Below are 69,338 nucleotides of genomic sequence, written 5' to 3'. Positions count from 1 at the left end.
TCATTCAGTTGCGCACAAACACGTAAGACCTCTCTCAAACATGGAGCACGCAACCTACTTCCATCCTCTCTTCTATTCTCACTTCCATCCCCCTTAAATGATGCATGGGGAGGGGTATTTATAGGCCTCCCAGCCTCCTCACTCCTTAAATAGTGGTGATCACCACCACTTCTCCCTTAAGATAATACCCAACCTTCTTCCTTAAACAGTGGTGTTCACCCACTTCTTTCTTAAATAGTGGTGTTCAACCACTTTTTCCTTAATACAAAGCAACATCCATCCCTCCTTTCCTTAAGACAAGGCTTCCAATGCACCTCTTCTCCTTATTTCCTTAAAACAAAGCACAATTGTCCTTCATACCAGGTGGCCCATAAGGCTTTCTTCAAGAGGAGGGGTACATAACAGAGATGGAGACTGGCACGCCTATCCATACACCATAGGAGAACTTCAACTCATGCACTAGAAAGATAAAATATTTTTTATGCCTCAACAATTGTCTAATTGGTGTTTTAAAACATAGTCTTGGGCAGGAGTGAGTAACTAACTCAGTGGTTTCATTAGTTATAAGTTACACATGTTATCAACTTAATCAGTGTAGGTAAAGATAACATACAAAACAAACAATTCTTAAGTTAGTTATTTAATGTATGATGCGATGTTATGCGCAATGGTTGGGCTCGAAGCACAACCCACTAATAATTTTCATGATAATATTCGCAATGGTTGGCCTGCAACACAACCCACAAATATTGTCATGATGTTATGCATGATTAACTAAGTTATTATTATTTTCGGTTCAAATAGCAGGTTAGCGAAACTAAGATATCGACGTTAATTACATCACAAGTCCTTATTCGGATCACTTAGTTCGTTGCGGCACGTAATGACTCTTCAATAGTATCTCTTGATCCAAATTTAGGTATCACCCGTTATATCTCACAAATCTACCATTCCAAAGGTACGACATGATACCCAAATATATGAGGATCAACCCAGTATGGGTCATCACCCAACCACCGAGTATGATCACTCAGTTATGAGGTGCGAGCTTATCACATAAAACCAAATCATCGTAAAGGAAATGGCTCATCACCCAATTCCATTCATGCCTAGATTGTTCGAATGATACTTTGGCACGGAACCATCAACCGAGTAATTTGACAAGGGTCTTTCGAACAATAATCTATCACTTCTGTTAGTTCTCACTGGCCACTACAGGGAGGCTCTTCACCCCAGCATAAGTCGACAGCTTGAAAACGGTATCTCATACCACCATGCTCGGTTCATGAGTCTTAGTGGGACCATATCGCACTAATAGTTATGAGTGGACTCATCCACTGAGAATGAGGTATTGTAAGTGCTATAGTTTATATCCCTGTCTGTTGTCAAATTTGTGGTGCCAAAATCATTGTTATATATAATTTATGGTGCCAAAATCATTGTTATATATACCTTGCATAAGTGAAGCTCTCTCAAGGATCAACATTCATAAACAAGCCAAAGCTCACAGAATGCAAGAACTACTCACAAAACAAGACTCGCTGCAAGACTTCAAGAAGAGTACAAGACAGTTTGTAAAGAACTCAAGACTCTTCCAAGATTGAGCTACATCAAGATTTCAAGATCGATCTACATCAAGACTTCAAGGCTCATACTTCAAGGTCACTTGTTCCTAATGTTTCAATGTCCTTACTTCATGGTTGAGGTTTGACTGACCATAGGTTGACCTTAGAAGTAGGTTATTTTGGATACATAAGTTGAATGTTATTTTACATGAGTTTGGTCTGTTCTTCGACTAGTCCTAGAGTTGCTTCGACCAGTCAAAGAAATTCCTCGATCAGTCGTGAGTTTGTTACAAATTTCAGATAAAATCTGTTAGGCTTCGACTAGTCCAGAAATCTGTTCGACCAGTCGAAGGAACAGTGTCGACTACATCTTCGACCTGTCGAAAATCTTCGACTCAAAATACAGCGATGTTTTATAGGTTCTTCGACCGGTCGAAGGAAACCTACGACCAGTCGAAGGTGACCTACGACCAGTCGAAGGAGACCTTCGACCAGTCGTAGAACGGTCAGAGCTTATCCCGCCGGATCTTTCAAATATCTGTTATTGCTTCGACTAGTCGAAGAGCTCCCTAGACCAGTCAAAGACGCGATCTGCTCACCTATAAATAGTGCACGAATCTCAGAAGAAATCATCGAATTAATTAATCCATTCAAGCCAATCTTCGTCGAACTTCTGAGAGATAATTCTGTGCTCCATCTAAGCTAAGTGTGCTTATTTAATATTCTCTTTCCTTAGCTTTATTTAATTGATTTTGTTTCTGCTATTCCAATCTAATTTGATAAGAGGAATTGTTATTCCCTTTCTTTGGAATCAAAATCAATTAAGGTAAGCCCTATTTGGTTTAATTTAAAATCTATTAGAATTAGAACCATTGTAATTGAGTACTGGACATTGAACTTGGACATTCAATCATCTACTCTGATTTGGTTCTACCGGGCTGCTACAACGAAGGAGATAATCAGGTATTTTACATTTAATTGTAAATTCCTTTCTGTTTTGGTTTCGTTCAAGATTTGCCAGAAAAATCTTGTTGTATTGGTTATCTGAGGAGAGCCAGGAAAACTCAGAAGAGGGGTTTTTTTAATTGTGTAAGCCCACAGACAAAGACACAATTGTAAAGGTTTTGGGTGAACCTGAGAAAACCTATTTTTAGTGAACGCTAATATCCCCTGTGTGAGGATATTAGGAGTGGAGTAGCATTTTGTGTGGCTGTTGTTTAACAGTTGGTGAACACACAGGCGAACCACTATAATCCCTTGTGTTGTGGTTGAATGATTTATTCTTCTGATCTTTAATTATTCTTTTATGGGATGTATGTATGGTGGTGAATGTTGTAATCATTTAATTCAAGCATTGTGAGAATGTTGTAATAGTTTAGAATTTATTTTCTGCTATTACTTTTCAGCTTGATTTTCAATTTCTTTTAAAAGTTGTTCCAGCAAGGTTGCCCTGCCATTTTTATGGTGTATGGCTGTCCTTAGAACAATACATTTGTAATTACAATTTATTCAGTTTGTATTTATTTCTGTATTCCTCTTCAATTTGAGATTTGATACAAAGATCTTTCTAGAAATAAGGTTGTCCTACCATAAACTCTGGTTTTTGGTGTAAGGTTGTCCTTAGAACAACATTTGTATCAACCTCTCAAGATCTGAATTTTGAGGTTATTTTACTTTCCTGCATTGTGATTTATTTTGGCTATCATATTCTTTTTAATTTCGCTGTTATAAGTTTTATTTGGCATTGTCCTATTCACCCCCCCTCTAGGACATATAGCTAGGCCTTTTCAAGTGGTATCAGAGCCTAATAGCTCATTTTTATTCTTGGATTTAATTCCTGAGCTAACGATTTAAGCTATTTAAGATGTCAAATTTTGATAGTCTTTCAGTCACAAGGCCTCCACCCTTTGATGGCTCCAACTATGCCTATTGGAAAGCCAGAATGAGGATCTTCCTCAAATCAATGGATGAAAATGTGTGGCAAGCCACAGTGACTGAATGGAATCCTCCTATCATGGAAGTTACTATGGTTGATGGTTCAAAATCTATGAAAGTCACACCATATTACCAATGGACCACTCTTCAGAAAAGTGAGAGTAGTGCAAATGCTAAAGCACTAAATGCAATTACTTGCGCACTATCACCGGATGAGTTCAAAAGAATCATTTCCTGTGATACTGCAAAGCAAGCTTGGGATATATTAGAAATGACACACGAGGGTACTACAATTGTCAAAAAATCTAAAGTCCAACTCCTCACAACCAGATTTGAAGAAATTCATATGGAGGAAAATGAAATGTTTATGGACTTTTACACTAGATTGAATGACATTGTAAACTCAGTGTGGGGTCTTGGCAATAAAATCCTAGAAAGTAAAGTGTGTGCAAAAATATTACGCTCACTTCCTGAAGGGTTCAATTCTAAAGTAACCGCGATCCAGGAACTTCGTGATACGGATAATATGAGGGTAGAAGAACTAGTTGGTTCACTACAAACCTACGAGTTAAACTTTAAAGCTCCTAAAGGTAAATCTATCGCACTAAAATCTTCTAAATGTAATTCAGAAGAAAATTCTGATTCAGAAGATGATATGGCTCTTTTAGCTAAGAAATTTTACAAGATTTTCAAAAGCAAGAAAAAGGTTGATTCTCAAAAATCAAATGAGAAGAAGAAGTTTAGACCCAAATCTCGAAAATTTTTGAAAGATAGTCAATGTTACAACTGTCAAGAATATGGGCACTTAGCAAAGAGATGTCCTAAAAGGGACAAACCCAAGAAGAATGGTATGTTGGCTACATGGGATGAATCATCTGATTCTAAAGGTTCTTCTGAATCAAAAGATTCTGAAACTGAGTCGGGCGATGAAGTTAAAGCTCTTATGACTCTAGTCAAATTCACATTTTCAGATAATGACTCAACAAGTGAAGAAAATCTGAGTAGTGAATGTGAAAATGAAGATGATCTTCAAGACGCTTACAATGCCCTATATAAGGAAAGTTGTAAAATTGCTGTCAAACTTAAACTTCAAAAAGAAAAGTTTTCTAAACTCAAAAATTGTTTTGAATCACTTGTCTTAGAAAAATCACAAATTTCAGATTGTTTTGAAAAATCAAAATGCGATTTGGATTTCAAAAACTCTCTAATTATTGATTTAAAATCTGAAATTGAGAAACTTAAAACTGAAGTATCTTCTCTTCTAAGTCAAAAGGACACATAGAAATATGCCCAAGGTGATCCAAAGTTAGAGAAACTATTATCCGGATCAAGAAAATGTGGCGATCGATCCGGGTTGGGCTATGATAAAATCTACCTCTTAAACAAAAGTATACTCCTATGTTTGTTAAAGGAGAGTCCTCAAACTCAAAAGGGAAAAGTACTTATCAAGATTTTTCTAGAAATTCAAAAACTTTTCAAAAACCTAGAAGCAGCCATGTCAACTCTAATCAGAAATGAAATCCACTAGCTGAAAAGATAGTTGATTTACTCAAGGAGCTCTTAAAATCTAACTCTATAGGTCATTCCAACAAATATACACAAAAGAAGACCAACTATGTTCCTAAACCTAAAATAGTTATGAAAGGGGTTCCTAAAGTTACCTGCTTGGTTGCTCACACTGCTTTCAAAGCAACAAGTCATTCAAAGTGGTACCTAGATAGTGGATGCTCCAGGCATATGTCAGGTGACAAAGCTTTATTCACGGATCTGAAAGATATGACTGATGGTTCAGTCACATTTGGTGATGGTAGCAACTGCAAGATTATAGGCCAAGGTACGGTTCAACTTTTTAATCTTCCTGTGTTTAAAAATGTTTTATATATTGAAGGCTTAAAACATAACTTGCTTAGTATATCTCAAATATGTGATAATAACCATATGTTCGGTTTTCTAATCAAAGCTGTGAGATACTAAACAATAAGGGTTCTGTAATATTAACTAGACGTAGAACGTCTGAAAATTGCTATATTATTAGTGAATCCAGCTCATCTAATCAAACATGTTACATGGTCCATACAGACGAGACTGATTTATGGCACAAACGTCTTGGACATGTACATTATCGAAATTTATATAGATTGAGCAAACGAGAACTTGTAAGAGGTTTACCCAAACTTCAAAAATTAGATAAAATATGTGGTGAGTGCCAGATAGGCAAACAAACAAAGAACTCACACAAAAAGGTGAATTCAAATACCACATCAAGACCACTCGAACTTCTCCACATGGATCTGATAGGACCTACCAGAACAGAAAGTCGTGGTGGGAAAAAGTATATCCTAGTAATAGTTGATGACTTTACCAGATTCACTTAGGTAGTCTTCTTAAGGGATAAATCTGAAACCCTTGAAGAAGTTAGAAAAGTTCTCAAAAGGATTCAAACTGAAAAATCTTCTCAAATCAGTAAAATTCGTAGGATCATGGATATGAATTTGAGAATAGCAATTTTGAGAAGTTCTGTACCAACCAAGGAATATTACATGAATTCTCTGCTCCCAAAACTCCACAACAAAATAGAATTGTAGAAAGAAAGAATAGGGTGCTTCAAGAAATGGCTAATGTCATGTTGAATAGCATGAAGCTCTCTAAAAATCTTTGGGCTGAAGCAGTCAACACAGCTTGCTATATTATTAACCGAGTCTACACTAGCAAAGATAATAATAAAACGGCTTACGAATTGTGGTTCAATAAAAAGCCTACTGTTAAATACTTTCGAGTTTTTGGCAGCAAGTGCTATATTTTACGTGATCGTGAAAATTTGGAAAAATTTGATACGAAGAGTGATGAAGGTATTTTTCTAGGATATTCCTTAAATAGTCGAGCTTATAGGGTTCTAAACAAAAGGACTGGTGTGATTCAAGAATCCATTAATGTTGTCATTGATGATCACTTAAACACGCCAATTTCTAATTCAGATAATGATGAAGTACTAATCATTGATAAACCTGATACTTCATCGAATCAGACTGATTCTGAGTTGAGGACTGTTAAGGATCATCCAACCACACAAATTCTTGGAAACCCTCTCACCGGTGTTCGCACCACCGTAGACAACTTGAGGATATATGTAATTATGTATGTTTTACATCCCAAATAGAACCATCTAACGCAAAAGAAGCTCTTGCTGATGAGAACTGGATTGTTGCGATACAAGAAGAACTCAACCAATTCGTAAGAAATGATGTTTGGTATCTCGTACCAAGACCTAAAGATAAACACATCATTAGAACAAAATGGATTTTTAAAAATAAGTCTGACGAGTGTGGAAATATAATTAGAAACAAGGCTAAACTAGTGGTACAAGGTTATACTCAAATTGAAGGGATTGATTTCGATGAAACCTTTGCACCAGTAGCACGTCTTGAATCTATCAGACTATTTATATCCATTGCATGTTTTAGAAAGATAAAGATCTATCAGATGGATGTGAAAAGTGTTTTTCTAAATGGCGATTTACATGAAGAAGTCTATGTTGAACAGCCAATGGGTTTTGAAGATTCTAAAAATATTGATTATGTATATCGGCTTAAAAAGGCACTTTATAGATTAAAACAAGCTCCTAGGGCATGGTATGAGAAACTAACGAAATTTCTTTTAAGTCATAATTTTCAAATGGGATCTGTTGATAAAACTCTGTTTGTTAAAAAACATAATAATCATATCTTAATGGTGCAGATTTATGTTGGTGATATCATTTATGGATCAACTTGTACTGACTTGACTACTAAGTTTGCAGATTTGATGAAATCACAGTTCGAAATGAGCATGGTTGGGGAATTGACTTATTTCCTTAGATTGCAAGTAAAGCAACAACCTGAAGGAATATTCATTTCTCAATCTAAGTATGCTTTGAATCTAATCAAGAGATTTGGATTTGAGAATGTCAAGAATTTCGATACTCCTATGAGTACTACCCTGAAACTCTCAAAAGACTCTAATAGTAAAAATGTTGACTCAAAACTTTATCGGAGTATGATTGGTAGTTTGTTATATTTAACTGCTAGTAGACCTGATATTTCTCTAAGTGTTGGTATTTGCGCAAGATATCAATTTGATCCAAAAGAATCTCACTTGATTGTTGTCAAGCGAATTATTAGATATGTCGCAAGTACTGTAAATCTCGGTCTCTGGTATCCTCATGAGACTAGTGTCCAATTAGCTGGGTACTCGGATGCTAACTGGGCTGGTAATCTAGATGATAGAAAATCAACCAATGGTGGTTGTTTTTACATTGGAAAGTGTCTAGTTTCTTGGTTTAGTAAGAAACAAAATTCTATATCACTTTCAACAGCTGAAGCTGAGTAATGCATGTACACAGCTTGTTTGGATGCAACGAATGCTAAGTGATTATGGAATTAAACAGGATTCTATGTTATTACATTGTGATAATTCCAGTGCGATAAATATTTCAAAAAATCCTATTCAGCATTCTCGTACTAAGCACATTGACATTAGATTTCATTATATAAGGGAATTAGTAGAAGAAAAAGTTATATCTCTAGAATATATTCCTACCGAAGATCAACGAGCTGACATTTTCACAAAACCTCTCGATAAAAGCAGGTTCAAAAAGATGAAATTTGATCTTGGCATGTGCATTTTAAATTGATTATTTATGCCTTCTTGTATTATAGTGTATATATTTGCTAGATTGAATTCCAATTTTTGTATAATTTGCAAGAAATATGAATTTTTTAGGCATTCTTCGACCAGTCGTGAGTATACACGACCAGTCGTCCTACAACCGGTCATAGATACCCACGACCAGTCGTAGAACTCGGGGTTCACTTAAATTTGAGGATTTTTACTTTCTTCCTCATTTTCATTTTCTTCTCCTTGGAGCCGTGCGTCGACTTGTCGAACCCATCTTTCTTGTTCTTCAAGGTCAGTGTTCCAAATCCCATTTTTCTTGCAGATTTGTGTCTAGATTATTTTCTTTTCAAGCTTTAAGCTTTCTATTTTGAATTTCATTGAGATTTGGGATTTGAATTTTGAAAAATCTATTTTGTGTAAACCCACTTCTCAATCCTTTGCAACTTCTTAATTCCTTGATATCCTTGTTGCAAATGGCTTCTAGAGGTAGAAAAACTACCTCCCGTGGTCCTTCTTCTTCCTCCAGATCGACCGCTATCTCTAAACGTCATCTTCTTGTTCCCAATGATGATCCATCATATGTTAGGGACATTAGATTACGTAATGTTATTGTTGAACATCCTGTTGATGTTAATCATATTGTACCTTTTGACATCCTTCCTATGCTTGAAGCTGTAGGTTGGGTTAACTTATTACATTGGGGTGGGCCTGCATACCGGTCCATTGCCCAAACCATGTTTACATGTATTAGTGCTTTCTCACAGGATAATTTAACTTTTAAAATATCTACTAGAGAAGGGCCTTTTGACGTTGATCATCATTTAATTTCAGCCCTTATGGACATTCCTGTGAATGATGAGGGTATTCCTATCCATAACTTAACTGATAAACCCTCAATGTCTGAAAAACGCATGTTCATTAGAGACTTGTACAACATGGATGTTCAATGGACTTAAAAAGGAAATGCGCTCCCCGCAAGGTATTTGTTACCCAAGTACAGAATTCTTCACAAAATCTTTGTGTCTAATCTGTATCCTCGTTCGGGTAATAAAACTGACTTGACTTCGTTTATGGTTCGTGTTATCCATGCTATTTCCAATGGTACTCGGATTTGTTTACCATCCTTAATCTGTCATTTCATTTTTTAGTTTAGACTTCATCCTGGTCATAGTTACATTCCTTTTGTCTATTTAATGACTGTATTGGCTACACATATGTTAGTTGATATGCCGGCTGATGAGGCACCTATCCATCATCTGATCTTCAACAATACTAATATCAATAAGATGAAGCTGGATCTACTTCCTGAACAAGGAGGTGGTGGTGGTGGTGGTGGTCATGAAGAAGCTGGTGATGACATTAATATGGATGACATTTTTGAGGAACTGGATTCTGACTCAGCAAATGATCCAGATTTTAAACCATCTGATGTTGATGCACGTCTAAGTGCATTAGAGGGTAAAGTTGAGAATATAAATGTAAAGTTGGAAAACATGTCTGTTGCTCATGATTTACAATTCAAGTACATGTGCAAATATCTTAGGCGATTGAACAAAGGAATGCACCAACTTAATCCCTCTATTCCTGCTCCATCATCTGGTTCTGGTTCTGACTAGTTTTTATGTGACTTCTGGTCTATAATAACTTTATAACTTAGCACTTGGTTGACTGATTTTGAGTTAGATACTATCTATGTTTTATGCTGGATATTTATTCTATGTGAAGTTATGCTGTTTTGCTATACTCTCATAACTCCTCATGTTTACTCTCATATATCCCTTTATTTAGTTCTCCTTTGTCATATTGTGACAAAAAGGGGGAGAATGGTTTGTTCTTAATGATGTGATTGTGAGAGGAGTAGTATTGGTTATGTTACTCAGGGGGAGTATGTTTGAGCTAGTTGAATGAAACTGGTTGAATGTTGAATGTTGAATTTTGAATATTGATTTGCAGGTAAGTCAGTTGATATGACCTGGTTCATAACTCTTTAACCAGTTGTTTTACTTTATGTTGATATTGTTATGTGTTTTGTCACTAATTTGACAAAGAGGGAGATTGTAAGTGCTATAGTTTATATCCCTGTCTGTTGTCAAATTTGTGGTGCCAAAATCATTGTTATATATAATTTGTGGTGCCAAAATCATTGTTATATATACCTTGCATAAGTGAAGCTCTCTCAAGGATCAACATTCATAAACAAGCCAAAGCTCACAACAAGCAAAGCTCACAAGTACAAGGATCAATCTTGAATGCAAGACTCGCTGCAAGACTTCAAGAAGAGTACAAGGCAGTTTGTAAAGAACTCAAGACTCTTCCAAGATTGAGCTACATCAAGATTTCAAGATCGATCTACATCAAGACTTCAAGGCTCATACTTCAAGGTCACTTGTTCCTAATGTTTCAATGTCCTTACTTCATGGTTGAGGTTTGACTGACATAGGTTGACCTTAGAAGTAGGTCATTTTGGATACATGAGTCGAATGTTATTTTACATGAGTTTGGTCTGTTCTTCGACTAGTCCTAGAGTTGCTTCGACCAGTCTAAGAAATTCCTCGATCAGTCGTGAGTTTGTTACAAATTTCGGATAAAATCTATTAGGCTTCGACTAGTCTAGAAATCTGTTCGACCAGTCAAAGGAACAGTGTCGACTGCATCTTCGACCTGTCGAAAATCTTCGACTCAAAATACAGCGATGTTTTATAGGTTCTTCAACCGGTCGAAGGTGACCTACGACCAGTCGAAGGAGACCTTCAACCAGTCGTAGAACGGTCAGAGCTTATCCCGCTGGATCTTTCAAATATCTGTTATTGCTTCGACTAGTCGAAGAGCTCCCTAGACCAGTCGAAGACACGATCTGCTCACCTATAAATAGTGCACGAATCTCAGAAGAAATCATCGAATTAATTAATCCATTCAAGCCAATCTTCGTCGAACTTCTGAGAGATAATTCTGTGCTCCATCTAAGCCAAGTGTGCTTATTTAATATTCTCTTTCCTTAGCTTTATTTAATTGATTTTGTTTCTGCTATTCCAATCTAATTTGATAAGAGGAATTGTTATTCCCTTTCTTTGGAATCAAAATCAATTAAGGCAAGCCCTATTTGGTTTAATTTAAAATCTATTAGAATTAGAACCATTGTAATTGAGTACTGGACATTGAACTTGGACATTCAATCATCTACTCTGATTTGGTTCTACCGGGCTGCTACAACGAAGGAGATAATCAGGTATTTTACATTTAATTGCAAATTTCTTTCTGTTTTGGTTTCGTTCAAGATTTGCCAGAAAAATCTTGTTGTATTGGTTATCTGAGGAGAGCCAGGAAAACTCAGAAGAGGGGTTTTTTTAATTGTGTAAGCCCACAGACAAAGACACAATTGTAAAGGTTTTGGGTGAACCTGGAAAAACCTATTTTTAGTGAACGCTAATATCCCCTGTGTGAGGATATTAGGAGTGGAGTAGCATTTTGTGTGGCTGTTGTTTAACAGTTGGTGAACACACAGGCGAACCACTATAATCCCTTGTGTTGTGGTTGAATGATTTATTCTTCTGATCTTTAATTATTCTTTTATGGGATGTATGTATGGTGGTAAATGTTGTAATCATTTAATTCAAGCATTGTGAGAATGTTGTAATAGTTTAGAACTTATTTTCTGCTATTACTTTTTCAGCTTGATTTTCAATTTCTTTTAAAAGTTGTTCCAGCAAGGTTGCCCTGCCATTTTTATGGTGTATGGCTGTCCCTAGAACAATACATTTGTAATTACAATTTATTCAGTTTGTATTTATTTCTGTATTCCTCTTCGATTTGAGATTTGATACAAAGATCTTTCTAGAAATAAGGTTGTCCTACCATAAACTCTGGTTTTTTGTGTAAGGTTGTCCTTAGAACAATATTTGTATCAACCTCTCAAGATCTGAATTTTGAGGTTATTTTACTTTCCTGCATTGTGATTTATTTTGGCTATCATATTCTTTTTAATTCCGCTGTTATAAGTTTTATTTGGCATTGTCCTATTCACCCCCCCTCTAGGACATATAGTTAGGCCTTTTCAGGTATCTTATATTCAATTAGGCCATGTCATACATTGTAAACATACATGATCAATTGGCTAGTGAACTAATTTAATTAACCTAGGAGAACCCCGGTGCAACCGACATTGGGCGCAAGCATACAATGTAGTCCAGATATTGTCGGTCATTCATGTTCAACATGGGTTGAACGAACAAGCCTAGGGTGGCCAACCTAACTCAGGCCACCCCTTGGTTTGGACGATTTACCGACTGACCCAACATCATAAGCAATTTCAACATCAATAAAAGCTAACAATTCATTAGACAATCATGATAAGATTTTATATGAACCTTAAATTTAATAACTAATCACTCAAACATTTCATCAAACATGTGAGCATCAATAATACAATACAATCACATAAGCATTTCATTGAACATGTAAGTGTCAATAATTCAAGTAATAGCATATGTTTCAATCAAAATTGAAATATGGACATATTAACATATACCAAGCCATCTATAAGAATAAATTATTAACTGAGACCCTCAAGGGTTAATAAAAGATAACTTATGAATAATGATCTATACCTTAAGAGAGGACTATGCTATCCAATCACACTACGATTAAAGGTTTAGAAAAAATCATCGATTCCTATATAAACATTAAGATTTAGTGTGAAATTCATGAAAATGAATGTAGAAAGACTTAGATTGGGAAGTGAAATCTAAATCTTACCTCCGATTATCAATGTAAGGAATTCGACGAAGAATTCAAGAGTGCTCGGGCTTTCGTTGAAGGGGAGAACGGCAAATGGGTGCACAACCCTCACATACACTATCTTTCTCTCCTCTCTCTTCTATTTTTCTCTTCTTTCTCTTCTCTTTCTTTATTTCTCTATTTCTTTCCCAATCTTAGGGTACAAATTCGTATGGGGAGAGGGGGTGCCCAAATGAGGGCCTTATATAATGCCAAAAGTGGTCCAAATGGCCATAAGGGCTAAGTTTTCATTATACAAGCCATATAGGAGGGTGTTTCTAATCTTTAGGGGCCACTAAGGGGTGTGGGGGGTCGATATACATCGTAAGATAGTCGGCCCTAGTGATGATCTGCGTATGGATATGATCAATGTGTTATTTGGATGTGCTGATCGACGGGTATAATCAAAAGTCACTTCGATGGCCACCGATGGTCGATCCGAGTAGCAGCTATACGGATATGTATGGCATATTAACTTGGATTAGCGCTATAAATTTGGTCACAATCTAACAGTCCGAAAGCCACAACTTTGGCAAAGATCGGATACACACAACTAACTTAAGTAATTGATTAATTTTGAAAATATTCACACATCTTATGACTAGCCTTACGAGACTAAGTTAAGCGATTCAAAATACGATCTCGAATCGATGTCTCGAGATGGACATGAAACCCGCTAAGATGAACATCATTTTATAGTCTCGGGTTTAGTGGCTCACTAATGAGCAGTTTAACACTTACCCTTTCTCTACCCGACCGAACCCATGCCACCTGAGCTCTCTCTCTCTCTCTCTCTCTCTCTCTCTCTCTCTCTCAGCCACCAGCACTGCTTATCAGAGCTCTCCCTCTCCATTTCCCTCTGTCTCCCTCTCACAGCCACCGCGCCGCTCGCCCTAGCTCTCCCTCTCCTTTTCTCTATCTCCCTCTCACAGCCACCGCGCCGCTCGCCCTAGCTCTCCCTCTCCTTTTCTCTATCTCCCTCTCTCAGCTACCGCACTGCTCGCTCGAGCTCTCCCTCTCCCTGTCACCTGCTTGCCCCTGCTCGCCTATCCAGCAGTCTTGCCCTGCCCCGGTCACCCCCACTCGACTGTCCGGCGATCCTTGCCCTACCTGGTTGACCTTGCTCGACTGTCCAGCGTTCCTACTTGACCGTCTAGTGTCTCTGCCCTACCTGTTCGCCCCTGTTCGACTGTCTGATAGTCCTAGCCCTGCCCGGTCGACCCTACTCGACTGTCCAACGATCCTACCCTGCCCGATCGCCCCTACTCGACTGTCTGGTGGTCTTTGCCCTGCTTGTTCACCCCTGCTTGACTTTTCAGTGGTCCCTACTCTGCCCAGTCATCCCTGCTCGATTGTCCAACGGTCCTGTCCTGCCCCAGTCGCCCCTGCTCGAGTGTCCGGCCATCCCTGCCCTGCCCGGTTACCCCTGCTTGACTGTTGGGCAGTCTCTACCCTGCTCAAGTGTCTGGCCGCCCCTGCCCTGCCGGTCGCCCTGCCCTTACCGTAACTCGCCAATCCGACCGCCGGTAAACAGTCGAACTCAATATTTATTTATTTATTACATTATATAAATTATAAATATTATTTGGTAGGTATGAACTTGATATAAATAAGCTTGAGATGGACATTCCTCTAGAAATTTCACACCTGAATAATCTTAACTCCTCGATGTTGTGTACTATAAATGGATGATTAATTGATTATGAAAGGAAATACAACAAGAGTAATGGAATTCAATCTTAATTGATTATAAATAAAAATATAATCTTAACTTCTCGATATTAAGGATCTTGCAAACTTAAAATTAAAAAATCAAGTATGCTATGTATATCCACAAATTGAGGATAATAGAATTCTTCGACCTATTAAATTACAATAATATGATCTTCCACCCATAATGTGGACAACAATACTTGGGCTCTTATATCATACAATCGGTGCCACATATTAGTGATGACCATAAATGATTTTAGTATGGTATCCATAAATTTGTTTTAAATTGGGGTGATTGGATGTGCCCTAAATATTTTGATTACCAATATCATAATGTATTGTCATTGTAATTATTGATAATTGCATTTTCTTTTATTTGACTAATGGCTTTCGCAGTAGGGTATTATGATTTTCATAAACCATAAAGATTGTGGTTGGTTGGCGTATATGTTCGAATCACTTTTAGTGTAATATTTATTAATTTATTTTTAAATATTTTATTGTTATAATTATAGTATAGGATAATCAGTTGCCCATTTGAGGATTTCTATGTTGTTAGAAATAAACTCAGTATGTTTTTGGATGCATAGAAATTCTTAAATTGTCCATTTTTGGATAGTTCAATGTTGGATAAATAAGAATGCTTTCATTTATTCTAATTTAAATGCACATGCTTGTTTCGGTTCGTCTCTCCTATTCTCTCTGGATATATTGCTTACATTTATTTCCTTATCAAATATCCACACTTAGTGTTGATAGTTGATGTGGGAATCAAATACAATATTAATATATTCTGGAGATATAAGGGGAGATGCTGCCGAAATTTTGGCATGACATTTAAATTGAATAATGAAAGCATTACAATCTATTCAACATTGAATATGTGACTAATTTAGACACTTAAAAAATTGTTAAAAATTTATATGACATTTATATACATACCACTTGTATTAATAAGTGCTATAAAATTACTTTCCTATCTTTATATTTATAGATGGCTAGTGAGGAGGAAATTTCAACTACCCATGGTGCCGGTGCGTCAGCCATATTTCCTCTTATTGTTGAAGGAGAGGGGTTTTCAATAGCAACTACAATTAAAGGAAAGAAAAGATCAGCTGTGTGGGATAATTTTGAAGAAATTTTAGTTTATAATGTGCTTAAGATCAGATGATGCACTGTAAAGCACTGTACAGTAAAAATCCTGGGGGGTCAATTACTCATTTAAATAAACATAGGCAAAGTTGTTCAAAGAGACCAAAAATTCTACTTCCAATTTAACAATTATTATCCTTTAGCAAGTTTGAAGAAGATGTGTCTCAAAGTAAACTTTCCACCCATAAGTTTGAAAAAAAAAGAAGCTGAAGGAGTGGTATGTAAGACTTGTGATAGTTGATGAACAACCATTTAAAATGATAGAGAGTAAAGTTTTCATAAGATACAGTAAATTCCTTAATCCTCAAGTTGAGAATGTCTCCCGTGTTACTGTGAAAAGGGAATGTATGAAGATGTACATAAGTGAAAAAATAAAACTGAAAGCAGTTTTGAAATCAATCTCAAGGGTAAGTTTGACTTCTGATTTGTGGATGGCGTCTAATCAAAGAAATAGATACATTTCATTAACCACACACTATGTTAATGAATATTGAAAACTTTGCAAGAAAATATTGAACTTCCGCCACCTTTCACCTCCCCATACCGGTTTGATTATTTCAGATTGCATTTATAACTATCTACGAGATTGAGGCATTGAAATAAAGTCTCTTCAATAACTTTAGATAATAATTCAATAAATGATAGTGTAATAACATTCTTACGTAACCAGTTCAAGGCAACTAGCATTTTATTTTTTTACGAAAAAATATTTCAAGTTCGGTGTTGTGTCCACATACTAAACCTAATTGTATAAGAATAGCTGAAAACAATTAACCAAACTATGGAAAATGTGAGGGAGAGTGTAAAGTACATAAGGGGCTCACATTCAAGATTGAGTATATTGAATGACATATTCCAACGTTTGAATGCGAAGTCTCAAAAAAATGTTGATGTTAGATGTATGCACACGTTAGAATTTGACTTTTGAAATGTTTAATTCGACCATGGAATTGGAACTTGCATTTTCAGAATATGCAACGCATGATAGAACGTATGCTTGGTTGCCTACTGAAGAAGATTGTAGCAAAGCAAGAGAAGTTCACAAGTTTTTCAAAATTTTTTTACTACTGCACGAAGATATTTTTTAAAAATAAGTATCCCACGGTAAATATATTTTTTCCATCTGTTTCGAAGATTAAGGAAGCCCTAAGGAAAAGTGATAGTGAAGGTCCACATTTTCTACAACTTATGACACTTGGTATGTAAATGAAATTCGATAAGTACTGAGATGAATGTCATTTGTTAATGGCTTTAATGGTTATCCTTGATCCTCGGTTCAAGATGAGTTATTTTAAGTTCATCTTTATGAAGATTTATTCTGATCAAATGGAAGTAACTGAAACATCGAAGGTTCGTTATGCAATTGAAGAATTGTACAATACATAAACAACCACAAGAAACACACCAAGTGATAAAGAAGTTAAAGCTCATGCTACTACAAGCTCTAACATCATGCTCGACGATGAATACATGTCTTTCTTAACAAAAGAAAATACAAACAATGAAACAAAAGAATCAGAGTTAGACTTGTATCTCAAAGAGTCAATCGTAACGCGGCAGAATTCAGACTTTAATGTTTTAGAGTGGTGGAAAATGAGAGTTAGTAAATGAAAATATCTTACACTATCGGCGATGGCACGGGACATATTGTCAATTCTTATTTCAACGGTAGTATCAAAAGCTGTTTTCAACATAGCGAGTAGGGTCGTGAGCGAGAATCGAAGCTTCCTTGCACCAGATACAATTGAAGCATTAATTTATACACAAGATTAGCTACGTCCGAGTTGGGGAGGTAACGGTTTTGATATTAATGAGGAAGATGAGGAGGAGATGAAATCTCAAGATGCAGCACGTGCAACAATAGCAACATGAATGATTTTGTAATGCATACTTTTTATTTTATGTTATGTTGATGGATGTTATAATTGCAATGCATTAATGACTTTTATTTCAATTGCATATAATGCTTTTGTTTATATTATAATTCATATTTCATTATTACTTTTATATCTCATGTTTTTCCAACACAAACTGTAGATATGTATTCAAGTGAACCATCGACCAACGTTTGAGACTATGGTTCCTTAGTTCACTCTCTGAAGTCTGGAAAGTTGAAGATTTTATGTCATTTGTGTGTGGCCAAGTTTGTTAACAAAACTAATCTGCTCAAGTTACACTTATCATGTCAGGGTGGAGATGCAAAACCGTATCCTAAAGCCTGAAAGGAAATTCAACTTCTTTTTCAGACACTTATTGATTCAAATAAAAAACCTTTCACTCCCCCATCCAAACTTTTTAAGGTAGAGGAAGCTAGATTATTAACATTAGAAGAAGAACAATTCTAACTCACCTTCAAACGTAGTATGGAAGAGACTTTTACACATCAACAATGTCCTCCAAGACAATATGATGTTGAAGCAGGTTCAAGCTGCATGAATAAAAAGAAAAAGAATTTAAGTTTTTTGGTGCATTTTACTAGACGTTGCGAACTACATATAAATCTGCTCATAAATAAAGTTTGAAAATTCTAATTCAAACTATACAGGAGGACGATAAAAAGCTATAATACCCCGAACTTCTCAATACTCGAGTATTGAAAGTTCTCGAATATTACCATGAAATTTAACGTGATATATACATCTGTACGATACCAATCTAACTATTCTAACCTTATATCTATCCCCTGACACGAATCCAACCATTGGGAATGACCTCCATTCAATAGACTAAGCCATTCGACCGTTTATTTTAAGACAAGATCATCCATCATGTGATTTGACATAGGCACTTTCCCTTAAATAAATTGGCGAATAACTCTTTATCCATAAAGACTTAGATTTAGGTTCATTTGTAAGAATTGTTTAGAAATGTGCCTACAACTATGGAGAACCATTAGATTTCACAAAACTCTTAGATTAATAATAATTATAAAAATGTTATTAACCTCGACCCCTGAATTCTAAATCACATGTTCTCCTGATCCGTTTCATACGAAATTTTATACTAGACCTAATTATCATAAATCGACCGTATATTTCAAATCTCGGCCCTTGGATCAATAAGTTCAATGACTAAAACAAAGATCCATCACAAGTGTACCCCACTGGGAGATCGAATCTAACCCAAAATTGGGGCCATGAGCCACCACAACCTGCTTAAACGAACGGATGGAAGGGATTCATCAAGGATATCATTGAAGGACCCAAAATCGAAGGTGCATGTGCACCTACTAGTGACATCTGCAAAACACATAAACCAAAGCCCGGTCAAACCATGTTTGACCAAACTACTCCCAAAGAGAAAATTCCCATCCCTCATTTCTCACTCCCACCTTCAGGAATTCAAAACCAAGCAACCCCCACTGATGAAGATGGGACCCACCTCCAAGATTATGATAAGAAATCTGAACCGTCCATCAGGTGCAGCTTTTACCTCCGACCAAGATCCAGCAAGTCGCGCCAGGAACAAATTAGAAATCGTCCCCACCCTTTCAAACATTCGGATCATTATAGCAAGATTAACTTGATGGGCCATACCGAACTTAGATCAAAGGCATCTCGTCCTATCCAAGATTTCACAACGAAGCTAATGGATGGAGTAGATTTTCCAGACGTTCGTGATCGTGGACCCCATCATTAACACAAGAAAAGCCTTCCACATCAAACGCGAATGGTGAGGAATCCGAATAAAATTGAGCACATTGGACGGCCAACCCTTGAATCACAATCCCAATCTCTACTGTCTAAGTCCCTGAAAGGATAAATCCAACTGCTTCCACGAAGTTGGATCGAGAAGATCGAATCGATGGCCACCCCGACTTCAGTCAATATGCAAGCCTCTTTCCAACTTTTGCTGCGCAGAAAACTGGACCACGTAAATACATATGTTAAGGGTCCTGCGAAAGATTTCGCAGGAAGAGTCTGGAATGACTCACCCCGCCGCTATAAAATAACAGCACTCCTCCAGCAGTTGGAGGAAACATAGCAAGAAGAAAGGAAAGAGAGAGAGAGAGAGAGAGAGAGAGAGAGAGAGACGAAGCTCGAGCCCTGTTACGAGCTACCTCATTTGGGATTTGACGGATGGAGATCTAGTCCATCCATACTCTCTCTCTGGCCATCAAGAAAGAGAAGGAGAAAGTCGTGATTAGCAACCCACTGGATTGGATCACCGGGCTAAGACTCAGAGCTAAACGAGGTAAGTTGTTCACTTATCTAACAACCTGGTTTAAGTTTTAGATTTAAGTATTTAATTATTTCACCCTAGATCTACATTGCGGGCCTAACCCTAACCATCTATCTTAACTACACAAACTATGTATTATTAGGATCTAACCACACAGAGTATGTTAATCATGATTAGATCTTGGTTGTAACGTACGAACACCAAACCGTAGCAATTAGAAGGCGGCTTATCTTGAAAGGTGAGGGTTTTATCTTTTAAACTTACGGTACTTTAAGTTGATATGCTTTACCTTACCTATTACATACTATGTTTTCATGTTGCTATAGTTTCTTTCCTGCAATTATTTAATTTATCATCAACAATTATCTATCCTTTTGGGAATTATGATTGATCTTTATGAATTTATGTAAAGCGATGGATACAGGCCCTGCCCTTTCCTTTATCAATTTGTTGAGTTAATCCTTGCTACTCTTCTTTTTATTGAGTTGGTCATTGTCACTCTCCTTATTATTGAGTTGGTCATTGCCACTCTCCTATTTGTTGAGTTAACCATTGCTACTCTCATTTTATTGAGTTGACCATTGTCACTCTCCTCTTTGTGAGTTAGTTATTGCTACTTTCTTCCTTACTTTACTAGCCTTGTGCTATTTACCTTTGAAGCTTGGGTGTGTGTCATGATATTCCAGAACCCCCATGATTCGGCTTTGTCTTTTATAAGTACAAGTGATGTTTTAAGAGGTATCACAACTAGTAATTCAAATATTTTATCATGGACGTAACGCGCTCTGGGTAGAAACCCTCATTCCATGGGTTTTATGTAGTGGTGTACAAATCGACATAAGTAATTCGCAATACGTGTTACATCACTTCTGAGATTTGACGTCGCAAATAGTCGCTTTATGAACAAATCGTGTCACATAATTCATTCAACTCATGTGTTGTGCTGCCTTGAAGTGTTTATGTAAATCCACGGTAGTATTGGCCATGACGGCGAATATCCGAAGTTATTTGATGCGGGTTGAGTTGAGTTTTCTATGAATCGTATCACAACTAGTGATTCAAATATTTTATCATGGACGTAACGTGCTCTGAGTAGAGACTCTTTTAGTCAACGCATAATTCCATGGGTTTTAGGTAGTGGTGCACAAATCGATATAAGTAATACGCAATACATATTACATCACTTCCAGGATTAGACGTCGTAAATAGTCGTTTTATGAACAAATCGTATCATGTAATTCATTTGACTCATGTATTGTGCCGCCTTGAGGTGTTCATATAAATCTACGGTAACGTTGGCCATGACGGCGAATATTCGAAGTTATTGGATGCGGGTCGAGTCAGGTTTTCTACGAATCGTATTCCACCTTGTGATGATCATTATATATAATAAGTCACACATACTTTGCTGGCATGCATCTCATGTAAGTTGTTTGCGCATACTGATACTTCTTGTAGTAGTAGAATACGAGACGTATCAAAACCTTTATATAACTTTTATAAATCTCTTGAATTATTGTTAATATTAAAGGATAACCATCACTATGAGTAAGTCATTAACCCTTTCCAACCGCACAAATGATGCAGGTGACGTACAGATTGAAGACTTAGAGGACAATCTCTCTATGAAAGATTATACTGAAAGAATAAGAAGATAGTTTTATGATTTAGTTTTATACTTCTACTGCGAACTCGATAAATGTAATAAGCTCCATTGAGAGGGCATTTGATTATTTACTGAATTCTTTTACTTTGATAAAATAATCAAACAGTCTATTTTATTCTCGTGAATGTTACCTTTATGAATGTATCTAGATGTGATATAAATAAAAAAAATAAAAATTAAAAAAAAGGTGCGATTTTCAAAATATCCAATTTATACATTATTAACACCTGATTTCCTTGAGCACAAGTATAAACTCTGGCCGTGAAATATCAAGATGTTATAAAAGCTCTCTCCACCTTCTGATTTGGGAGAGGTGAATGAGTGTGGATATGAAGAATTGAATAGTAGCTCGAGCTCGGCAAACGAATCTCTTCTCTAGTAGTAATTAGTATATAATGACAGTAAAATAAAATTTAAAATTTAAAAAAAAAAAAAAAAAACAAACAAACAAACTTTTCTAATGTTGTTGACGTATTGAAAATTGTAACAAAAACATTTTTAGTTTTCAGTTTGTATTTTTTTTTAAATTTCTGCTTTATTGTGTTATTATTAATGTTATGTCCAATTACAATTTGATCTCATCTCAAAAACTCAACCCGAACTTGATCTCATCTCGAAAACTCAACTTGAACTGATCTTATATCGAAAACTCAACTCAAATTCAAATTCGATATCTCAAAAACTTGAACTCTGCTCAAAAGCACAAACTCAAACTCGGCTCAAACTATGCTGATCTGCTGACTGAGCTGAGTCGAGCTGGACATAGTGGGTCGATCACCGAGCCGAGCCGAATACGAGCCGGGGGTAGCCGATGATCGAGAGCCAATGTACACCACTAGTTATCACTAGGACTTGATTTAGGGTATAATTCCAAAAATGAGATCAATCTAAGGCTGAAGTGGACCACACGACAAGAAGCAATGGTCATATCGACGCCCACAGTTGAAACCTTCCTACAGCCAACTATGATATTTATTTTCCATCCAACTTGTGATGAAGGTGAAACAAAAATATCATCCTATCATCCTGATTTAAAACTTTTGTGGTTCCTAGGAATTTTTTTAATGGCAAGTGTTTAATCCTATCCGTGTGTTTCACTTGAGCCTTGGATTTGCCTCATTTTTTGGGCTTTTAACCTAAAATGATATGGAGAGGTGGATGGCTGGTGTAGATAAACCCGTACATCATGGTGGCCCCTCAGAGCCTCGACCTGCTCCCAGCTCGGGACAAGGGTAGTACCCCATTCATGTTGGTTTAAAAGTTGTCAAGTACACACATGACCGACGCCATCTCTCGAAGCAACACTCGTATCCAATTAAATCCTGTAACGTCAAGTGAGCATGAATACTAACAAAAAAATCTATATCCAGCTATAACTATCGTGGCCCATGAGCTTCTAAATAATCTGCAGCATCTCTTCCAAAGAGGGTGTAAAACATCATAGTTGTATTGGGCCCACCAAGTTGTATATTTAAAATTGGCCCCTTCCATCATGTGTGAATACTAATGTTATCCGTTCATACTATCAGCTCAACGCAAAATCTAGATGGAAGTTGGGACAGTGTGGCCGCCTGAGTTTTGGATCGCATCTTTCCTTCATCCTTGTCAACCACACCTGACGAACGCCTTAAAATGCAAGATACACATGATGGTGACCCTACACACAAGCCTATAATCAGTCTGGCTATTGAACTGACGTCACCACGTTCTTTGGGCCCCACCATGATGTATGTGATGTATCCACACCATCCATCCACTTTTAAAGATCATTTTGGCTCATGATCCAAAGAATGAGGCAGATCCAAATCTTAACTGGACCCCACCACAGAAAACAGTGGGGAGAGTGATGCCCACCGTTGAAACCTTCCTAGAGCCACCTTGATGTTTATGTTTATTTGAGATCAAACCTGTTTATAAGTTATTTGAGATCCAACCTGTTTATAAGTTAAGACAGACATGGAATAAGGGAAAAAATAAATATCAGTTTGATCGAAAACTTCTGTGGCCCAATGAAGCTTTTAATGGTAGGCGTTCAATCCCCTACTGTTTTCTATGGTGGGATCCACTCGAGCTTTAGATATGCCCCATTCTTTGGATCATGCCCTAAAATTATCTCTCCAAATGAATGGACGGAGTGGATACAACATATACACTATGGTGGGGCCCACGGAACGTGGTGATGTCACTTCAGTAGTGAGACTCGCTACTGTCGAGTTCAGTAGCTAATCCGCTTCCCATGGCCTATACAGGTGTATATACTTAATTCCAGTTTTCTGTTGGTAAAAGTCTTCGGCCATATAGTGGAGGATCTTGCCCCAATTTTTTTTGACATGAACGGACCCTAGTGCCCACTTTTAGTTAGATGATTGTAACCATTTCGTTGATGACCGTTGGACGATTCTAAGTATTTAATATGTGGCTTAAAAATAGACGGTCTAGATTAATAATACTGAAAAAGCTTCAATCATTGTACCACCTATCATGTAGGCCCCACATTTGACACTTTTATCAAGCATTTATAAACATTTGATTTAGAACTAGAAAAATGGATGTCAAAATTAATTTAGAAACGATGTGGACGTTCAAAAATCACTTAAGTTGGAAGATTGTAACCACTTCACCAATGACCATTGGAGGCTTCAAAGTATTTAATTGGTGGGTTTTTAGATTAATAATACTTAAAAAGCCATGATTATTGATTTAAACCATCCATCATGTGGGCCCCACCTTTGAATGATCATAACTCTCAATGCCTTTTTTTTCTCAAAAATTTATAAACATTTGACGGACAACTAGGAAATGGATGTCAAAATTGATTTAGAAATGATGTGAACGTTCAAAAATCACTTGAATTATTGAAACCACTTCACTAATGACCATTGGACAACTCAAAATATTTAATCTATGGCTTGAAAATAGACGTTTTAGATTACTAATACCAAAAAAGCTCCGATCATCAATTCAAACCACTTGTCATGTGGGCACCACCTTTAAATGATCATAACTCTCAAGACACTTTTGTTGAAAATTTATAAACATTTGACCGACAACCAGGAAATGGATGTCAAATTTTGATTTAGAAATGATGTGGACGTTCAAAAATCACTTTAATTAGACTATTGTAGCCACTTTACTAATGACCATTGGATGATTTGAATGGTTTGAAAATGGGCGCTTTAGATTAATAGTACTGACAAAGCTCCATTCAACTATTTAAACTACCCATCCATCATGTAAGCCCAAGCATTTATAAACATTTGACCAACAACCAAGAAATGGATGTCAAAATTGATTTAGAAATGATGTCGATGTATAAAAATCCATTGAATGATTGCAATCACTTCACTAATAACCATTGGAAAATTCAAAGTATTTAATAAGTGGCTTAAAAATATATGCTTTAGATTAATACTGAAAAAGCTTCGATCATCCATATAAACCACCCATAATATTAGGCCCAACCTTTGAATGATCATAACTCTCAAGGCACTTTTCTCAAGCATTATAAACATTTGACTGACAACCAGGAAAATAGATGTCAACATTGATTTAGAAATGATGTGGATGGTCAAAAATCACTTTAGTTGTATGATTGTAACCAATTCACGAATGACCATTGGACTATTCAAAGTATTTAATTGGTGGCTTAAAAATGAACGATTTAGATTAATACTTAAAAAAACTTCAAGCATCCATTAAAACCATTCATCATGCAGGTCCCACCTTTGAATGATCATAACTCTCAGGACACTTTTGTTGAGTATTTAAAAACATTTGATTAACAGCTAGGGAAATGGATGTCAAAATTGATTTAGAATCCATGTAGACATTAGACTCGAAGTATTTAACTGGTGGCTTAAAAATGGACGCTTAAGGTAAATAAATAATAATACTGAAAATGCTTCGATCATCAATTTGAAACACACGTCATGTAGGCCCCACCTTTGAATGGCCATAACACACAAGACACTTTTGTCGAGCATTTATAAACATTTGATGGACAAATAGGTAAATGGATGTAAAAATTAATTTAAAATACCTGTGGATGTTAAAAAATCACTTTAGTTTGATGATTGTAATCACTTTGTTAATGACCATTGGATGATTCCCAGTATTTAATCAGTGGCTAAAAAATGGACAGTTTTGAGTTAATAATACTGAAAAAGCTTTGATCATCGATTTAAACCACCTGTCACATAGGCCCCACCTTTGAATGACCATAACTAGAGCTGTACGCAAGCCAAACCGAGTCAAGCTTGGCACAGCTCGGCTCCGCCAGCAGGCTACCCCATCTCAAACTCAGCTCAGTCTTCAACCCTGACTGGCCAGATCAACTCGGCTTGGTTAGCAGCTTGAGCTGAGCCTGAGCTCGATCTTTTGAGCAAAGTTCGAGTTTAGGTTTTAGGGTTTTTAATTGTTGAGGGTCAAATATTGCATATCAGACCCAGTTGTTACCTGGATTTACAAACATAGTATTGTTTAACGACCTGACTTAATCATGTTTGTGATGCAGGGTGTATTCACGAGCTTGGACTGGAAAAGGGTACTAAAAGCATGGATTTAACGGTCTGAAGTCACCAAGGAAAGCGACGGACCCTAGGAGACCAAGATCGACAGATTTGCACACCAAGGATCCAAGAAAATCGAGAAATTGAAGCTCAAGTGGCCTGAAAAGTGTCCAGAATGCAAGATCATAGGGTTCCCACCATCTGATCAGTTCGAAACTCTATACGTGGCCTGAGGACCATAAATGAACCGTACACGTAAAATTTCATCCATTGGATCGCTGTGAAAGTGGCCCAACGGACAGATCAGCCCACAAATTACTGATCTGGGGCCCACCTGATCTCTGGATACACCTCATCTTCGGTCTCAATGTCTTAAATCATGTGAAGAACCAGATGGTCGGAGCAGATATTTCATATACCTCAAGGTGGGACCCACCTTAAGTGGTGTGTGTGCACAGCATACGTGCATTCGCGGTACACTGGACCAGGGTCTCCCGGTCAACAAAGGAGACCCGTCTCCTTCTCCTTCTCCAGCGCGGACAACCAACTTTCGCACCTATGCCCGGCGATTTTAGCTTGTGGGCCACCATGCCACCTCAATGATCTAATCAGCACCGTCCATCAGAGTCCCAAGGGCCCTCTTATCACAACCTAAGTGGCAAAATTCCAAGAACATCGAAAATAGGTTCTCAAACCATGTAAACGCAGGTTAGACGGTCGAAAGATTCAACAGGTGGGCTACCACGGTTTTTGATCCAAAACTGATCAGGACTGACCGGTTTTTCATGAGGAAGCTAATGGACGGAGCTGATTTTCTAGAAGATTTCCATAGTGGCCCCACTGATTATCGCACTTCCGTGGAATCCGAAGCAGAGACGGAAAATCATAAACAGGGGCTCGGGTTGGATTCTTGTGGCCCACAAAGATCATCTAGATGGATGATCCAAGCTGTCCAGTGGGTCCAAGGAATGATTTCAACAAGAACCATAGTGTTCTTTTGCAACCATGCACAACAGCGAGATTGGAAGATGGGAGGAAAGGACGCCACGTTGATTGATATTGCGGCCCACCTAAGATTTGGATTCATTCCATATTTTGCCTCATGGCCTAAATCGGTCCTACAAATCCATTAAACGTCTCTGATCTTCAAAAGAACCACTATAAATGGGCCCCATCAACACCAGTGCCGAACGCGGAACTGGCTCTGTTTCGCAGCCGACAGGTGAGATGATCGTGCAGCCCATCAGTTGTGATCGGATGAAAGATCTGATCCATCTAGATGAAAGCTGAGGCAGATTTGACTAGCCCCAAGAAGATGGTTGGCCAAAATGGACGGCCAACCAGAGACAAACACGGGACACGCCCACAATTCTTGTGGAGTAAAAACAGGGAATGGTGTTGTTTTCGGATTGGGATTGCGTAAGCTAGGTTGGTGGCCGACCTAGATGCCTTCTTTTACTTATATAAAGGAGGCAGCGGAGGAGTTTTGGGGGAGAAAGGATTGTGGAGACTCTTTTGAAGGCTCGGTTTTGGGGTTTTAGGCAGAGGGACGTGGGCTGGGCTTTCTGCTGAGACGTGGCTGGAAGGAGGAGGCCGTGGGAGTACAGGGGAGATTTGGGGAAGTGAGCAAAAGGAGGAAGCTGGTTTCTCTCTTTCCTTGTTCTTTTCTTTCCTTTGTTATTTTATTTATTTATTTTGTTGCTTTGTTTTAGCCCATTCATGTGTGGCTAAACCTCTTAGCTAGGGCTAAGAGGTGAAGCCTGTAGTGAGATGAGAGAGTCTACTTTGTGCCTTTAAAATTCATAAACTGAATTTGATTTAGTTAATTATTAAAGAAATATTTTTCTTAGTCTTTAATGGTCTGTTGTGACTGAAATTACAATGGGTTTGCAATGGCTTTGAATATTTCTTTCCCCTTTTTATGTTTATAAAGTCAGGAAGCCCTGTTATCCATCATTATTCCATGGATATGGTAGGATGACAGTACCCTTCCTGATCTTCATACATTGTTGATTGGTTGGTAATTAGTATAATCCTGTTGTTTGCTTTGTCTCCTGGGCATGGTTGGATGATGGAATCCATTCTAATTCATACACCTTTCATCTTGTGAAGACTAGATCAAGTAGGTTCAGTTTGATTTCCATGATTTCTGAAGCAGGCATAATTTCTCCCTGATCTCTACAAGTAGATCCTCTGAAACCCTAGTTTCCTTCCTCAGAATTCCTTAAAGTTTTAGATAATTATTCCACAATTGTTTCTTAAATTTTATTTGGTTTAGATCATATCTTAGTCTAGTTCTATTTCTACCTAGTTTCAGGAAACGTACAAGTTCAGTCCCTGTGGATTCGACCTCGGTCTTACCGAGTTTATTACTACATCACAACCCTATATTTGGGGAGTGAACATTAATGTGTGTGTGTGTGTATAATTTATTTAAATATATAAATGTTTACAAAATATTTATATTAAGTGAATATTTTAAGTGAAACCGATCCAAGTCAAATAGATTTGCACCAAGTCAAGTTCTGAGCCAAGTCGAGTCGAGCTCTATCTAGCTTGGACTCGGCTTGAAATTTTTTCGAGCTCAACTTGGCTCGAACTCAGTTTCAAGCCGAGTCCAGCTTTTCCGAGTCAAGTTAACTCGGTTAGTGTACAGCTCTAACCATAACTCTCACCAACACTATTATTGAGCATTTATAAACATTCAACTGATGACTAGGAAAATGGAACTCGAAATTAATTTTAAAATGATGTGATCATTGATCTGGACCATCGTCTATCACTCGTGATTAATGATAGCTCTCAAGAATCACTTCCATTGGATTATTCCTTCCACCCAATCAATGGCAAGTGGTTTCGGCTGCTTATCCTTGAAAAAACAAAAAAAAAAAAACTTGGTAGCTGGAAGAGACATGATTCAACCAAGGGCCCCTCATGTGAGACTGTGGAACAAGTCTTAGAGATTTGAGCAGACAACAAGTGATAGAGGCCATTCATCAAGTAGGGTACACTTTCTACAGCCAGGATTGATGCTCCAATAACTGACATCTACCATGGAAGACTAAACTTGAACAGCACCATTATCTTCTCCAAACAAGGGAGAAAAAAAGATTTCTAAGACAAGGCATTTACTCTTCCCAGAGACAATTTAAGACTTCCCATAACCCATACAGAGAGCATGCTCCATCATCACCAGCAGCTATGACACATATAGCCAGTACCCATTTTTCGTTTTCTTTTTTCTCCTTTCTCTATTGAAGAGTTCAGAGAAGTCTAGCATCTTACCTCTGGTTTGTTGGGGAGCAGACTGGGAAAATCCAATTCCAGCCTGGCACAATGAATGGTCCTGAGAATACAAGAATAATAATGAAGAGATGCTTCACATGGATTTTCTTCCCACTTGGACGCCACCCATTGATTTGTAACAGGGAGTTTGAAATGCCCGTCCATTGCTGCAAGGCATGGCAACTGGTAAGAATCTTATGTCAGATGCCCGCCAGAAAGACATGACACATTCATACATAGGCAGATGCCATCCATATGAATGGAAAACATACAAACATGCATTTACTGAAACATAGATAAGCATAAGGCACACTTTTATCAATCAAAACATGTTAAGAAGATGTCATCCAGATGTCATGGATTTTATGTTAGATGTGAGACATGACGGATGCCAGATGTTAAGGATTTTATGTTAGATGTACGGCGGAAAGCGTCAAGACATTACATATACTTTTTAAGCTAAGCCATGGTTTCATGTGTTGGTTCCAATATCAGATGTAGATTGTACACATGAGGTATAGCACAATTCATGGATCATATGCCATCAAACACATTTGCATGCATGAACATTCGGCATTACGGTACATGTATGTACACAATCACACATACATGATGTATGCACACTTAGATATGAAAGAGTTAAGGATCATATTCACACAGAATAGCTCCACAGTGATAATATATGCATCAAATCCTGTACATGGACATAAAGAGATCTATAGTGATTAAACAAACATCCACATATATACATGAATGCTCTGGTGAGATGGGCGGTCAAACCATAGATCTAAAACCCGGTGACCCAACTCGAAACTCAGCCAAGTCAGCGGGATTTCAAAGCCAGGCCACATAGGAAACTTGATGGAGAACGTGACTGAGTCTTGAATCAGTGGACTCGCAAAAACTCGAACCAAGTCACTCGCCTGAAACAGCTCTTTTTTGGTAAAAAGAAGTCTGATGCATTTCAAACCTGCAACCTCCATGAGATAGGAGAACACCTGTAAAAAAATGCACCACATGCCATACTTGTGAAAGTTAATGATAAGTTATATATATTTTACATGTTCAGAACCATTTTAAAAATTTATTATTGCTTTATTAACAATTTACTGACTAAATACTATGTCAAGTCAAGTAGACCCGACCCAGGACATCAACTTGAGTTTTCAGATCCTTAAATATTCAAACATAAAAGCTACATGCGAACTTGTGAAGATAATTCAAATACATACCAAAAAATTATATAAAAACCATGAGTGTGAGTGGCATACATCAACATGCATGCACATAGTTTCATGGGTTGCAGGCATTCATGATACAAACACACCACAATTCCACTCCAGAGTAGGAGACCCAATCAAGTTTGGCTTGGTGATCTAATCAGGGGTTAGTCTTGCAACAACTTTGCTGGCTCAGGCAAATTACTTATTTAATAAATGAGGTATCATACACTGCTCGAACCAAAAAGTGTGCGGTACTTTACACTTATCTGTTTGTTCGAGTGGGATCAAGTGGAGACCATGGATCAGCCGTAGGGGTATACACGAACCGAGCTAGCTCGGTTAGCTCGCTCGACTCGACTCGAAAAAGCTCGATTCGACTTGGTTCGAAGCTGAGTTCGAGCAGGCCCCAGCTCGACTCGACTGGGATCGAATCCAGCTCGAATCGAACTCGGATCGAACTAGTTCGGTGACTCGGTTACTTTGCCATTGATGTTGCTCACCAACTGTTTGATAAAATGCCTCAACGAAATGTGGCTGGTGGCAAGGAAGGTACGTACATGAAACAAATACCTTTTTTCTTTTTGTTTTTTTTTTTTTGTTTTTATGTTACTTAAAAGGTGTTTAAGAAAATACCTGTAAAACCATTGCCCTGTTTGTAAAACAGTGGGATTTTGAAGTTGCAGTTCAGGTGTTTGTGGAAATGCCTCAATGGCAAACTCAGCTCGATCTTGGCTCGAACTCAGCCCGAGCTGGCCCGAGCTGCTGACCGAACCGGGCCGAGTTCGAGCTGAGGTCAGCCACTGTTCGAGCCGAGTCGAGCTGAGGCCAGCTCGACTCGGTTTGACTCCATGTACACCCCTAATCAGCCATCCAAAACATAGATTTGACAGGCATCCCTGTGCATGGGGCTTGAACCAAAAACACAGCAGACTGGAAATCCTAACCATGGAATATTGGGCTTTTTGGGGGTTGAATGTGAATAGTTTTTTTTTTTCCAAGCGATGACGACTTTATTGATAAAGGGCCGAAGCCAAAGAATACAGAGAAAAGAAAAAAGCATTTACAATTCTGGCCACAAGACAGGAAACTGATCGATGCCTAAAACATTAGATACACTTGCCCATTCCATGACATTCGATTTCCCCCTATTAAAAACTTCCGAAAGATGCCCCTTTCCATTCCTGAAACAACAGTTATTTCTTTCCAACCAAATGTTCCAAATCCCAGCTAGTAGACATATATGCAAAAGGTTGAATGTGAATAGTTGCTGTATTTTCTTTATTAACTGCCTCTTTGTTGGCCACATATCAAAGGATCAGGGTTGTTCCAATCTAAGGGATGTGCAGTGCATGGGCCATCAATAGGTGGGCCCATAATATGATTAGTTTGGATCACTGAAACATGGGTCCCAATCATACAAACTGAAAAACCAAACAGTGGTGTCCAAACTTTCACCCGGCCATTGTATTTCTAAGCTCTTAATGATAATACCTGTTAAAACACTCTTTATCTAGTTGATTCTTTGGAATATTCAGTACTCCCCATTGGACCAACAATCTGAACCACTGAACCATATGCATGGACTGGTGGCATACAAGATCCACGCCCTATGCATCAGGACATAATAACTACTCTTAATATCATAATAATCAACTCTGGTAAAATTTAAGCTCAATAACAAGGTCATTTATTGAACATAAGGATATTTTGGTGAATTAATACCATAATTAATGAGAGAGAGAGAGAGAGCTCTTATGTCATCTCCACGAGGGTCAGCTCATACTTTAATTTCACCAAATAATTATCGCATTTATTAAATCACCCAAAAATTAGACACATGCTTTTCCATCATTTGGTGAAAATCATTGCATGATTTGTTGATTAGAATTAAAATGGCTGGTTTAGACGTGGGAAAAATAAAAAATAAAAATTTGAGGGTAATAACAGTGTTTTCTGGGAAACCCAATTTCTAGAAAAGAAAATGAGAATGAAAAGCCATTTCCCCTTATTGTTTTTCAACATGATTTTCTTGAAATTTTTTTCCTCAAATCCAAATATGTTGTTTTTAAAAATTTTAATTAAAAAAAAAAAAAAGAAAAGAAAAAAAAAAAAGGAATTTTTCATAACATTTTTACTCAAAAGACGAAAGGTGACACGTGTGCACTAAAGATGGGTTGTGGCACATTTGTCAAAGTGTCTCATGTGATACATCAGTACATGTAGGACATTGGCACGTATGAGAAGCTTGAAGATGGATGGTGGCACATGTTGCACATATGGCATGTTGACACGTGTGGCACATGTGGAGTGCTTAAAGGGCAGTGCATGTGACACAATTGCACATGTGCTACATTTGCACGTAGAGTACTTGAAGATGAGGGTAGCACATTGGGCATGTGGCATGTTGGCACACTTGATAATGTTTTAGGTGTCGCATGTGGCACATTGGCATATGTATGGTGCTTTAAGATGGATTGTGACACATGGCGTAGGGCACATTGGCACATGTGGGGAACTTGAATGGATGTCTACACATGTGGAACACATGAAGGTGGTCGTTGGCACATGTTGCATATGTTGCACATTGGCACATGTTGCATAGATGAAGTGCTAAATGATGGACAATGGCCATGTGGCACATGTGGCAAAATAGGATGTGGCATGTAGGGTGTTTGAAGATGAGGCAGGCACATTGGGGTGTGGCACTTTTTTTTTGAGGGATTATGTGATGCATGTGGCACATTGAAACCCAAATCATTATAAGATGGGCAATGGCACATGTTGTATATGTGGCACAATGGCATGTGTGGCACTTTAAGATGGATGGTTGTACATGCAACACGTGGCACATTGGCACGTGGCGCACTTGAAGATGGGTGAATGCACATGCGGAGCACTTAAAAAATGGGCAATGGCCCATGGAGAAACCGTGTGGAGTACTTTATGAAAGGGTGGTTGTTTCCTCTCATTTCCCATAATTTCTTGGAATGATGTTTCCCAAGTCTAGGCAAGAGAATGAAAAAAGGACATTTTTGAAAGGAAAAAAAAAAATGAGAAGAAAATGAAAATGGCATTTTTAAAAAATTTACAAAAACAAACAACGGAAATTTCATTTTCATGGAAATGATGTTTCCTCAATTTATATTTCAACGAATCCAAACAGGCACAAAAAGAATGCATTTCCATGTGAAACAAGTGTTATTAAATGCTCAGGCTGAAAAGGTTTTACAGTAGCATTCTAGTCTTTATTTTGAGCAAGTGGAAGCAAGTAGGTCACACAGTTCAGTGGTCAAAGAATTGATGTTAGACCGTATTGTGGATGGCCAATGCACCAAAAAATCACAGATTGGAGGAAATCCTTTAACAGAATAGTCAAAGAGATACTTAAGAGCCAAAATACATGAATGGGTTCACATTCAGGCAAGAAAATGGCCAAATATTATACAGCTAAGATCTTCCAATCTGGGGATTATTGGTGCATAGGCCATCCACAGTGAGGCCCATCATATCAATATTTTGGATTCTTGAACCAGCATCCCACTTTTTATAGGCCACCATGGACCCCACTTGTACAAACTGAGAACCCGAATGGTAGTGGACAACATTTCAACCAGAGAATTGTGTGATAACACCTCATGAAAGAAAGGGATGTTGATGCGAAAGAGAGGAGAACTCAAGGCAAAATTGGAGTTCAGGAATTACACCGTACTGCTCATCAGCAATGTACAGTTTGCTGACACAGGATTCCATACAATTGCAGCCTGTGGTTTGGAGATCCACAGGTAAATCTGCTGGGATCCACCCTGGATTTGGGATCCCCCATAAATCTTCTAGACTGGAAAGATTACAATCATTTGATATGGTGGCGCATAAATAGACGGTTATGAGAAAGAAAATATGGCAGTGGACCACATTCAATGAAGACAGGTAAAATATTGAATGGTTAGGATCTTTGAAAACAGGAGTCACAGGTCATCCCCTCTGAAAAAATGAGGATCCACATGAACATTTCAGAGGACAGAACCATGAGCCCCGCATGTACATGATCATGTGCATCAGCAAACTATAAATTGGCTGATGAGCAGGACCTCATAAGAGTTATCTACCCATGTGGAGTAATAAAGGAAGCATGTACACTGAGAACTAAATTACCTATTTGGAGAGAACGCTCATCAGATCCCCCGAAGAAAAATGCTGCATTGCCAGGATGCCAACTTTTGCATTCCCCATAACATCCATACTGTGCTCCTGCTTCACTCTATCTCCATTGCTGTCTGCACACATCTTGTCATGGCTCAGGTCACTCGTGGCTGATTCAATGTCATCCACAGCAAACCTGCTGGGGATGCAAGTCCCTTTGCCAACAAAGCCAAGATTCCTTCCCTGCCCTTGCTCCTGCAGTACAGCTGTCCTTGTGGTATAAGAACCAGGAATCTCACGGATGTTGGGCACAGGCCCTGGCAATCTGCTGGAAGAATTGATATTCATGCCCGCATTCTGCGCCCGCCAACCTGTGCTGCTCTCAGCACGGATCAGGCCAGATGATACTGATGGTGAGACCTGTACGTCTGGGATTGAGTACCCACTTAGCATGTCCACATTCTTGAAATCCCTATCTGGGACCTGTCCAGAACCCAACAATGCATTATTTGATTGAGAAGGAAGTAGGCTGTAGTCGACAATGGAACTACTGTTAAAGCCAGAGCTTTGGTTGATCAGAACGGGATTGTTTCTGGGCTGGAAACCATTTGAAGATTGAGACGGGGCTATGAGGCAAGATGGTTGTACATTGATGATGTGGCTAGACTCTGGAAGCGCAGATGACTGCTGCTGCTGTAGCATCTGCACAAGCCGGTTACTATTCTGAGGATTCAGCCCTCCCATGCTGCTAATGGAACCTGCTGTGCCAAGGTGAGTAGTTGGCCACGTTGCAAATGCTGAATGAATATCCTCAATAGATATCCTTGGTTGAGAAAATTGTTTGGTATCGCTGGATTGGCATTTTAATATAGGCTGACCAAACGCCACACCACGTTCAACAGGACTGCACTTGGGTCCTTGTAGTGATGCTTGTAGAAGGGCATGCTGGTCCATTCCAGCCAAGATTAAACTTCCCGTAGGCCGGCCGAAGAGTTCTGCATGCAGGGCAGCCAGTGTTTGTGATGGAATTTGGCCCGAGGCAGCCAATGCTTGGAGATCATGCCTACCTAGAGAACCCAATTTTGCACTGGGTTCTACAGGCCCACCAAAGGAACCAGCGATTGCATCCTGGTGTTGGGCTACTCCACTTAATCTCTTCAAATAAAGTCTGAATTTCTGTGATTGAAACCAGAGTCACACTATTCAGATAAGAAGAACCACCTAAAGTAGTATGTTAAACTACTGAAGAATAATAACCATATTTTACTCAAAGTTTTGCAGGGGGAAAAAACAAAAAAGGCCAAGCCAGTACACCAATCCTACTTTGGAAGGTTAGGAAACATGTGAGTATGTGCATGTCGGTGGGTGGAAATATTCAAACTTGTGACTGTCACAGCCTGCAAATTTTCATGATGTGCTCAACGAAACAAACATATAGCAGAGTTCACTAGTCCCACATACAACCCTCAACACGAAAATCTGCATGCAGCCACATGTTCAAATATTGCGTGTAAAAAATTCAATCCTTGTGTAAGTCAGGACCCACAATGTGCACCACGTGACCAAAAGCTCAGGCTGTTTAACTGTCAGTTAGGCCACACACGTACCTAAACAACATATTGTCTGAAAAATTTGCATCATTTCATACATGCACACCTGATTGTTTCATGTGCACTTTTCATTAGAACACAAGCATGGGTGGATAGTTAGCAAAGTTCACTTTTTATTTAATCTCAAAGTACCCTTTTTAGAACAAAACTTGTTTACAAAGAAATAGTTGGAGACCTTTATTCAAATTAGGAAACTGTGGTGTACAAAGTCTTTAAATATACTGGTGTATATGCATTGTTTGAAGTATCCCATATATTATCGATAATATCCCCAATATTATCTGAATCTCCACCTCGGCAATACCGATAACACTGGTAATATTAGAATTCTAGGAATCGTCGATATATCGCCAGGTATCGCAAATGTATCAATATTGCCAGTGTATCGCCAATATTTTTGACTCTGTAAATTCCAGCTCGATGATACCGATAACACTGTAGTGTCAGAAATTCCAGACATCGGCGATACGTCGCCAAGTATAACCAATGTATCAATATCACCAAGGTATCACCAATATTTTTTCCTGTGTAAATACCAGGTGTTGCTTGTATCGCCAATATTTTCGACTATATAAATTCCAGGTGTTGCTTGCATCAGCAATGTATCAGCAATATTTCAAAAACATCGCCAATGTATCGATATCGCCAAAAAATTGTTTATTAAAAAATTTTCCGTTTCAAATTTTTTTCTATAGGTGCATGGTTGTATGATGAAATGCATGTTTATATGTGTTTATATACATACATGCATGCATGGATGGATGGATCATAGATGGATGGATGTATGTATGCATGGATGGTTGGTTGGATGGATGGATGGATGTGTGTGTGTGTGTACACGCATACATGCATGGATGGTTGGTTGGATGGATGGATGGATGTGTGTGTGTGTGTGCACGCATACATGCATGGATGGGTGGATCATGCATGTGTTTGTATGTATGTATGTATGTGCATGCATGGATGGATCATGCATGTGTTTGTGTGTATGTATGTGCATGCATGGATGGATGGTTGGATCCACCATTTTCCCCATGTTCCCCTAATATTCAACAATACATGCATTTAGGCCCCATTAAAGGGAAACTTGTTATATTATTCCTAAATATGCAAATATGCGTCTTTTTTGCTATTATTTGATTCTTAAGTATGGAAATATGTATATTTTAGCATCTCTTGAAGTATCATTGAAATGTTCCACCATTTCCCCCATTTTTCTCTAATGTTTCCCTGAGTCATGCTTTTCCCCCATTAAAGATAAACTTAATATGTGTCTTTTTTTGCAATTATTTGATTCCTAAATATGTAAATATGTGTATTTTATCATCTCCTGAAGTTTCATTGAGAAATTCCACCATTTCCTCGTGTTTCCTCAACATTTCCCTCAATCAGCGATACATTTCCAGGAATCAGCGATAATATCAGCAATATCAATACATGTTTCCATATCCCCAGCCAGCAATACATGTAATGATACTGATACTATGAACACTGAACATATGTATGGTGTAGAGACAGTTATTTTTAATGATAAATGACTCAGCTTTTAAAACTTGTGATTGGTTATGTTGTGAATTTGACGGTGCATGAGTAGGGATAATATCGGTGATAGTGATACATGTTTCCATATCCCCACCCAGCGATACATGTAATGATACCGATAATACGAACACTGAGCATATGTATGGTATAGAGACTTGGTTTTTTTTAATGATAAATGACTCGACTTTTAAAGCTTGTGAGTGGTTATGTTGTGAATTTGATGTTGTATGAGCTAGTCATGGAATGCCTAGTTCTATCCTTTTAATATAGTGGTATGATACCCTAGGTCTATATTTATCTATTTCTTCTCATATTTCCTCTTCTCCATTCCTAGTGGTAATAAATGACCAACTGAAATAATGAATGAGTAGCATGTGCCACCAAGAAGAAAGCCGTTGATGGATGCAATCGAACCTGCAAATGACTTGCAACGTTTTCCCTGGTTAGACCTGGAACATTCATCAGTTCAAGAATTCTCTTCGGGACAGCCTCTGCAAGCAAAAATAATAAAATACAAATCAACATGCAGCAACAAAATTGTTTTCAAATGCACTATAACCTGTAATTAGAATGACATCATGCAGCAAATCAACAGGCAACAAAATTCATGAGAAAGAAATTTAAAAAAAAAAAAAAAAAATGGGATATTCAGGGTGCATACTGTCAATTCCAAGTTGATTTACAGCACTGACAAATTGCTGATGGAGTTCTACCGACCAAACTACACGTGGTTTCTTTGAGGTAGAAGGATCGTCACTATCCAGCTCACCATCATCTTCATCTTCTTTAACATCCCTTCTCTTTTTCTGAACTTTCCAGTTACCATCCGTTCCTTCATTGACGGAGGAAGCATACTCAGCATCATCACCTACCCGTCTATTTCGATCAGTGTCTTCGACACTACCCGAATGTTCTAGTTCTTTACTTCCATTCCACTTTTTTCTAATAACATGCTGCCATATATTCTTCAGTTCTTCTATGCGGACAGGCTTAATTAAATAATCACAAGCACCATGTTTGATTCCTCTCATCACTGCACTGGTTCTCCCATCTGCGGACATCACTGATGAAAAAATAAAATAAAATCTCTTGTTAGTTTATAGAACACCAGATCTAACAAAATTAGAGTAGAATGAATATTACTTACTGATAACAGGCAAATCCATTTCCAGCCCAACATGTTCAAGGAGTCTAAATCCATCCATGTCAGGCATATGAACATCACTTATTACAATGTCAAAACCACCCTTCTCCCCCCGAAGCAGAGATAAAGCAATCGTAGCTCGGCAGCAAGTTGTCACTGCAGGGATCAGAAAACTTTGTTGTCAGTACATCTGGTAGGTATATTTCCATAAAAGCAATTTGATAGGGAACTTAGCTACACGAATATTCTAGTCACCCATGAAACCAGAAACCATAATAGGCTAGTCCTGAATAATTCATTAAAATCAAAAAAGCTGCAATTGAAAAGATCCCAATAACAAATTGTCAATTTCCATATTCAAATATTTCCTAACACTAACAGAAGAAACATGGATTATGGATGAAGGCACAAAAACTGCCTTCTTACGTATCTCAGGAAGTGGAATATTCCCCATTAAATGCAGCAACCAATTGATGAGGATACAAGAAGGAAATAATGAATTGAAACTTAACATTTCGGACTGTAATAAGGAGACAAGTAATGCCTGAAGCTAGTCACAATTTCAGCACCACATAACAACATAGTGATACCATGAGGGTAAAACAGTAGTAACCTTATTCACAAGTACACTCGCATATCCCTATAAAATTGTTCCATCTAAAATGGTTCCACCTATTTTATCCTCTCAGCAATAATCTGGTCCCTCTGTGTGTGTGTGTGTGTGTGCGTGTGTGTGTGTGTGTGTGTTAGCAGAGAGCAAACAAATGCATCTTCAGATATAGTGTCAGTTGATGTCAACAGTACTTGTTGATCACAAAAGGCGTGAAGGGCTACAGACTCACCAGAAAAGTTATCCTAGTTACGGAAAAAAGATTTTGATCGACCAAAAATATTGATGTGGAAATCAATCACCACCTTCATCCCCTCCCGTAACTCTCAAATTGATTTGTTTCCTCTTCCTCACAGGCTCATGAATAACCAAAAAGGCATTAATCAGCTACTCTCATCACAGGTAGGAGCAACATTTTTTACCATACAGCAAAGAGAGCATCAACAACAATATGAATGATGTCATCCAGTGAGGTTGGTGACCAAAAGTCTTTGGAGCTTCAACATTAGTGGTGACTTTTGCTAATTAAACATGTTTGAGGTGGGTTTTTACATCTGAAATTTCAAAATAAAAAGTCAGTGTTTTTCGTTTCTCTTGGAGCATTTTGATCTTTCTGAGATCTAAAATTGGTATTGTCCAATGTCAATAGATATTCCACATTAAATGGCAGTGGTTCCGAGTTGATCCAACAGGCATTGGTAAACCTGTGGCTTTTCTTTTGTAAACCACTGTTACCCCCACCCTATTTTTGTTGGTTTTCAACGGGAATAGAATAAATCTATTTGATCTCTTACCGTTCAGTGTAGTGATTTAGAATTGTCTTAGTAATGCAGCCGAGGAGTGGATCCCACAAAAGCCTAAGAGTGGGATCTGAGCCCCACAATCTGTCCAAACAGTTTGTGAACCCCTAAATAGTTTGATCAATGTGTGCCCCACTTGAGTGGTCAATCAGTGAGGGTTGTAAACTAGAATTTTGAGGGTAGTGATTTAGGGATAAATCTATTTGATATCTTTCTTATCTTTGAGGGTACGGCCTTAGAATTGTCTTGATGATGCAGCATAGGAGTCAGCAGTTCCCTATCTCTTTTTTTTCTGTACTTCTTTTTGTGGTTAGTAACGATTCATTAAAGGAAAGAGATAGACCATACCCATAAAGGCAATGATCATATCGCCAACATATTGTGTTCTATGGTTCTACCTATTTATCATGTGGGTGATGGTATTGAACAAAGAAAAAGAAATGCATTAGCAGGTAGTGGAAAATCATCCTCATATGTAGTAATTGTTGACATCAACAGTATCAACTACAGACTCACCAGAGAAGTGATGGGGACATCACGCGCACGCGCACGCGCCCCACCCTACGCACATATGCAAGGAGGAAGGCCCCACTATCGATCTAGATCGATGACGACCTCTATGGAGGACCTTTTAGTTAGGGGGTTGTGCTATGGAGCATTGGAGTGGACCCGATCATCATAGGGATTCCACCATTAGATCTCATGATCGTGGCCCACTACCCTAGATGATCTAGGATTTTGAGTTTTGGTTATTATCGCTATTAGGAACATCATGAACGGTTTTGATTGTGTTGATTAATTGTTATTTTTCTTACTTCGTCTCTAAGTAATAGTGTGCGCACAAGGCGCGGCTTTTGGGGTTTAGGGTTTTTCTTATAAATAGGCAACCCCATGTAGGTTTTTTCATTGAAGATTATGAATAAAATTCTGCGTTTTCCTGCTTCTCTAATTCTCTGAGTTGTGAAAATCTAATTAGGTGAGAAACTCTCCCTTCTTCAAAGGGCTAACTACCGTGGTGCGAAGCCACACCCATCCCAAATCGCCCCCACCTCCTACCCTCAATATTCATCATCTCCCACAGCCATCCCATCATCAAATCCACCCCCTTTTGCAGTCGATCCTTCCTCTACAGCAGATTTGCAGAATCAGGCCCTCCAAGAGGGCTGAAACTTCGATGAAGCACTATGCACAGACCGAATGACCGATCGGCCCGAAACTTGGTGTGTGGGTGGTCCACCCCTGGCCGACTAACCCCATGCTGTCCCTTTTTGGGTTCGTGGGCCCCACACACGTGCGGGCAGAATCCCACGCACATGCGTCTAGGCTAGATTGTTGTCCACGTGTGTGGACTATTTTCAAGTTCTCTCTCTCCTCTAATCCTCTCCTCTCTCGCCTTAAATCCCTAACCCCAACCCTAGATAATCCCAAATTCCAAGTTCTATTCCACTTTTGCAAACCCTAGGCTTTCCCGAATTGAAACATATGAATCCCTTGGATTGGGGAATAATTCTTTGAAAGAGTGGATGAATCTACTCTCCTTTGAGCATTGTTTGGTCTATGATTTTTAATTGATCCAGCCCTAACATGTGTAGGCTTGGACCCTCATAGATTCCCCTTGTCGAATGCTTAATCTTATGTGGGATGTGGAATTTTTGTGATTGTTTCTAAATGAGTATGATCTAAAGCCTGAAATCTAGCGTATCACGTTTAACTTTCATGTCCTGCATCAAGAAGTGTTCTACATTGTTAGGGAAAAATAATTCTACTCAAATATAAATATAGATGCCAAAATCAATTGTAATATGTATAGCTTCATCTGCTACCATAACCATAAACTGAAGAACTTGCTCTTCCTCACAGGCTCTTGAATAACCAATCAGGTGTTCACTACTCTAGTCAGTTGGGCGAAACATCTTGACCATACAGCCATCCAATCCAATGAAACAGGGGCATGTGCCAACCCAAAGGTCTTTGAAGCTTCAAGATTTGTGGTCATCTTTTGCTAATTCTCTATGCATGTTTGAGTTTGGTTTTGTCAATTTCTGAAATTTTGAAACAGAAGTAAGTCACTAATCTTTCTCTTAGAGTGTGGTAAGTTGCAACCGTTTTGAGATCTAACATTGTTATTGTTCAGTGTTGTTAAAGCTGATTAATATGGGTTGTATGAAAATACAGCCCACCTAATCCTCCTTTTTATCGTTCCTCTCGTTATGCATATTTTATATTCTTAGGGGCTTATATTGTAAATTGTATCAAGTGGGGGGTATTTTTGGTATTTTGGTTTTATAACTTGAGTGGATAAAAGCAAGTGGGTGGGGATGTCCAGTCCTAACCCTCTCCGGTAATCGATCAAGCTGAGATCTTCTTCTAGTCTCCTACCTCTTAAATCTCTTTTTTCTTTTCCATTTTTTTCCTTTTCATTCTCTCTTGGGTTGAGCATCCCTTAAGGAACCTAGGGTTTCTTTTCTTTGGTGTTTTGGCCTCTTATATAGTCTACATGTGAAGAGTGTGGTGATAAGTATTGGAAACTGCAGAAACACCCAGATATGAATCAAGCAAAGTACACGCAATCGCACAGACCAAATAAGAACAATTCGAATTTTATGCAAAAAAACCCTTAAGGGAAAAAACCACAGCACAAGCGACGAGTAATGCACTATGAAAGTAGAAATTACAAGAGATAGTAGGTTACCGATTCGAACAAACCTTGAATCTCTTTTCACAAGCCCTAGCTATGCACTTGAACCCTTAGGAACGAATTAAAAAGCCCTAATACACCTCTCTCACTCCCAAATCCCGATTACACTTGATATATATAGTGTCACAGCCAGACTAGGAAACAACTTACGCACTTACTCAATTCTGCACATATTCAACCTTCTATTATCCATATTGCCCACATAATCTAAATCCACATAGCCTACTAGCTTAAGCCCTGATTTTTCAAATGTTAGGACATAATCTTGTGTACCTCGAATATATCGAAGTAGTCATTTCACTGCCTCCTAGTGTTGCTTGTCGGGGTTAGACATGTATCGGCTAACAACATCCACTGCATGTGAAATATCCAGTCTACTACAGATCATGGCATACATTAAGCTGTCAACTACACTCAAATAAGGCACACGAGACATATCATGTTTTTCTTCATCGATTTTAGGACATTGTTTAGGCGATAGCTTAAAATGAGTCATGTGAAGAATGCTAACCGGCTTTGCCTCATCCATCACATACTTCATCAATACCTTGTCAATTTATTCTGCCTGAGATAATCATAGCCTGTTCCTCTTCCTATCTCTGTGTATGTCAATGCCAATAACCGTTTTTGTAGCCCCTAGACCTTTAATCTCTAATTTCCCTGATAACTAAGTCTTCATTATGTCGATCTCAGACATGTTATGACTGACAATAAGCATGTCTTCGACATACAAAACCAGGATGGCATCGACAGACCCTGTTACTGACAGATTTAAGACATCAACAACAGTGACTGTTATGCATTCTAGTGTGTGAACATGGAAGTGTTAGGCTGATTTCTGCTTCATGCATTAAGCTTTTATCATGTTGGAATGTGCGACTGGACTAATCATCGCTTCGGGAGTAGTGCAAGCAGTTTCTCAAGTTTTCTTGTCTTTTTATGGTATTAAATTTGGCTCTAATTGAGATGTAGCATAAATAAAGAGCATAGACTTAGTTAAGTGAATCCATCCGACTTTTAGGAAGCTCAAATTACCTCTACTAAGTCAAATGAAGCTAACTATCTCCAGTGATCCAAATCTATACAAATTTTCTCAATGGCCAAGGGAAAGCTAAAATGTTTGACCATGGAGAAACCTGATGAAAGTAACAGTAAGTATGATGAATGGATTCAAGAGTATGGTCATATTATGATTTATGACATGGTTGTGGAACAATATGGAAACATCCATGACTGAGAAAGTGATATTTTTGGATATGGGAAAAGAAGTTTGGGATACTTTGTGTGAGATGTATTTATCAGAGAACAACATTTCTCGTATCTGTTAGTTGTTTGAAGAAATCTTCACATTCCAACAAGGGAATAAATCCCTAGGTGAATATTTCTCAAAAATCAAAAGGAATGTGGGAAGAGCTAAATGTGCATCAGCTAATTAGCAATCTAAGGGTCTGTTTGGGCGGTGGGATTAGAAGGGATTAGGTGGGATGGGATTCATGTGGTCCTGTGCCAATTCCACTACACGTTTGGGAAGAATGGAAAAGCTTGGAATTGCATTAAATAGAATTGCATTGGGTCCCATGCCAATTTCAGTCAATGTTAGCAAGTTGTTGTAGGTCCCACCATGATGTGTGGGCTATATCCATACCGTCCACCCATTCATTGAGATTATTCTAGAGCATGGGCCAAAAAATCGGGTAAATCTAATACTCAAGTGGACCCCACCATAGAAAGCAACGGGGATTGAATAATTACCGTTGAAAACTTCTTTGAGGCAACATTAGTTTTGGATCTACCTCATTTTTAGGCCCATGCCATAAAATGAGGTTACAAAACAAATGAACAGTTTAGATATAACAAATGTGTGTTATTCTCAATAATTCAAATGATGGTGGGTATATCCATTCAATGTACCACCGTAGGATCAACAAAGCAGGGCATTAATCTTATCCCATGACAAGAGGGGACAATCCCTGCCATGGGTAATAATGATGTTTTTTGAATCCCATCCCACCTAATCCCTTCTAATCCCACTGCCCAAACAGACCCTAAGGAAGTAACTACAGCAACATGAAGAGTTTCGTGTAACCAAGTTCTTGCCTAATAGAGACCAAAATATGAGCCAATGTGACCGCAAATCATTGGTGATGAAGAAGTTTACGCCAATCTTCAGTATGTATCCTTTGATTTTAATGTCAAGTCTAGTGGAACCATGACAGATTCGCATTAGTGTCATATGTTGGACGAGGAGGAGGTCGTGGACAACAAGATAATCAAGGTGGTAGAGGTGATCATAATGATTTTGGTGGAGGTCATGGGCCTCGAAAGTGTACTCATAGTGGGCTAACTAATCACACAATGGAGAGGTGTTGGGATATCCATGGCAAACCAACATGAGCTAATCAAACCTCTTATTCTAAAGAGAATAGTGGATCTCGTCTGACTAGTCCTATGACTAGTAGCATCTCAACCGTCCACTCCCTCCAAAGATGTGGCCACACAGACTAAGGATGAGTACACCAAATTATTGAAAACTCAACCTTACCTCCGATGCCTCTTTTTCTTTTACAACTATGTTTGTAAACTCAACTATAACTTGTTTAGCCTCTTAATCTCCTGCTTCATGGGATACTACCTCTAGAGCATGATCACGTGAAAGGTGAATCCAGTGCCTTATCCTTCGTTACTTCGACAGTGACGAGTTCACTTGTTACTTTGGCAGATGATACCCTATCCAAAGTATGTGTGGTAGGTATAGTTAATGCTAGTCCCTCACTATGATTGTCGTTTGTGCTTTTTGTCCTTAAATTCACCTTTAGTTTTATATCAGCTAGTAAACTCACTAAATCTCTTAATTGCTTTGTAGCATTTTATTGGTCACACTAATTTTTTCCAAGATCCAAAGACAAAGACGAGATTAGGAGAGGGCATGAACATGGTGTACTTTACTATCTTGATCGTGATCTAGTTAGACCAAAAACACAAACAAGTATCTCTCCTTACTAGTGGCACTATCATCTTGATCACCCATCTTTGAAGATTCTCAATAGTATTGTGTTGTCATTATCCAGTGTGTTAGAGTTAGAATGTGAGGTGTGTGAGCTGAGTAAACATCATAAGATCTCTTTTTCTCCATAAGTGAAAAAGCATAGTAAAGTTCCATTTACTTTAGTACATTTAGATATTTGGGGTTTTCTTTTGATCTCTAGTATGTTAGGAAAGTATTTTGTTACTTTTGTTGATAATTTTTCCCAAATCACTTCACTTTATTTAATGAAAGATCGATCTAAGTTACTTTCTATTTTTTAAAACGTTTCATATGGAGGTGTAGAACCAATTCATTTCCAACTTGTGTGTTTGCTTCGATCTGACCATGCAATAGTGTATGTATCAAATTACTTTTAATTCATATTTATTTGGACATGGCCTTGGATCAAACATCGGGTATTTACACTCTACAACAAAACGACGTTGTTAAAAGGAAAAATCATCACTTGTTAGAAGTTATTTGAACATTGTTAATGCATATGAATGTTCCAAATGTCTTTTGAAGTGATGTTGTTCTACTTGCACGCAACTTAATTAATCGCATGTCTTCCTCCATTCTAGCGGGTCAATCACATCATCCTGTTTTATTCGAAGTATTTTGTATCTATTACAATATGGCCATAAAGGCCAATACGTATAAGTAATGGCTGTGACCGTTATGTGATACAAGGGTGAAACGGGGTAGTTGGTTTTTTGAAACCGTAACGGCCGTTATGGGGCATAACGACCATTATCTCTATAAAGGTTTTAAAAAAACGGTTATTTTTTCTCTTTAAATCTATTTTTCTCCTTTTTTTTTCCTTTTCACATTTCGAAACTTTCCTAGATTGTTTTACAGCAGATTTCAACCACTCTTACTACAGTCTACAGTTTTTAAGATTAAAATCATAGATTGAAGCGATTGTACGAATACAAGCCCAAGGGCCATTTTTTCAACAAAAAAAAAATGTAGTATTTATTCCTTTTTCCCGATTTCTAGTTCTAATGCTTGATTGTGAAGTGTATATATTAGAGACACATAACCAAACTATGTTCATAAATTCACCAGACAACCAGATACAACACTCTCACCAAAGAGTGGACTTTTACGCTACCATTTTTTTTGAAAGTTGACTGTTATGCTGCCATAAACATGTTTTTAAAAATTTTATAAAAAAAAAAAAAAAAAAAATGAATACATATTTGGAATATTTACATTATTTCGAATTTTCTAAATATTTTTTCAAAATTTTTCAAGCATAAAAATATTTCAAACATTATGGGGGTCATAACAATCGTTACGCCCCCATGTCGGTAACATTGATCATTACGGCACCATTACCAATACAGAATTTTGGGTGCATGTGCTTTGTTCATAGATTTTATTTCCTAAGATTCCACGATTTTTTCTTTCCCCTAGAGTTTTTGGGTGCATGTGCTTTGTCCATAGATTAGAGTAAGTTTTGATGTATTAGATCCCCAAGTAATAGAATCTGTGATTCTTGGGCATTCCAGAATACAGAGAAGTTATAGGTGTTACAGTCCTAGTTTTCGTAAACGAATCGTGTGTGGCAATATTACCTTCTTTGAATCTATGCTATTCTTTTTAGATGAGTCAAAGCTCATGCAATGAAAGATCTTTAGTCCTCTTCTACGATGTCAATGCCTCTTCCCTTAGAGGTTCATCCCATATCAAATCACTTTCTTCCATAGGTTAGTCTCTTCCTACAATTGAACCTACTCTCAAGGTTTGCTAAAGACGGAAGAAGGGAGATAGTGAAGTTGTCCATGACTTGCCATCCACCACATCTTCCAAGCCTTTTGATCTTAAACCTAATGAATTCTTATAATCTTCCTACTGCACAGAGGAAAGGTGTCTTGTACTGAACATCATATTTCTAGATTTGACTCTTTTCTTCCAGATTTCTCGAATTTGCATTATCTCTTTCCTCGCATTCTAATCCTAAGTCATATCAGGAAGCCTTGTATCATGAGGGGTGCAAGCAAGCTATGGAAGAAGTGATAATTTCTCTTCATTGTACTGGTACTTGGGAATTGACCTATCTTCCCACTAGCAAGCGTGATGTTGGACACAAGTGGGTGTATGCCGCTTAGTTTTGACCTCATGGAACATTCGAAAGATTTAAAGCTCGATTAGTTGCTAAGGTATACACTCGTAAAACTCTCAAAATTGATTACACTGAGACATTCTCTCTAATTGCTAAGATCAATTCCATTCGTGTTATTCTCTCAATTGTAGTTAACCAGGGCTGGTCTTTATTTCAATTTGACATTAAAAACGCCTTTCTTCATGGAAATCCAGAAGAAGTCTATATGAAGCAACCACTGGGTTTGTTGCTCAGGGGAAGTCAAATAAAGAGTGTAAGCTTCATAAGGCGGTCTATGGGTTGGAGCAATCACCACAGGCGTGTTTGGATAAGTTCATTAAGGTTGTGTTGGCCTATGGGTTACAGAGGAGTTAGGTTGATCACTTGGTCTTCATACAGTGGGCTGCGTCTGGGCTAAATGTGTTGGTTGTGTACGTAGACGATATTGTAGTCATAGGTAGTGACAATAGAGGAATTGAAGAACTCAAGCAAGACCTTCAACATGATTTTTTTAACAAAAGGTTTTGGTCATCTTTGGTATTTCCTAGGGATAGAGTTTCTCGAATTAAAAGAAGGGGTTAATATATCACAACGAATATATACCTTAGATTCACTTAGAGAAAGAATGTCTCCTTAGTGATACGCTTGTCGATACACCAATGGATCCTAATCACAAAAAAGGGAGTGATCAAGGAGAAATAGTTGACGACTCGGAAAGGTATATTAGATTGGTTGGAAAAGTTATTTACTTGATTATTACCTGACCAAACATATCGTATGTTGTTAATGTGGTAACTCAGTTCTTCATTTTCCTATATCTCCATATTTCGATGCAGTTGTCGGGATTTTGCGGTGTCTCAAGGGAACTCCAGGTCAAGGAATCTTATATAAGCGACATGATCATCTCCAAGTTACTAAGTATTCTACTTGTGCAGGTTCGTGATCTCATCAGCAGTCAACAACCGGATATTGTACATTTATAGGAGGAAATTTAGTCACACGGAAGTGTAAGAAGCAAAGTGTAATAGCAAGATCTAGTGCAAAAGCAAAATATAAGACCATGGCACATACCATGTGTGAGCTTGTATAGGTAAAAAAGTTATTACAAGAGATGGGTTTTACTGTATATTTGCAAATATAGCTGTTTAGTGATTTAGAATTTTCTTAATGATGCAACCAAAGTGCATTCCCATGAAAGCTTAGGATTGAGACATGGGCCCCATGATCCATCCAGACAATTCTGTGAGCCCATATAATGGTCTCATCAATATGTGGACCCCACATGAGCGGTTTATCAGTTAGGATAGTGACTAGAAATGTTAGGCTAGTTATTTAGAATTGGCATGATGAGGCAGCTTAGGAGTCAGGACAGAGTCCAACAAAAGTCTAGGCACAATCTGTCTGGAATTTCCTGTGCGCCCTGATAATGGTCTAAATAACATGTGGACCATAGACATGACGCAGTCAAACCACAGGTCGATGAGTCCATCAAGTTTTTTTATTATTTCATTACTAAAGTTCGAGTTTGTCATGAGTTGTGGAACAAATTTGCCTTATATTATTTTTGTCATTTACAAATTCCTTTGCAGGATACTACCTAAAGATGTGTGGCCTGCGATCATCCTGTGGACCATTCTCAAATTCTTCTTGGAAGACTGTAGATTATGGTTGTGCAAAGTGTGAACCACAGCAGCAACAGACTCGGGTGACGGAATGGAGAAGCATCGATTTCAAAATGTTTCTTAGTATAAACAGGTAGGAAATTGTTGGCAGTCATATAGGCTCTTTGGGGGGAAGAGGAACAGTAGGTTTTTTTGGAATTAAAGTGGTACGGTATCGGAGGTGTTCAAAAGGGCAAAGCTAGATGTAGTGGGATGGGCCTCTTGTCTAAAGGTTATTGATGTTTGTCTTCCTTGTTCGTGTTGCAGCTGCAGTTTTTGCCTTAGATTTTTCTTTAGCTTTTCTCTTCAATAAAAGTTCAATATCTAAAGAAAGAAAAACAGGTAGCCAATGGGAGCAGAAGCACAGGTTTGGAATACGATTCAAAGTAGGAGCAGCACCTGTGTAGAAGGATCGTGAAAGCAAGCTGTGGATACAGAATTGAGATGTGATCCATGATGCAAGAAATAATACCCATTCTTTCCGGAGTGATGGGAAGAGGTACATGTATAAGGAGCTCACAAGTTCCATGAAGCCTCAAAAAGAAGAAATGCAAGAAAATTTGATAAATGAACCGAAAGAAGTGCCAACAAATTAATTTGCAAATGATCTACAGATGGATCAACGATCGAATTGACCAAAGAATTATCGAAAGGATCTGCTGATAGATCAATGGCTAGACTTGCATCAGATGAAGGACCAAGACTTGAATCAACTTGTTGGTCTCATGGTATATCCCAACACAGAGAATGATATCAGGAAATGATATTTGTTTATAAACTCTTCTGTCAAGTGGGTAACACTGGGAATAGCTAGAAATGATATTGTGAAATTTGTGGCACCAAATGGGCATACAATATGCATGGGATTTGCTGCTTCAAACCAGAGGGTTTGTAGACAAATCACAGAACAAAGCAACAGATAGATTGACAATTGGATTGATGAAAGAATTGACAGCAAGATTAAGGGTCAGATCGACAAATCTCAATAAGAGATGTTAATGATGATATCGGCATGTTGAGCACCCTGCAACTACAATCAAAACAGCCAATTCGAAGATCAATGATGAGATGGTAGAAGCAAGGATGATTATGATCCATGAGAAGCCAAAAGTGGCAAGATAACACACCGGTTTAAGATCTAGTGATAATCATGTCAATTCAACAGTAGGGCCTTTATTCACTCCCACCAAAGCCAACGGAGACAAGACATCAGGCGAACCATGTCAATGGAGGCATGCAGAGATCCAAACTTACGAGCAAGTTCTTCCCATTGGAAGAGACTAAGGCAGCCTAGGTGTGAATCCCATTAAAGCCTCTGCCTAGGCCCAATGATATGTTAGATCAGATTCTTGGTCCCCATGATATATCCTGATAGATTTTTTTGGCCCCTAAATAATGGCCTAGTCAATCTAGGGGCCTCACAAGTGGTCAATCAGTTAGTGGACCATGCATGATCCAAATTTGAGGGCAAGTTCTTCCCACTGGGAGAGACTGAAGCAGCCTAGGTGTGAATCCCATTAAAGCCTATGTACTGTAGGCCCAATGATTTGTGAGATCAGAATCTTGGCCCCCATGATATATCCTGATAGATTTTTTGGCCCCTAAATAATGGCCTGGTCAATCTAGAGGCCTCATGAGTAGGGGTGTACATCGAGTCGAACCGAGTCGAGCTGGCCTCAGCTCGACTCGGCTCGAACACTGGCTGACCTCGGCTCGGCTCGGTCCTCGAGCCTGACTGGCCAGCTCGGCTCGGCTCGGTTCGGTCAGCAGCTCGGGCCGAGTTCGAGCCAAGATCACCATTGAGGCATTTCCACAAACACCTGAACTGCAACTTCAAAAACCCACTGTTTTATAAACACTTCTAAGTAACATAAAAACCCTACAATCTCTAGAAGTTACTAACTATACTGCACATTCATGGCTTTACACAATTGAAAAAACTTTCATCTCATCAAGCTGCTACGACCAAGGGTTAGAAGCAGCAAACCACAAAGAAAGGACAGAACAGAGAGCAAACTTACCAACATTCGCCTGTTTTTCTGCCAATGTTGCAACTGTTCCTGCTGTGTGCGTTTGAGTGTACTGGGTGCATTTGACCGCCTATCACTCTCTAATGAAGGTTTCAAATCTCTTCCCACTCCAAGCTGGATTCAATCCGAGTCGATTCGAGCTGGGGCCTGCTCGAACTCGGCTCGAACTCATTTTCAAGCTCAAAAAATCAGCTCGACTCAGCTTGAACTCGGCTTCGAACTGAGTCGAATCGAGCTTTTTCGAGTCGAGTCGAGTCGAGTCGAGCTAGCTCGGTTCATGTACACCCCTACTCATGAGTGGTCAATCAGTTAGTGGACCACGCACATAATGTAGTCAAACTGTGAGTCCAGATGTCCAGAGGACTTATTGTTTAATTAGTTGTTAAGAGTTGGAGCTTGTCATGACTTGTTGAGTTAGTTTCCCTTTGCATGCACCAAGAACTTTGTAGACAAAACACATCCGTCCCAAGGTTTTAAGACTCGATCAAGTCCCATGCTACTCGTCCAAGCCGACTCAGACTCAGTTGAACCCAATCATGTTCGATACCACAAGTCACCCAGCTAGTTCAACCACGATTTGGGCGAGTCTTGTCTCGACTCAAGAACAACTTACTAGAAAACCTACCCATAACCAGTTTCCTAAAGGCCTCGAATTCTACACATGCATAATGCACAAGAAACCCAAACCAACTTCTTGGTTTCTCTCCACATGAATAAAGAGATCTGGTACATGTAGGCTCTCTCGTACATGTATAAGACCACATCATGTGGTGCTCAGTGGATGCTCAATCTAGTTGATCCAAACCATATATAAAAATCCTTGCCTGGATATGAATGACATGTGTGGCCCACTTTGGAATAATGTGGGCATTCTCCCACATAGGATCACGTGTCACCATAACATACAATGAATAGGATATATGGTATGTACTCTATGAGTTTGAACATTTTACTAGATACTTAAAATGGATTATGAACAATAACCTCAATAATCTGGTCTACTAAGAGTATTGATATAGGACAGTGGCAATCGTTACTACATTAATCGAAATGGGGTCAAAGATGATCAAAGAAATGAGCACTCCCAATGGCATGGATACTTTTAGTTTAGAAGTGTGGTATGGCAATTACATGCCAGGTATGGTCACGCATGCTAATTCCAAGTGGTTTAAAAATCTCTACCAAGAGATGCCTTACCATTCTGTCCATTCACCCTACGCATAAACATTGATTTCTTTTTTGCTTTTTAACACTACCAGGGATAGAACCCTGGATCACTCACACTACAATGTCTCTACCAGCTCATCTAACAAGCAGTAGACAACAAAAAATACAATGTCATAAAACCAGAATCATCAACTGACTTGAATAAACAGGAATGTATACACAACTATAATGTTTGTTTATATAAACTCCCACTAACCAAACATCACTCAAGGAAGTAATCTCTTGGCTTGCAGGTGCAAAGTAATCTACAAACACCTGATGACTCTAATGCCGATTTGGAAGGCAATAACCTTCGCTTATGGATGAAGCTATAAGCTCTTTCTAACTTGTAAACACTTACAGGAAGACAGACAACATGGAAAAAAGTTACACCTAAAACTCACTTTCAGGTGTAAGTCGTTTACAAGTTATAACCTTACAGGCATCCAAACGGCCCCTACGCATGCCATGAAGATGGAGCTGCATTCAACTTCAATAACGCAAGCCGAATAACAGCATTCTAATATAGTATCATATCTAACGCCCTAACCCTAGAATTTCCATCCCTCCACTAAAACCACCATTTCCTCCAAGCACCAAGGGAAGTATATCAAATTGCCCGAGAATTGCGAAAATCAGACAAAATGCAGAGCCAAACGGACCTTGATACAGGCATTTCCTAAGCATCTGCTCCAAGATCTTCAGGCACGCCATGTCATCGTCCACGACAAGAACTCTCAGCCCGACCGGGAACTGGTCGGGCACAGCGCCCTCCGTCTTACAAGATCCGAAGCTGCTCGCCGCTGTCGTCCTATGGCTCGACGCCGGCAGCTTCTGCAGAGTATCCATTGCAGATTTCAATGGAATCAAGCTCCTTTTTAAAAACAAACCCTCAGAGGCCCCTCCTCTTCACCCTGGCGTAATTATAGTCATTGGATCTTCTGATGCGGTGGATCGGACCGTCGATTGGCATCGATTCCGTTCCGTGGACGGATTTCCGCCGGATCTTCGCAGAAAAATGCTGGAATCAGCGCTGTCTGATTAGAATCTAGCGCAGAAATGCTGAAATTTCGCTTTCGGGGTTCGTTTTCTCCGATTTTTGCTAGATCTGCTCGAAGAAAAAGAAGAAGAAGCTTATTACAGCGGGGAATGGTCCGTGCGTACGAATGTACGGCTTTTTACCATACATTCTATCCATGTGGGGCCCAGTTTTGATGTTTGATTTCCATCCAACCATCCGTTAGATGCGTCCAACAATTTTCGGTCTAGAAATTCAAGTCTAGTAAATAACTCAAGTGGGCCACACCAAGAGAATAATGAGGGGCATTGAAGAAGGGGGACGACCACCGTACAACCTTCCAAATAGAATGTAGGGTCCATATTACATGTCATCCATCCCATTCATCAGTTGCTACGCACTATCAAGAAGGGATGTAGCTAAAATAAATCTATTAAAATTTTTAGATACGCCACAACAGGTGATTATATAGATTTTAGGCGTGATTATACATTGCTCTCTGCAGTGCTCCCAAATGGGCCTTTGATAAGAATTATTATTGATTTTACGGATTTAATGAATATGGTCACTAGATGCACGGTTTAGATTACTTGTATAAATCATTTGTGGGCCCCACACAGCTTGTAAGTATGCCAATCGCTATACGTTAAAACGCATGGGATCATTCCCACGCTACACGACACGGGCGCCTCGGACTGTCTACCATATGCGTTACCCAGTGTTTTTAGTAAGGAAGCGGATTAGGGGAGACCCCGAATACACCCGAGACAGTGTGGACCTCATTGCGTGGACCACCTTGATGTATGTATTTTGTATCCACTCCTTTCATCAGTTTTTTCAGATCATTTTAAGTTATTTTATAAAAAATATATGTATATAATATATCTAATCATTAGGTGGACCATATCGTAGGAAATAGTGGTGATTAACCATTAATGGACCACAAAAGTTCTGCATCAAAATGATATTTTTTAAACTTTTCATCTAGTTTATGTAACTTTATCAAAAGATTGGATGTTGAATAAACATTACTGAAATATTAAGGTACCCTCTAAGAAGTTTTTAATGGTAGGCCGTTCAATCACTCATTTTTGCTAATGGTATGGTCTACCTGAGATTTAGATATACTTCATTTTTGGAATAATGCCCTAAAATAATCTGATAAAACGGATTCACGGCTTAGATACATAATATATACATCAAGGTGGGACCTACGGTGAGAGCCATACCATCTTCGGTGAGGCCGGAGTCTCACCTAATCCGCTCCCGTTTAGTAACTGATGGCCACTCAAATTCTCCGTACGGACGCGGATTGGCTGGGACAGGTTGAGTAGCGAGACCGGCTACCGAAGTGACCTCCCAAGTTTTGTAAGCCCTATCATGATGTATGTTTGGTATCCACACCTCCCATACATTTGAAGATATGATACTAAGTTATGCTCCAAATAATGAGTCAGATTCAAAGCTTAAGTGGATCCCACTGCAGAAAACTGTGGGGAGAGTGACGCCCAGCATTAAAATTTTCTACGGGCTACAAAAGTTTCCGATCAACCTAATATTTATGTTTTCCCTTCTTTCATGTATGCGATAACGTATAAACAATGTAGATCTCAAGTAAACATAACGGTGAACCTTAAGAAGTTTTCAACGGTTGTCGTCACTCTCCTCTCTTTTTTCTGTGGTGGGATCCACTCAAGCCTTGGATATGCCTCATTCTTTGGATCATGCCCTACAATGATCTCTCCAATTATATGGACGGTGTGGATACGACACATACATCATGGTGGCCTCCAAAAAACTTAGTGACGTCACCTCAGTATCAAGCCTCGCCACTCAACCTGTCAGTAGCTAATCCGCGCCCATAGGCGTGGTATATACGTACGTCAATCGAGGCTGTCCAACTTGTGAGCTAAATTATTAATGGGGCCCGCACTGGAAATAACACTGATCGGATGATGCTGACAGTCCAATCGATGGTCACTGAATGGATGGTTAGGATCGGCCAAGCAGCGTAGTTTTTTGGGTTGTGCTACGTTGGCATTGTACCAGGGGGAAAGCGGATTGCGTCCTGCCCCCCTGGACGTTAATCCGTTCAGGCGGGTCTATGTGGGGCCCACCGTGATGTGAGGGTTTTATCCACGCCGTCCATCCATTTTTTTCAGGTCATTTAGGGTGTGAAACTTAAAGTTGAGAAGAAAAAGAGCTCAAGTTGACCACGAAGTGGAGATTGAATCCACACCGTTAAAAACTTCTTAGAGCTGCAAAAGTTTTGGATTAAGCTGCTATTTGTGTTTTCCCTTCGTACACGTACACGTGACCTTATGAATAGATTGTACGGCAAATAAACATCACGATTGACTCTACTAAAGTTTCAAAGTTTCAACGGTGAATATCATTATCACCACTGCTTCCTGTGGTGTGGTCCTGTTAAGCTCTGGACCTGCCTCATTTTTAATCATGTCGTAAAATGATGTGAAAAAGTGTATGAACGGCGTGGATAAAACCCAAACATTATTGTGGGCCCCACAGAGCCGCTTGCGGACGGATAAACGTCCAGGCGGGGGCAGGACGCAATCCGCGTGTGGTACCAGGATAGTAGGAAACATTTCAGCTGGGACGCAGCAAATGGCATGAGTGTCGATACATGATCGGTGCCACTAACCAGGTGATGCTGTTTGGCTGGTGACGCTGGGATAGTGGTCGTGGTCTATGGGCCCATCATGACATATGTGTTTTATCCATGCCGTCTATTCATTTTTCAAAACCATTTTAGGGCTTGAACTTTAAAATGAGGTAGATCTAAATCTCAAGTGCACTACACTATAGAAAAACAGTAGGGATTGAATGTCAACCATTAAAAACCTCTTAAGGCCCACCGTGATGTTTATTTGACATCCAACCAGTTGATTTGGTCATGCAGACCTAAGTCAAAGTAAAAAAACAAATATCAACTTGATCAACAACTTTCGTGTCACTTACAAGTTTCTAATGGTGGGCGTTCGTTCAATCTATATTACTTTACATGTATTGTCCACTTGAGATTTGGATCCACCTCATTATTGGGCTCATGCTATAAAATGATCTGAAAAAATAATCACTCGTGAATGAAGCAGTTCCGTTGCGTGGTCCCATAGGGCAGCGACCACTGGCCATTAACTAGTACCAGTGGCGGATTAGCTAAAGGTTGAGTAGGGAATGACATCACCAAGTTCTGTGGGGCCCACCATAATGTAAGTGTTGTATTTACGCTGTCCATCCATTTGGAGAGATTATTTTAGGGCATTATCCAAAGAATGAGGCAGATCCAAAGCTGGAGTGGACCCCAGCATAGAAAACAATGGGGAGAGTGGCATCCACTATTGAAACCTTCCTAAGGTCGACCATAATTAGAGGTGGGCATATTGGACCCGATCCGATGGATCCGACCCAATCCAACCCGACTCGACCCGTTCCGAACAGAACCGACTGCCAAAATCAGGTCTGATCGAGTCTATCCGTCCAGATCCGATCGTTTTTCGGGTCGGGGTCGGATAATGGTGTATCCGGACAGATCCGATCCGATAACTCGAACCGAAATGACCCAGACCGACCCAACCCAACCCGACCCGGAGCGGGTAGTCGGGTAGTATAAATACATTTTTTTATACCCCTAAATCTCTTACCCTATTTCTAACATATTTCTTTTCTTTCTTCCATCATGGTGGGGCCCATAGAGCACTGTCCAGCAGCCGGTCCTCTCCGATAGTGTCAGTATCCAATCCCTCTCCAAATCAAAGCTATTCGTCGCTCGGATGGGCCACATGCCATGCACGGTTTCAATCCTCCACAAATAAGAAGGTGTCTCAGACGTGTGGGGTCACATGGGTCTTAGCACCTTTTCTACATATATGATACTCGGCAATGTATGGCACTTGATACGCGTGGACTCAGAATTATTCACTCGATTTATATTAACTAAAAAATTTGAGTTGACCATGCACCGTATTTCCTCCATGAGAAAACCCGAGATCAGATTGGTTGGACAGTCTTATCATCTGATCCGTAAAAACTTGTTTGTGGAAATAAGACCATTGGATTTTATAACCGTCCCACAAATGTCTCCACCATTCCTCGTAAGATAATCAAATAAGCTTAATCTCTTGTTCATAATAAATCTTCCCCATATACAATAATTTGGTAGGTTTAATTGGACTACTCATATGACACATCTGCAATTTCTGAGTGCCTGTGTATGATCCATCACACTCCATCGGAGTATTAAATTTTCTCGTAACTGCAATTCAGGCGAAATCAAATTGCGTACTGAGTAACCTTACCGTACTCAGTAAACTTAGTTGGGCCCACCGTGAATGTATATGTTTAATCCACGTCGTCCATACAATTTTTTAGCTCATTTAAGGGGATGAACCCAAAATTTAAGAATATCCAAACCTCAAATGTATCATACCACAGGAAACAGTGGTAGTAATGATTTTTCACTGTTGAAACCTTTATGTGCCCCACAGTGATGTTTACTTTCCATCCAACCTGTTCATAAGATCTTACAGACATGGATGAACGGTAAACACAAATATAAGCTTGATAAAAAACTTCTGTGGCCCATAAGAATATTTTCAACGGTGGACACTCAGTTCACACTATTTCCTGTAGTGTGGTCAATTCAAGCTTCGGATATAATTCATATTTTGTCTCTAGCACTAAAATTATCAGGCAAAATGGATGGACGGAGTGGATTAAATATATAAATCATGGTGAACCTCGAAGAGTTTACTGAGTACGCTAAGCCTACTGAGTTACTCAGTTCCGTTTCCAATTTAAGCTCTATAGCGGTTTCGAGCAAAGCAATGGGCTGGAAAGCAGTTTTAAGTAAAAACATGGGCGCTCGAGCTCCGAGTTGTATGAACAGTTCAAAGGATATCAAAGTTACATGGGCCCCACAGTGATGTATTTATTATATCTACATCGTTCATATATTTTTAGAGATCATCGTAGAGTATTATGTAAAAAATTATTAATATCTAAAGATCATCTGGACCACACCACAAGTGGCAGCAACGAATGATTTTCACCATTAAATATTTCGTGTGGTCCACTTGATAGTTAGATCCGTCTTATTTTTCATCGTAAGCCTTATGACGAGCTCGCCAAATGGATGGACGGTTTAGATATAACACATACCTCACGATAAGACCCACGAAACTTGCTAAGGTCGTTACAGCAAGTCCCCACTCACTGTATTAAAAAAAAAAAAGTTAGAGTGCTTTCGTGCAGTGCACGTTAATATATATGTTCGGTAAAAACATCAATACAGTAACGGAAAGTTTTTAAAAGCCATGTGGGGCCCACCTTGATGTATATGTTTTATCTAAGCCATTCATCCATTTTGACATATCAATTTAGGCTTTGAGCAAAAAATTAGTATATATTAAAGGTTGAAGTGGACCACATTATATGAAAAGTTAAATTAAATTCACACATATCCGAATCATACCCAACTCGATCCGATTCGGTTTCTCTGACCGGTCGAACTCGGTTCGGGTCAGGTGAATCATGTATCGGATCTGTTTGGGTTAGGTGACCCGGATTTGATTCCGGATCTAATCGAGTTCGGGTCAAACCATTGTCATTTCGGATCTGATCGAGTTGAACACAATCCGCTCCAATCCAGACCGATGCCCACCTCTAACCATAATGTTTATTTCAGATCCAACTTACATGAAAGAAGGGAAAACACAAATATCAAGTTGATTGAAAACTTTTGTTGCCCTTAGAAGTTTTTAATGGAGGGCATCACTCTCCCCACTGTTTTCTGTGGTGTGGTTCACTCAAACTTTGGATCTGATTCATTCTTTGGACCATGTCCTAATATGATCTCTACAAATGGATGAACGGTGTGGATACAAAACATACATAATGGTGGGGCCTACAGAACATAGGGGTGAAAGTTGGGCGGGTTCAACCCGACCGACCCGACATTGGGTTAGGCTTGGGCAGGATGCATTGGGTTTGATCTCGGGCTTGGGTCATACAAACACTAACTCGATAAAACTTAGGTTGGGCTTGGGTTGAGGTCTCGAGTTACCCAACCCAGATCAATATATAAGTTCCTTATAAATTAATTATAATTGAGTGCGGATCGTCCGTGTTGAAGGCACAGGAAATTCCAATGCCTTTGGGTTTAATTGGTCCACGTCATTTCCGATGACTCAAGCTAACATGATAATCGGATTTCACTCTCCCCTATAGATTGCTTGATGCACAATATGACTTTTAAAGGAGCAGTAGTGCTGTATTATAGTTTGTTTGTTTAGAAAAAATAAACTTCTTTACCATAAATAACTACATAGGATGTGCATTGAAAATATAATAGACTAATGTAATAATAAAAATATTAGCATATATCTACCCGACCAACCCGACCGAGCCCGTACGAGTTGGGCTTGGGTTGAGAATTCCCAACCCGATGTTGGGTTGGGTTGGGTTAGGGTTGAGGTACAGGAACATTCGGTTGGGCTAGGGTTAAGCACCAACCTGACCAACCCGACTTTCTGCCCTAACAAAACTTGGTGATGTCATTTCAGTAACGAGTTTGACTACTCAACCTGTAAATAGTTAATTCGTGTCCTATCTATGTCTCTAGCCAATCTGCAACCCAATACATGTCCTCAAAATTTGTGAGGGCATTTTAAATGCCCTGGTGGACCGAAAAGCACGCTATTACATTCATCCTAGTCTTGTAATGTTACATGGGCACGGATTGGGTATTATCTCCACTAGGAAGGGTACTGTCCACCTCTACCTAAGTTAGAGACCGACAATCATATCAAGGGCTCTGTTGGGTCACATTGATGTATATATATGTTTTAGCCACATCATCAATCTATTTTGACATATCATTTTAAAGCATGAGCTTAAAAAGAGGCAAATTGACATTTGAAGTGGACCACACCTCAGTAGGAAGCAGCAAGGATTGAATTCCTACATTGAAAACTTCTTATGCCCACCATGTTTATTGTCATCTAACCTATTCATAAGGTCACATAGACATATATGAAGGAGAAATATAAATATCAGCTTATCCAAAAATTATGCCAGTTTTCAAACTTTCAATCCCTGCTTCTTCATATGGTGTGGTCCATCTAATTTTTCAATATGCCTCCTTTTCAGGCTCCTCCCTAAAATGATATGTCAAAATGAATGAACGGCGTAGATAAAACGTATACATCATGGTGGGCTCCCACAGTGCCCCTAATAGGACCATCCTTCTCTAGCTAGGTCCTAGTGGGGAGTGGATTAGGTGAGACCCATGTCCACCAAGGTGGGTGGGATCCCTACCTGTGGGGCTCACAGTGATGTATGTGCCCTAAATCCACATTGTTCAACAATTTTCAAATCTCATTTTAGGGCATGATCCCAAAAATGAAGCATGCCCAAATCTTAAATGGACCTCACCACTTGAAACAATCATGATTGAATCCCCACCATTAAAAACTTCATGGAGTCCACTAGAATGTTTATTTGTCATCCAACATGTTAATAAGGTCACAAATACCTATATGAAGAGACCACTCAAATATCATCTTGATCCAAAAGCTTTTGTGACCTGTAAGAAATTTTTAATGGTCATGGTCTATTTAAGATTTGGATATGCTTCAATTTTTGGATCATGCCCTAAAATGAGTTTTCAATATAAACAGACAGGCTATATATAATCACATACATCAAAGTGGGCTCCACAGTTAAGGATCCCACGCACCTCGATGGATTGTCGCACCCACCCCGAACCAATGGATTGGTATGAACTAATTTTATTTATTGGGAGCAGAAGTAACCATTTTACTGCTTCCCAATGTTACTTATCAGGATTTAACATTTATCTACTACAACATCAACTACATGTGAAATATATGGTCTCGTACAAACCATGGCATACATAAGACTGTATGTATGCCATCATAGTACCTGGACGAAAAAATCAAGAGGTTTTCCAAAGATATCTACGTAAGAGCGGGTCAGCACAAGAGAAAAACCAACAAAAATAAAAATAAAAATACAAATAGCACAAATGAAATCCTACCTACACCACTTTCGCAGGTACTCTCGATTGCATTTAGCATATGCAACAAGCCTTTAAACCCCTAGGTTGCCCCTAGTGGACGAGTTTGAGTCTCGTGAGGGTTTGCAGTAATATTACCCACAAACATTGAACTAACTAACGAAATGAAATAAAGAGCTGGGTTGCCTCCCAGGAGCGCTAAGTTTACCGTCTTTAGCCAGACAAATAAAGCAACTTCCTTAGTCCTATAAAAGCGATAAACCTATCTATACCTCCATCAGACTAGGAGATCAATCCTGGTAAACAGGATCGGTCAGAGGTATGGACATGTCCTCTGAATCAAATTTCTCGACAAATGGTTTCAATCGATGTCCATTGACTTTAAACTCCTTGCCATTGTCGGGATCTCTAATTTCAACGGCCCCATGAGGAAAAACAGTAACAACAATGTAAGGGCCGGTCCAACGAGATCGAAGCTTACCCGGAAAGAGATATAATCGAGAATTGTACAAAAGGACCTTCTGACCAGGCGTGAATGATTTTCGCAAAATGTGTTGGTCATGAAATGCTTTCATCTTGTCCTTGTAAATTCTCGAATTATCGTACGCATCATTCCGGATTTCCTCCAGTTCATTTAATTGAAGTTTGCGTAGCGAGCCAGCGTTGTCCAGATTGAAATTAAGATTTTTGATCGCCCAGTACGCTTTATGTTCCAGCTCCACAGGCAAGTGACAAGCTTTCCCATAGATAAGTCTAAAGGGAGACATTCCAATAGGGGTTTTAAAGGCAGTACGGTATGCCCATAAAGCATCGGTCAATCGAATTGACCAATCCTTACGATCAGGGTTAACCGTTTTCTCTAGGATATGTTTGATCTCCCTATTGGAAATCTCGGCTTGTCCACTTATCTGTGGATGGTATGGGATGCTCACCTTATTAGAGATACCGTATTTCTTCATTAAGCTCTCGAATGGTCTATTACAAAAGTGTGAGCCCCCATCACTAATGATGGCTCGAGGCGTTCCGAATCGAGAAAAGATGTTTTCTTTTAGAAATTTAATGACCGTGCGATGGTCATTAGTTCGACACGGAATCGCTTCAACCCATTTAGTGACATAGTCCACGGTGAGCAAAATATACAGATTTCCAAAAGATTGGGGGAATGGTCCCATGAAATCGATGCCCCAGCAATCAAATGCTTCAATGATAAGGATGGGATTCAAAGGCATCATATTTCAACGGGACAATGCTCCCAATTTCTGACAACGCTCACAAGCTTTGCAAAACTCATGAGTGTCCCTAAACATAGTGGGCCAGTAAAAGCCACACTGCAGAATCTTGGCCGTGGTCTTTTTAGCAGAAAAGTGACCACCACAGGCCTCTGAGTGACAGAAGGAGATGACGCTCTGATGCTCATCGTCTAGTACACATCTCCTTAGAATTTGGTCTGGGCAATATTTAAATAAATAAGGATCATCCCAGAAAAACTTGCGCACCTCGGTGAAAATTTTCTTCTTATCTTGCGCAGTCCACTGTGTCGGTATGGCACCTGTAGCAAGATAATTAGCAATATCAGCAAACCAAGGTGAATGGGAGACTCTGAACAGTTGTTCATCAGGGAACATGTCGTTGATATGGGTCGTCTCAAGGGGATCAGCGGTATTAAGGCGAGAAAGGTGATCGGCCACAACGTTTTCTACTCCCTTTTTATCTTTAATTTCCAAATCAAATTCTTGGAGTAGAAGAATCCATCGTATCAAGCGGGGCTTAGAATCATTCTTAGAAAGAAGATACTTCAGTGCCGCATGATCTGTATAGATAATGATCTTGGATCCGATCAGGTATGACCTAAATTTGTCCAAAGCGAACACTACGGCTAAGAGTTCCTTTTCCGTAGTCGAGTAGTTCACCTGGGCAGAATTTAAAGTTCTACTTGCGTAATGGATGACGTAGGGCCTCTTATCTTTTCTCTGGCCTAAGACCGCCCCAAGCGCATAATCAGAAGCGTCGCACATAAGCTCAAAAGGAAGGCTCCAGTCGGGTGGCTGCATGATGGGTGCAGTGGTTAATGTGCCCTTAAGCTTGGTGAAAGCTTCTTGGCATTGCTCAGTCCACTCGTACAGAGCATCCTTTTGAAGAAGATTACATAAAGGACGAGAGAGGAGACTAAAGTCCTTTATGAATCACCTGTAAAATCCTGCGTGTCCTAAGAAGGATCGCACGTCTCTGATGTTCTTGGGTGGAGGTAGGTTAGAGATAAGATCGATTTTTGCCTTATCTACCTCGATTCCCTTGGACGAGATGATATGCCCAAGGACAATTCCCTTCTGAACCATGAAATGATACTTCTCCCAATTAAGTACCAAGTTCTTTTCTTCACATCTTTTCAGCACACATTTAAGACTTTCCAAGCACTTCTGAAAGATGGACCGTATACAGAGAAACCATCCATGAAGACCTCTAGATATTGCCCCACCATATCAGAAAAGATATTAAGCATACATCGCTGAAAGGTGGCAGGGGCATTACATTGTCCGAATGGCATCCTTCGATAAGCAAAGGTGCCATAGGGACATGTAAATGTGGTCTTTTCCTGGTCTTCAGGGGCTATCTCTATCTGGTTGTAGCCCGAATACCCATCAAGAAAACTGTAATAAGAATGACCAGCTAACCTTTCCAGGATCTGATCAATGAATGGTAGAGGAAAGTGGTCTTTCCTCGTGACGGTATTCAACTTCCTGTAGTCAATGCACATTCTCCAACCAGTAGTGACTCTAGTTGGCACGAGTTCATTATTAGCATTGGCTACGATGGTGATTTCGGACTTCTTAGGGACCACTTGAGTTGGACTCACCCATTGACTATCAGATATAGGGTATATAATACCCACGTCCAATAGTTTAAGAACCTCGGCTTTAACCACTTCCTTCATGTTTGGATTTAGTCTACGTTGTGGTTGCCGAGCGGTTTTTGCATTATCCTCAAGATATATGCAGTGAGTACATATTGAGGGATCGATTCCCTTGAGGTCCGCTATCGTCCATCCCAGGGCTCCTTTATGCTCAATGAGAGTAGATATGAGCATACTCTCCTGTTCTTTCTCCAGGTGGGCAGAGATCACCACCGGGTATGTCTCATCTTGACCCAAATAGGCATATTTTAAATCAGAGGGCAAAGGTTTTAGGTCAAGCTTCGACGGTTTGAGGTTAGACGGTAGAGGCACTACATCGGTTTGTGGCAATTCTTCAAATTGTGGCCTCCACCGGTTAACTTCAAGTACCGGTGCAGTATCAAACAAGGCGCACGTCTCCCTAATTATGTCATCATCAAAATCATGGAAGTGGGCCAGGCACGTCTCCAGATGGTCGGAGGATAAGGTCAGCGGTGTCGTATCTTCCACGAAAGAGTCAATCATGTTAATGTCGTGGAAATCGTCATCATCCTCTGAGTTGCTGCCGTTATTGAAAAAAATGTTTGACTCCAATGTCAAATTTCCAAAAGACATAGTCATGACACCATTCCTGCAATTGATAATTGCATTTGACGTGGCAAGGAATGGGCGACCAAGAATGACGGGAATCTGAGTGCTCATGTGATTGATGGGTTCGGTGTCCAGGATGATAAAGTCTACAGGGTAGTAAAATCTATCGACCTGGACTAACACATCCTCAATTATCCATCTTGGTACACGAACAGAGCAATCAGCAAGTTGTAGTGTGGTTAGGGTGGGTTTTAATTCACCCAAACCTAACTGTTTGTATACCGAGTAGGGAATCAGATTGACGCTCGCTCCTAAGTCAAGAAGTGCGTGATCAATTCGATGGTTCCCGATTACACATGATATGGTTGGGCTACAGGGATCCTTGAATTTCTGTGGCACATCTTGCTTCAGGATGGCACTCACTTTCTCAGTCAAGAAGATTTTCTTTTGAATAATTTTCCGTCTTTTGGTCGTGCATAAGTCTTTCAGGAATTTGGCATATGAAGGTATCTGTTTAACGACATCAAGTAGAGGAATGTTGACTTTCACTTGTTTCAACACCTCTAGGATATCCTGAGAGTTAGAGAGAGGTTTTGGTGTAACCAACCGTTGGGGGAATGGAGCAACTGGCTTCTCTAGAAGTTCCGGTTCTACTTTTTGTGGGGCATCACTGGATCCATCATTGTTGTCCTCTTCTGGTTCTTGAGGCTTTTCGGGCCTAACCGGAAGAGTTTTATCAATGATCTTCCCACTCCTAAGAGTGGTGATGGATTTAGCATGCCCCATCTGATTTGAAGAGTTGGGATCATTAATCTCGTACTGCGGTTTATGATTGGGGAGAGGTTGTGCAGGAAGCATCCCCTTTTCTATAACCGTCATACGAGAATCTATGTTTTACATAAAATCTGTAATTCCCCGCATTGCCTGAGCCAGCTCTTGTATGGGATTTTGAACCGGTTCTTCTTGAGGTTTCACTTGATTTGGATTTTGATTGAAGAAACCTGGAGGAGTAGTCGTCTGTCCATTCCTCCAACTAAAGTTTGGATGATTTTTCCAGCCAGGGTTGTATGTATTGGAGTTAGGTCCAGTAAAAGGTCTTTGATAATTATTTACGGCATTGGCTTGTTCATTCAACACTCCTCGAAAGGCAGGTATTGTAGGACAGTTTTCAGTTGTGTGAATGTTGCAATCACAGATGCCGCAAACAATTTCATTGACCTTATCCTTCTTTCCTTCCATGGCCTCAACTTTCCTTATGAGCGTAGTCACTTTACACTTGAGATCATCCTCTTCTTTCAAGAGATATAATCCACCTTTCTCCTTTAATTGAGTCGGCCTAGACGTGGTGTTCGACTTTGGGTAATAGTCCCAAGATTGTGTTTTTTCAGCCAAACTGTCGAGGTAGTCCCATACCTCGTCGACATCTTTATTAATGAACTCTCCATTACACATTGTCTCGACCATTTAGCGCATGGAAGATGTCAGTCCATCGTAGAAAAAATTTGTAATGCGCCACGTTTCAAATCCGTGTTGTGGGCATGAACTAACCAAATCTTTGAACATTTCCCAACATTGGAAGAATGTTTCATCTTCCTTTTGGGCAAAGTTCATAATTGCTTTTCTGAGGGTAATCGTTTTATGATGTGGGAAGAATTTTTTATGAATTCCCTCTGCATGTCGTTCCATGTGCCAATGGATCTAGGACGCAGTGAATGTAACCACGTCTTAGCTTTCTCTTTTAAGGAAAAAGGAAAGAGTTTCAGCCTAATTGTATCCTCAGATACATTAGGAAAACATAATGTAGCTATAATCTCATCGAACTCTTTCAAATGTAAGTATAGACTTTCTGATTCAAGTCCATGAAATTTGGGAAGGAGTTGGATAACTCCTGGCTTGATGTCCATTTGTCCTGTGTTTTCAGGAAAAATCATGCATGAGGGTGTACTCACTCCCGCCGGTTGTAGATAATCTCGTAAAGTACAAGGCGGGGGTGTCTGTTGCACCTCATTCTCATCTTGGGTATTCTCCATCCTGGGTGGAAGTAGAGGAGGTTGGTCTTCAGCCATAACTTCACTTAACTCAGGGAATTTCGAGTGGTGTCTAGTCCTGCGATGGATAGTCAACCCCTCAACCAATCCTCCTTCAGTCAAGAGACGTCGAGTGTTGTCACGGGCCCACTTGGGCATGAAACACTTGTAGCCCTCAATTAAATTCGAACGAAAAGAAAATCTAGAAAGAAGGAGAGAGAGAGAGAGTTGGAAAGAAATTACCAAATTGAAGCCCCTAAGTTAAGGACCTGCAAAATAAAACAAAAATAAGTTAGATTCTAAAAAGGAGAAAAAACAATCCTTTAAAAGAAAGATAACAGTAAACTGATTTCTAAAAAAAAATAGAAACTTCTAAAATAAATTAGGAAAGTCCTAAACTAGAAAGTAAATTACTAAAAGAGAACTGAAAAATAGAAAGTAAGGAAGGAGCTTACCGAATTAGAAATTTCTATCTTAAAGGCCTACAAAATAGGAAGGTTAGTTTCTAAACAAAAATTCTAAAAATAAATTAGGAAACAAATTAGATTCTAAGAGAGTTAGAATTAGAGAGTTACTAAAATAAAAATAGAAAGTTAATTTCTAAAAAGGGAAAGAAATAACCTAATTTCTAAAAATAAACTATTTCCTACAGAAGGGAGAGTACTAGAATTAAAAAAAATTTCTAAAATTTTAAACCCTAATTCTAAAAAATAAGAAAAAGTAGAGAGATTAGGAAGGAATTACCAATTGAGAAACTTATGTCAAGATCCTATAAAACAGGAAACAAGTTAGTTTTGAACTCAAATAAAAATAAATAAAAAACTAAGGTTAGTAAAATCCTAATCTTAAACTAATCCTAAAACCAATTAATTTCAGAGAATCGTAACCGTCAGTCCCCGGCAACGGCGCCAAAAACTTGTTCACTCCCCAAGTATAGGGTTGTGATGTAGTAATAAACTCGGTAAGACCGAGGTCGAATCCACAGGGACTGATACCTGTACGTTATCTGAAACCAAGTAGAACTAGAACTAGACTAAGATGTGATCTAAACCAAATAGAATTTAAGAAATAATTGTGGAATAATTATCTAAAACTTTAAGGAATTCAGAGGAAGGAAACTAGGGATTCAGAGGATCCACTTGTAGAGATCAGGGAGATCTTATGCCTGCATCAAGGATTATGGAATTCAAACTGAACTTACTTGATCTGGTTTTCAAGAGATGAAAGGTATATGAATTAGAATGGATTCCATCATCTAACCATGCCCAGGAGACAAAGCAAACAATAGGATTAAACTAATTACCAACCAATCAACAATGTATGAAGATCAGGAAGGGTACTGTCATCCTACCATGCCCATGGAACAATGATGAACAACAGGCTTCCTGACTTCATAAACATAAAAAAGGGGAAAAAGAAATACTCAAAGCCATTGCAAACCCATTGTAATTTCAGTCACAACAGACCATTAAAGACTAGGAAAATATTCCTTTTATAATCAACTTAAAATCAAATTCAGTTCAGAAAT

The 69,338-nt window shown here is 39.0% G+C and overlaps 1 protein-coding gene and 1 non-coding gene across 6 annotated transcripts; one reads left to right on the top strand and one right to left on the bottom strand.

Moving 5' to 3' along the window:
* Positions 1-29,203: 29,203 nt before the first annotated feature.
* Positions 29,204-54,374, bottom strand: LOC131226648 (two-component response regulator ORR21-like). Of its 5 annotated transcripts, XM_058222252.1 has the most exons (7): positions 53,891-54,374; positions 39,095-39,247; positions 38,609-39,010; positions 38,362-38,438; positions 35,444-35,971; positions 34,808-35,278; positions 30,025-30,430 (listed from the first exon to the last, which is right to left on the bottom strand). In XM_058222252.1, the coding sequence occupies exons 1-6, from the start codon at positions 54,075-54,077 to the stop codon at positions 34,808-34,810; spliced, it is 1,818 nt and encodes a 605-aa protein (XP_058078235.1). In that variant the 5' UTR covers positions 54,078-54,374; the 3' UTR covers positions 30,025-30,430. The 5 variants fall into 5 exon arrangements, with proteins under 5 accessions (XP_058078234.1, XP_058078233.1, XP_058078235.1 ...); XM_058222251.1 differs by lacking the exon at positions 30,025-30,430 and adding an exon at positions 29,204-29,615 and having other exon boundaries at positions 34,808-35,971; positions 53,891-54,373; XM_058222250.1 differs by lacking the exon at positions 30,025-30,430 and adding an exon at positions 29,204-29,599 and having other exon boundaries at positions 34,808-35,971; positions 53,891-54,372.
* Positions 54,375-67,305: 12,931 nt separating this feature from the next.
* LOC131228298 (small nucleolar RNA R71) lies at positions 67,306-67,412 on the top strand. Its single transcript, XR_009162808.1, has one exon. It is a non-coding gene; the product is annotated as a small nucleolar RNA R71 (small nucleolar RNA).
* The last annotated feature ends 1,926 nt before the right edge of the window (positions 67,413-69,338 follow it).

Source organism: Magnolia sinica, chromosome 15 (assembly GCF_029962835.1).
Source record: "Magnolia sinica isolate HGM2019 chromosome 15, MsV1, whole genome shotgun sequence".
Lineage (NCBI taxonomy): Eukaryota > Viridiplantae > Streptophyta > Magnoliopsida > Magnoliales > Magnoliaceae > Magnolia > Magnolia sinica.
Note: the sequence above shows the minus strand (reverse complement) of the source record. Positions and strands in the feature narration are given on the sequence as shown.

What these genes read in the sequence shown, in the direction of transcription:
- LOC131226648 (XM_058222251.1), bottom strand. Translation starts at nt 54,077, where the DNA reads ATGGATACTCTGCAGAAGCTGCCGGCGTCGAGCCATAGGACGACAGCG. An exon ending in TAGGAAATGCCTGTATCAAG is followed by an intron (nt 39,248 to 53,890) that starts GTCCGTTTGGCT and finishes TGATCCCTGCAG; the next exon opens with TGACAACTTGCTGCCGAGCT. An exon ending in AATGGATTTGCCTGTTATCA is followed by an intron (nt 39,011 to 39,094) that starts GTAAGTAATATT and finishes TTTTTTCATCAG; the next exon opens with TGATGTCCGCAGATGGGAGA.